The sequence below is a fragment of the Mytilus galloprovincialis genome, chromosome 2 (genome assembly GCF_965363235.1).
Source record: "Mytilus galloprovincialis chromosome 2, xbMytGall1.hap1.1, whole genome shotgun sequence".
NCBI classification, from domain to species: domain Eukaryota; kingdom Metazoa; phylum Mollusca; class Bivalvia; order Mytilida; family Mytilidae; genus Mytilus; species Mytilus galloprovincialis.
The window spans coordinates 17,184,702-17,256,790 of record NC_134839.1 but is presented as its reverse complement, the minus strand read 5'-3'; the positions used below and the strand labels follow the sequence as shown (position 1 = coordinate 17,256,790).

At 32.0% G+C, this 72,089-nt stretch overlaps 2 protein-coding genes across 2 annotated transcripts; one reads left to right on the top strand and one right to left on the bottom strand.

The window, feature by feature from the left end:
• Positions 1-9,931: 9,931 nt before the first annotated feature.
• LOC143061996 (uncharacterized) lies at positions 9,932-10,761 on the top strand. The gene has a single exon (XM_076233849.1). It carries the CDS (start codon positions 10,021-10,023, stop codon positions 10,759-10,761), a length of 741 nt encoding a protein of 246 aa, XP_076089964.1. The 5' UTR covers positions 9,932-10,020.
• Positions 10,762-36,075: 25,314 nt separating this feature from the next.
• LOC143062137 (uncharacterized) lies at positions 36,076-44,004 on the bottom strand. Its single transcript, XM_076233941.1, has 4 exons — positions 43,708-44,004; positions 42,354-42,527; positions 36,626-36,664; positions 36,076-36,248 (listed from the first exon to the last, which is right to left on the bottom strand). The coding sequence occupies exons 1-4, from the start codon at positions 43,979-43,981 to the stop codon at positions 36,142-36,144; spliced, it is 594 nt and encodes a 197-aa protein (XP_076090056.1). The 5' UTR covers positions 43,982-44,004; the 3' UTR covers positions 36,076-36,141.
• Positions 44,005-72,089: the final 28,085 nt, after the last annotated feature.

Below are 72,089 nucleotides of genomic sequence, written 5' to 3'. Positions count from 1 at the left end.
TTAACGTATAAGATGATGTGGGTAAATGTTCATATCGAGCGATAAAGGTTTAACCGGTCAGTCTTCAAAACAACCATGTGCCAATACAATATCTATTGTTGTAAGCCGTCCAAACTCTATAAGTAAAGGCAACAGTAGTATATCGCTGTTCAAACTCATAAATCCATGGACAAAAAAACAAAATCGGGGTAACAAACTAAAACTGAGGGAAACGCATTAAATATAAGAGGAAAACAACGAAACAACACTACAATGTAACACACACAGAAACGGACCAAGCATCAGACAAAATCCCACGAGAAAAACAAATATAACATCAAAACCAAATACATGAATTTGGGATAGACAAGTACCGTGACACGTCTTATCGCAATGTGAATTTACACTCACAATTAAGAGAAAAGAAACGACGCAACGTTAAAATTTAACACACACAGAAACGAACTATAATATAACAATGGCCATATTCCTGACTTGGTTCAGGACATTTTTAAAGAAAAAAATGGCGGGTTGAACCTGGTTTTGTGGCATGATAACCAGTTTAATCACAATATTTACTTTTAGAAAAAAAAAACTCAAGATCTTATCTGGATTTACAATCATTGACTAAGCTTGTCAACAATTCACTCACTTTAAATGCTTTTTGAAGTTAACCTGTCAGTACTAAAATAAAGAAATGTGGTATAAGACAAGATATTTTATTCCAATTAAAGGGCACATGAAGAGCAAAGTAATGTATTATAATGATTTTTATAATTGAACAATGATGTTAATATCAATCAGATAAATATGGAGATAACCAACTCCATTCTTAGATTTTAAACCACAGCCAGATCAGAGCCACACATACATGTATATTAGAAAATAGGGCATATAGCAATTATATCTTCTATTAACAGGCAAATATTCTCAAAGTCTTAATTAAAACAATATCTGTACTCTATATATATATATTGATAGTTTTCTGAGTTCAAAACATTTATTTTAAATTGCAACACTTTTCAATACCTCTAGGTTTTTTTGAATGAAAAGCCAATTAAATTTGGCACTTGTGCTTAACTTTTTAAATTTTTTACAACTTATTATTATATTATCATTAAATTCTTTTGTTAAAAACTTATAAAGGGAAAACTGACATTTATAGTATAGTTGCCAATGAGATAACAGTCTAGAAACTTATCTAAATATCACCAGAGTCCAAGTCTCTGTTAGCAGTGACAGTTAAATTACAAGTCATTTTACATACATCAACAATCAATACATTCCATTGTTTTCAGACAAATGAGGAAAGCAAGAGTAAAAATAGCTTTTGCCTTACTACATGCAGAAGAGAATATTAGAAATTATAATATAAATAAGTAAATATCAGAGGCAAAAAACACAGGACTTAGCCACTGGACTTTATGTAAAGTATGCCCTTACTAATCCTGAGAGGTGCTGCAGTATACTTGAAAAAATGATGTTGATGATTTGACCCCATAAATCAGCATTTTAGCATTACATTATTGTCTGCTATCTGCTCTATTTGTTTCAACTTGTTATGAGAGTCAAAATGTATACCTAGGGTGGGAATTAAACCCATGTATGTTCATTTACTTTATTGTTCTTTGTGTACATAAAATGTACATGTATATGAAATCATGGAAGTATTATATAATACTTCCATGATGAAATATATCAAATGCAAATTACACCCTCATTAGTTAAGGACCAAGTAAAGGAAGTCCCTGCACCTACCTAGACGTATTTCTTGGGTAAGATGTATTATAAAACTCTTGAAAGTATAACACGATAAAGGTTATTGGTAAGTATATAGTAACATCAACGTGCAATTCAGGTAAACAAACTGTCAAACATAAACAATCTACCACGTGTTTGTCTGCTGTGCTTGAATTCAAAACGACCCATCAGGCTTATTTACACGAATTTTTGCTCAAGCAGACAGTTAAATATGTCCGTTTACCTTATGGGGTCCATTAAGAATGGATTTGCTGTTATGAATTGTGTATGCATGGAAATATAAGGAAGATAACATTGATTTTTACCGTAACTCTTGAATACACAACATTCCCAAGGTATCCCCACAAAACACATGGCTACTTTGTAACGATGGCTTGTAACGTGTAGCCACTTTCTAACGGTAAATGTAATTGGATGATCTTCAAGGATTAATAATAAAATTGCTAATAAATGATTGGATACGAAATTGTGTCAGATTATAAATAGATGAAAAAATGTAAACATTGAAATTCGCCATTTTGATGTAGGAAACAAACTAATTTTCAATCTCGGATTAAAGGACATTGCGCACATTGCCAGCGTATCATGTATAACCAGTCATCGTCAAATATATCTTTCAATTTGTTTTTTACACTTACTTTTCTATGTTTTAGTTAATTTAATGTTTTAATTTACTACAGAACGGGACATCGTTTTCAAAGATGCCGTAGAAAAAATTATAGGTGGCGCTGTTTGTGGGCGTAAACATTTAACATACGGTTCCTTTTTGTGTCGAAAAATTGACCTTTATCTGTCAGATTCAGGCGTTTGCCGTCCAACTGAATGTTGCATCTTTACCCCAGCCATTTGTTTCATAGTTGTATTACATACAGACGATACAGTTAAAAAAACCTTTTTTGATTTTCGTATAAAAAATTATATTTTTTTCATATTTTTTGAAAGAAAAGGCTGTCAATCGTGGATATGGCGGTTTTTAATTGTTCAAAACCGAGACAACTCATACTTTGGATGTATTTTTAAATATGACCAATAGTACCGATAGAATGAATGAATGAATGAATAGAATAACATATGTTTCAATATCTATCCTTTGTCTTCAGTCAAAATCATGAAATTTAAATTTTGAAATATACATTTTGTGAAATAAATAGATTTGAAAAGGTACATCAATGTTGACATATTCAATAAAAATTGTACATGTACATTACAAATACAATTATATTGTATGTCATCAGAACCATATAAACTTATTATTGTAGAATAGTTGCCTCTTTAAATTATATAAAGATGTTATACAGATATTGTGACTTTTTTGGCTTATGTAGGGATATGTGTAAAAAATGTAAAATCACAAAAGACATAACTCCGAGGAAAATTCTAAAAGGAAAGTCCCTAATCAAATGGCAATTTCGAAAGCTCAAACACATCAAACGAATGGATTACATATGTCATATTCCTAAATTTCTTAAAAAGGTTATTCAGAAGATACAAAGACCTTGTTCAAATATGTGCACTCAATAATGGCGACTTCGGTAGATTTATCCTGCCGAAATGACTTAAATAAAGCTTATACTAACAATGAACACTGCTCTTTCCTGGATCCTAATATCTATATCTTTAACGGGAAGCTTAATAAGAAAATTGATGATGACACAGTTGACTTTTCATTTCTATTGTTAAATATTAATTTTTAGATGGTTACATTCCCTTTTTACCATCTTATGGTGACGTGTACTTGTCTCCTACTAATGGTGTAAACATTAACTAAATTTTATCATCGGTACATGGAATTTATTCAAAAACATAAATCAACATGCAAACATCTTATACGTTCAGATACTAGTATTTCACATCCAATAGTTTATGGTGATATTCTTAACAAAGATAAAAAAAAAGTCGGCATTTTCAGCAAATTTAAAAAAGAAGATGTGGTATGATTGACAATGAGACAACCTTCCACAATAGACCAAAACGACACAGATATTAACAACTATATGTCACCGTACGACCTTCTACAATGAGCAAAGCCCATACCGCGTAGTCAGCTATAAAAGGCCCCGAAATGACAATGTAAAAAAATTCAAACGAGAAAACTAACGGCCTTATTTATATAAAAAAAAATGAACGAAAAACAAATATGTAACACATAAACAAACGACAACCACTGAATTACAGGCTCCTGATTTGGGACAGGCACAGACATACATAATGTGGCGGAGTTAAACATGTTAGTGGGATCCCAACTCTACCCTAACCTGGGACAGTGGTATAACAGTACAACATAAGAACGAACTATTAAAATCAATTGAAAAAGGCTTAATTCATTAGATGAACAAAAATTCAAGTGGACGTGACCGGGTACTTGTACATCTCGACAACAAAACGACACTAGGACAGACCTGAGATTACTCGCAGTTATCTGACAGATAGTTCAAAGCCACTAAAAACTAATAAAAAAAACATGCATCTTAGTCTAAACTATGAATCCATTCATCTAATGGATTTAGAGTAAAGACGTCATAAACAGTCAGAGAAAAACATGACCCTGTGCAATGATAAGTTACAGATATCGACAGATTGTAGATCCATGAATGTGTATATATATATAACATACTAGTAATATTTAGTTTGCTTTCAATTTACTGGTAACAAAGTCAATATTTATACCAATAAAAACAATATTCAAGGATATTATTACAGTGTTAAATTGGTAACCTTTCAAGTTTACAAGGATCATTTCTAAATTTCCTGGCACGGTTAACAACATATCCGTAAAAATGAGGTTTGCTATCCCGTTTGAAATAAGTTTTCTACAGGTATAACAAAACTTAGGTACAACCAAAAGCTAATCAAACCTTTAAACAGACTGATTAAGAAGGGATATAGTTACGATACTGTTGTCAGGTCATTAAAGATGGCATATTTAATATTAATATTAATTCATTCAGAGGATATTTGTATCCAAAATAAACACATTTATTATAAAACAGTTGTTGGCATGATACGGGTTCTGTTCTTCTCATAAATTTATGATGATATGAAACTAAACTGTCTAGATATTTATATGATGAAGACATACTCTTTCATTCAGTTTAATTAAGGTCTGGAGGTAGCATTTCAGTCAGTATCTGCTAGTAGCCCCTTCTTAATGTATCTATCATTAATATTTTGCTTAGTATCTTTTATTACCTATTTTGACTTCGGAATCGGACTATTTTGAACAGATTTTTTCTGTGTGTATTGTTCGGTGCCTCTTTTTTTTTACGATGGCTAGATGTTTAAGGGGAACGCTGAATTCTCATATAGCATGTTTAACCCCACCGCAGTTTGCGCCTGACCCACGTCAGTAACCGCTAGTTTTTATTAGTCTAGTACTTTTTTTTTAATTTTAAATATTAGTTTATTTATTAGAATATGTTTTGGAGTTAAGTATGACATTCATTTTCACTGAACTAGTACATATGTTTTGTTAAAGGCCCATTTCCAATTCCATTCTCAATTTTACTAAACTTGTTTCACCATTCTAGAAACAACCGAAATAGAACATGGGTCTATGCTAATACTGCACGAACTTAAGAAATCCGTCATCAAAATGATAGGATGACTGTTCTTGCAGCAGTTGACTTGTTTTTATCATTTTTATCTTGGAGTTGATGTTACTTTCTTCGTCGTCTAGTTGTTAATTCCCCATTGGTACCTTCTTCCTCCATTTTACCATTCAAATTCAGTCAGAAGAGATGACGCTCAGATCAAAATAGTTATAAAGACAAACAAGTACCAAATTGAAAAGCATCGAGGACCAAAATTCCAAAAAATGTGAATCTGAGATGAAAAAAAACCCTGTTTCTTTCGATTATTTGATAATATTTGATTATGCTTCATTATTTTTATGTCATTGTCGATGTTATTTAAAAAACATTTTTTCTTTATTAGTTCCATTCTCCCATCCTTTCTCCTTTATCACACCCTTCTACTTCATACCAATTCCTATATCACCTCCCATATCTAATTGTCTCTCCTTATCCTGTCCTCCCCAAGAGGTGACTGGGGAATACAAACATCATCTTTTGACGAGCAGTAAATCGCTTTCTGCAGTTGGCTGTCCGTTTGGCTGTGCTGGATTTATCAAGTACACATTCACGTCATGTCAAGTTAGGGATGTTAAATCCGATTCCGCGTGTGGAGAAAGTGCCACGATCTCTATTACATGTTGATAACTTTCATAACAACTCTTTCAGATGTCCGTAGTCTGTTGCAAGTCGAAATTCCGATTTATCTAATACATATACCTACATTTTCCAGTAGCTATCCCAATTACCCGACCTTCATACGGGACGGTATCTAATGGACCTACATGTACGTATTATATGCATTTTAAAATATTTTCTCCGTTCATAACATGCATAAAATATTTCCCAATGAATGTTAAGCAACCAACAATCAATAAATTGATTCTGTAGTATAAATAAAAAAAGAGTGAATTCGAAAATGCATGATTTATGAATTGATTTTTATTTGAACAAAAGATCGTCTTTCAACACAATCCGCATGATCTTCGACAATACAAATATGCATAGTTTATTGCACTCATCCACTTCTCATCACGAAATCGCTGCAAAATCTATAAATATCAGAACAAGCTGAAATAGAAATATATGTATTCTTATAGTTTCCCCCTCTAAATTCTGTTTGCAAATCGTTATTTTATTCTTCTTTAAAACGGGCCGACACTGTAAAAAGTGTTGTAACGCATGAGTGTGTTTTTCTGAGTGATCTAATACATATTTTTATAGTTCAGATACAAATAACTTTATGCATAAATTGTTTCACTTTATATACTATTGCCTAATCTTATTACCGCCCATTGATCATTTTGCTGACTCGCTGTATGTCTTTTGAGTAAATGGTTGTATGCTTAGTGAGTTACTTTGTTAAAATCATTTGTTGTCATAAGATTGTGTTTGCTAAGAGTTTCAAAAGTCTATGCTTCTAAAACAGAGGTTCAATTTGTAAACCGGTATGAAGTTAAAACCACTTACAAAGAAAAATCAACTTTAAATATAACTAATATTTGACGATGGTCTTCATCTAAAATTACAATGTTCCAGACTTTTTTTTGTTTTCCTCATGACTACTTTTACCAATATAATCAACAAGTTTCGGGTCAAATCAGATACCTACACTAATAGTTAATGTGTTTATAAAAAGATGTAATATGATTGCCAATGAGACAACTCTTTACAAAATACCAAATGCATATAGATAACACCTATCAGTTATCGTCACCCTAATTTAGTAGGAGAACCACCATACCATTGATGATGTTGTAAAATGTCACGGGTGTGTTCTAGTTTTAATATATACATTACTTTGTTATTCAAGTTTCGACCAACCCTTTTTATTCATTAAATAACATATGCACTTCTTGGATGTTAAACATTTGGTATATTGGTTTAAACGGAACATTAATGCCAATTATATTCTTTTTTGTACATTTGTAAATATAAACAGGAAAAGGGTATCAATACAAACGCTTCATTAGTAGATAATTAAAATAATAATAGTCTGTGAGTGCTTAATTTGAGGTAGACATCTAGTGCAACAGTTCCTAGTTTCGCGATTAGAACCACTGCATGCACCAGTGCATTCTCTTTGACGAAGACTAATTCCATAACCACAAGTCGAGGTACATGTTCACCATTCGTTCCAGATTCCGATATCTATAAATAAATTCCATATATGAATAATTGATACAGTATTTTTCTTCTTCTTTTGAATATACAATGCAATTAATTGTGAATTAACACAACTGTACAGTATCATGTGAATATACCAAACTGGGTGTTTTAGGGAGACGGTTTCGCCCATTGAACGATCAGTCTCTTGTTTTGATCGAAAAAATGTTTTCAAATAAGCGATATACTAATGTAATTCATTGTTTTATAAACACCAATCTAATTAAAAACCGATCTCTCATCGCTCCTGTTTCTGATATGTCGCGTGGGAGATCTAACGAAACCCGCTTTGAGGTCACATGTGAGTGACCTCGTAGGTGTGTCTTTTTCGACCAATGGAATTGAGTCGTCCTCGATCTTGGAAGTTTAACGTAAGGCAAAGGGATGTAACTCATTTTATTTACGACGAAATCGTCAGTCAAAATAATTCATAAACTTTTTTGATTGGCTTATTAATAGGTCGTCAACTCATTTGCATATCTTTATAAATTCATAACTTTTAGTTCACTCACATGTGACCTCAAAGCCGGTTTCGTTAGATCTCTCACGCGACATATCAGAAACAGGAGCGATGAGAGATCGGTTTTTAATTAGATTGTATAAACACGAATGTGTAATTGTGTATTATTATAACGAACAAAAGACGCAAATATATCAAAGATGTGGTTTCAGCTTCCCGACTGTAAATTTTCCATTTCTAAGTAGCAACATTCCAGCTGCACCTGCATACGGGGTATATATATCCCAATTGATACAATATTCCCGTGCTGGCATTTCTTATCATTATTTTCTTGATAGAGGTTTACTGCTCACAAGGAAGTTATTAAACCAAGAGTTCCAAATGGTGAAGTTAAAATCATTCCTTCGTAAATTTTACCGACGCCATCATGCGTTGGTTGACCGTTATAAAATAAACGTTTCACAAATGATATCGGATATGTTCCTTACGTCGTAACTACAATCCCCTTCCCTTTCATTTATGTGACCTACCGAATTAGACTATTTACTGGATTTGTTATAACATGAGCATAACGACGGGTGCCACATGTGGAGCAGAATCTGCTTACCCTTCCGGAGCACCTGAAATCACAACTAGTTTTTGGTAGGGTTCGTGTTGCTTATTCTTTGGTGTTCTGTGTTGTGTCATGTGCAATCATGTTTGTCTGTTTGTCTTTTTCTTTTTTAGCCATGACGTTGTCAGTTTATTTTCGATTTATGAGTTTGACTGTCCCTCTGGTATCTTTTGTCCCTCTGCTAAGAGGGGGCTGATGGATTATTTTCGTCCTTCATGATCGAGGTATTTTGCTTGCCGTGATTCGTTTTTGCGTTGATTTATTGTCCACGACTCGTGCTCAATGCATAAGGGAATCACTAGTGATAGGTCAATGATATTTGGTATGCAGTTGTTTAAGCATTGGAACATCTCATTTCAATGGACATTATTTGACCCCGCCCCCTCAGATATGGTTTATTGACTTTGAAAACAGTTTATCTTTATATTCTTTTAAATAATTAAAAAAAAAATGCAAATGACTCCCTAATGAACGCTAGTAATTTCCTAAACACAAATCTACTTAATATTTCCCACTTTGAATTGATTGTAAACCGTCTGTTAACCTCATATAAAGGTTCAAACCAATGGGTCCTGAGTCTCCATGGCTGAAGAGATCGAGATAAGTAAATTTTTATAATTGAATAAAGTCTCTCAAAATATCAACACATTTAGATTGCAATAACAATATGAAGTACCAAAGTCAACAATATACACATAAAATATAACACTCAAAAACGTCTACCAAAACATTGCATTGTAAAATAATGTAAAAGTTCTTATGAATAAAGAAAGGTGAATGTTAACGGCTTCTTACCAAACGGAATTCTACTATTACCACCCTAAACTGTTTTACTTTATCGTAATCTCATTAGATATTAAATTCAAAACCCAAAAATACAAAAACTCTCTTACTCAATTATTACTAGAGCACGCTGTGGAATTAGTCTCTATATTTAGAGGGGGACTTCAGATTAAACAGGACAAAATAAAGTAACGAAGATCACCCTTAGAAATAAAGTATATCGGTTTTACTCAAAAAAAGTTGTAGTGTCTTTATCAGACATCGGGGTATAATAAACCCATAATAATATAAATAAACCACGGCGGTTTTATTCAAACCAAAATGTTGATTATGTCTTAAACAGACCTTGGCATTATACGATCAAGCTGTCGAAATAATAAAATATCTACTTTAAATATACTAATTACAAGGTAAAGAAATAAATATATTTATTAATAGTATCGGAAGCACATGTCTGTGTTTGTTTATGTTAAACACGTGTTGATGAGCACATGGTTGCATACCTGGTTTGTTATTGTATTATTTGATTGGCTATTGTATGTCGCAATGCAGGTATTCTACCCGTTTGTACGAGGGTAGGATTGTGATTCTCGTGCAGAATCTCATTATAAATATAAGATATTTTTATAACCAGTTATTCGACGTTCTGCCTTTACAGAGTAGCATACCTCCGTTTCGTTATACACATAATGACCGAAAACCACTCAGACGACGAGGGCACATTGCTTTTGCACGAGCCACCAGTACATTCAGGTGCCAAGTCTAGTTCTGTACCGCAGATAAGTGATCAAACTTTTGAACTTTTTACTTCTTATTTTGATAGTAAGATTTCTTCTCTGAAGAAAGAGTTAGTCTCCGGGAACGACTCCCTAGCTAAGAAGCTCAAGAAGGAGGTGTCCGTTAAGCTTAAGGGGGAAGGGAATCAGATTCAATATTCCTTCAACTCAGATATTGTTTCCGAATTGCAAAAACTTCAGAAGCGTACATCCGCGGAAGATTCCGTTATCACCAATTTGATATCGGGCCTTATTCTTAAAATCAACAGGAGGAATAAATTGATTCGAATTGCCGACAAGTCGCCAGCAGGCTGGTCCACAGTCAGAGAATACGAAAGTGATGACTTGACATCAGACTCACAAGATGAAAAACGTTTACGGCAAGCAGAAAGCAGGGCCCTCAAGACCATCAAAGAAAAGAAAACCCGTGGAAAACCGTACTCAAAACCGTCCGCCACCGTTTCTAGACCTGCCAACTCTACTGATACTAGTAACAGTTACTATCAGACTTACAACGCTACTCAGCAGCCCTTTCCGAGGTTTCGTCGCCGTGAGGCGACCCCATACGACAACTGTTACGAGTGTCATCAAACTGGCCACTTCAAGAGAAACTGCCCAAAAGCTGCAAACAAACCAACCTTTGGAAACTTGTGAAAGTGAAAAGATACAAGATGAGTATATTACTTTTGTTGACAATTTAATGCTATTTGGTCATATTAATGTTCTCTTTCAACATGTTAAATATTTTGAAAATATAAATTTTTCAAAAATCGCTAAAGGAGTAAAATCAAGCTTATTTAAACGTATAGAGTTTTGGAAACATTGGGGCCAACAAATTTGTGTTGGACACCATTGAAAAGGGTTATATAATTCCATTTATGAAACAACCCCCTCCAATGAAATTTCGGAATAATAAATCTGCTTTAAAAAATAGTTTGTTTGTAAATGAAGCGGTAACTGAGCTAATTAGCAATGGCTGTATTCTAGAAGTACCATTTCAACCATTCGTCGTTAATCCTCTCAGTGTTGCTACACAAAAGACTGGTAAAAAGCGTTTGATTTTAGATTTAAGTGAATTGAATTTCTATGTTTTGAAAAACAAGGTAAAATTTGAAGATTGGAAAATTGCAATGGAATTCTTCCAAAAAGATCATTTTCTAATTAAGTTTGATTTAAAATCAGGATATTTTCATTTGGACATCTGTACAGAACAACAAACATATTTAGGTTTTTCCTGGAATAACAAGTTTTACTGTTTTTCTGTATTAGCTTTTGGTTTAAGTAGCGCCCCCTATATATTCACTAAATGTTTGAGACCAATGGTAAAGTATTGGCGAGAAAATGGTGTTAATATTGACGATGGATTAGGCATGGATGAAGGTTATAAAAATTGTAAAGATACTTCTGAATTTGTAAAGTCATCACTTAAACTGGCTGGATTTATTGTCAATGAATCAATTTTTGAACCAGTTCAGTGTTTAGAATGGTTAGGATTGATTTGGGATTCAAAAGATTTTACTTTAAAGGTGCCAGAGCGCAGAATTAAAGACACTAAAGATTCTCTTGATATCATACTAAAATCATTTTCAAATTTGAACGCACGTATGCTGGCTCAATTTGCCGGAAGAATTATATCAATGTCACCAGTTATGGGTAATGTCAAAAATTTAATGACGAGGCATATATATTTCGCGATAGAAAACAGAAAAACGTGGGATTCAAAACTATATTGAGTATATGAAAAATGTGTATTAGCTGAATTGAAATTTTGGCAGGAAAAATTGTTGGAGCTTAATGAGAAACGTTTATTGAATGATTCTTTACCGAGAATTATGATATATTCAGATGCAAGTAATGTAGCTTTAGGCGCATATACTGTTGAATCAAATGAAAAGATTTTTCATTGTATGTTGAATGAAAATGAGAAAAAATTGAGTTCCACTTGGCGTGAACTCAAGACTATTCAGTTATCGTTGAATTCGTTTGAACCCGATCTGAAATGTAAAATAGTTAATATAAATGGCATACAGACAACCAAAATTGTGTAAATATAATCAATAAAGACAGTACAAAGTTACATTTACAACATTTAGCTTATGATATTTTTAGAATATGTACAAGGTCGGGTATCACGTTGTGTCCTACTTGGATACCTCGGTGTGAAAATTTCAAAGCTGATTTCATATCTAAAATGGTTGATATTGATGACTGGCAAACCTCGTTTCAGTTTTTTACTTTCATGAATGAAATTTGGGGTCCTTACATAATCGATAGATTTGCTAATTTTCATAATACAAAACTGAAAAGGTTCAACTCAAAATTTTGGAATCCAGGAAGCACTGCTATTGACGCTTTCGCTCAAAATTGGACAATGGAAAATAATTGGATGGTTCCACCGATAAGTTTAGTGGCTAAAAGCATTAAACACCTCATTCTCTGTAGAGCTGAGGGAACATTGATCGTTCCAAAATGGCCATCATCGGCATTTTGGTCTTTGATTTTTAATAGAAGATTGGAATTTCAACCTTACGTTATAGAAGTTCTTGATTTTTCATCAGGTCAAAATATATTTGTAGGACTCTAAAGTGCGATGGTACTCTAAAGTGCGATGGTCACGCTAAAGTACGATGGTCTACGCTAAAGTGCGTTGATGTCGGACGCTAAAGTGCGATGGTTGTTTGTTTTTAAAGTGCGATTAGAAATCACGCTAAAGTGCGATGGTTTCACACGCTAAAGTCCGATGGTTTGACACGCTAAAGTCCGATGGTGTAACGGGAATGTGGTTCAGGCAATGGTTTTCGTTTGTTGCTGAGTTCCTATTACATTTTCGTTTAAATTGTTTTGATTATGTGTCAAGCCGTAGTCTTTATCTTTTGAATTGTTTTACACTGGTCATTGTATAACCCTATATAGCTTGTAGTGGCATGGACCAATGCTTTACTTTGACGGCCGTATGATTATTAGCCGCATACATGAACGGCATTTGGGATTGAATGGATAGTTTACTCTACATCTTCGTATGTTTATTTAAAGTACGATAGTTGTTTAAAAGGTGTAATGGTTACACAGAAGTATTGTTTGTACATCTGGAATGTAGTGGAAGTCGTTTTTTTAATAAAAATATTATGTTATAAGACAATGCCCAGTGTTAAAGATCATACTTAAAGTTTCATATTTCAATGACATTAGGTCGAAGATAGATAGTTGTCGTATATTGGCAATCATATAGTATGATGATACTACAAATCTGTTTGTTAGGTTGCTGTCTAATTGACATATGCTAGTATTTATTATTTAACAGAAATAACAAACCGTATAGTATTTTTTTTTTTGTATTGAATAATTCAATTAGAAAGTAAATGTTTTGATTAAAGTTATTTCTACAATTTCATAAATTAAGTTAAACTATTCCAGGAACGACCAAAAATTCCAGATTGTGATCATTTTTTTTTTTTCTTCTCTTGTTTTTTTTTTCTCGTGTAATAAAAATCCTTAATCTGGACAAACATTCTCGTCATAATGATTTCAAACGTTTATAACGTCGATGTATTTGCAGAAAAACGCACATTAGTGTATCAAACCATCGTACTTTAGCGTAGGCCATCGCACTTTAGCGTGACAATCGCATTTTAGCGTCCCCATCGCACTTTAGAGTCCTACATATTTATTCAAGGACAGAATAAAAACTCCATTTTTGGTACCAAGCATTTTAAGTCTGATATACTGGCAATTAAGATGAAAGCGACTTAATGATGTTCGAGTTTATTTGTACATATTGTTAAATGTTTACAATATGTGAAATTTGCATTGTATTGCAAACTTGGTTCTGACACGGCTATGTATGTTAATATAGCAAGGTCTAGTGAATAGTACGATGTATATGAGATATTAAAAAAAAAAAAAAAAAGTTTTATAATATTATTATTTGTTTATTTTATTTATACGTTTTGCAGATGTTTTTAGTACTGGTCGTTGGTCTAAAGATAAAATACCACAGAATGAAGCTCTTAGGAATCTTGCAAAATGTCTTCCAGATTATTGTTTAAATTCTAGAGCTGATAATACTAGAAAGAAATACAGGTATGCATTTAATAGCTTTTGTAAATGGTGTAATTTATTTGATATAAAGCCTTTACCGGCATCAGATTATAATGTCTCATTATATTTGATTCACTTACGAAAAAATTATAATTCTTCTGCAAAGATAGATGAAGCATATTATGCCATTCAATGGACACGCAAATTAGCTGGATATGTAAATCCTTGTGATTCTTTTCTTTGTACTTCCGTAAAAGAAGGTACACAAAGGTCAATCGGTCATCACATTGTAAATAAGAAGGAACCAATAACTCCTCATATTCTTAATCAACTGGTTTTGAAATATGGCAATACAAATAGTACTTTAAACCATAGAAGAATAGCATGTATGTGTCTCGTTAGCTATGCCGGATTTTTAAGATTTTCAGAATTAGTTAATTTAAAAAGGTCAGATGTTTCATTTCATTCCTTGTATATGTCTTTATTTATCGAAAAAAGCAAAACGGACCAACAAAGAGCAGGAACTCATGTTTTCATTTCCAAAACATATTCGGTTACCTGTCCAGTCCAAATGTTAGAGACATACTTGAACCAAGCGAACATTAAACACGATTCTATAGAATTCATATTTAGATCAGTTGTATATCGTAAAAAGACTAACACGTACGTGCTAAGGGGCCATGCGCCTTTGTCTTATACAAGAGCCAGAGAAGTACTGTTAGAGGCTTTAGAATCTTTGGGATTAGACAAATCAAAATTTGGTTTGCATAGTTTAAGAGCAGGTGGAGCAACAGCTGCGGCTGCTGCTGGTATTCAAGATAGAATATTTAAGAAACACGGTAGATGGTCTTCAGATACAGCAAAAGACGGATATGTGCGTGAAAACATTTCTGAAAACTACTCGTTACTAAGAATCTTGGCTTGTAATTTTCATACCCGTTTTTTCTTATCTACTTTGTCATTTCGAAAGTGTGCTACTCACAAGGAGAGCTCATTCCTATTGTATACATGTGTTGAGTTTTATTGACTAAATAATTTATGTTCGGTTAAGCTTGGCGAATTAGAACATAAATATATTTATTAATAGTATCGGAAGCACATGTCTGTGTTTGTTTATGTTAAACACGTGTTGATGAGCACATGGTTGCATACCTGGTTTGTTATTGTATGATTTGATTGGCTATTGTATGTCGCAATGCAGGTATTCTACCCGTTTGTACGAGGGTAGGATCGTGATTCTCGTGCAGAATCTCATTATAAATATAAGATATTTTTATAACCAGTTATTCGACGTTCTGCCTTTACAGAGTAGCATACCTCCGTTTCGTTATACATATCCCCCACCCACCCCACCCATTTTGATAGATTTGAGTTAGACAGTTTAATGATGTGACAAGATAATTTGTAATAATAATATATTTATTGTGTTTTGTAGATTGTTGTTGATTTTGATTTTTAGTGGGATGGAGTCCCGATACGGTGTTTTGTTGTATTCAAAAAATTGTGTGATTTGCTTGGATGAGTAATTTGATGCAGATGGACGTTTTAAATGACTATTGAAATTTGAATATATATGAAATGGTTTTTGATGTTTGAAGAAAAATAAAAAATAAAGTATTAGTGTGCTACTCACAAGGAGAGTCCATTCCTATTGTTTACATGTGTTGAGTTTTATTGACTAAATAATTTATGTTCGGTTAAGCTTGGCGAATTAGAACATAACAACTTTAATCAACCGCGTACTTCGACACAAACTTGTATATAAAGGTGCACTAGAAAAATCTTTAATCTAAACATCTATTGATTACTACCGAGAAGAAAAGAAAAGCTTTTAATCATTTATCTTATGTAAAACACCGAGAGTCCTTCTTGATTAACTAATAAAAATCAACTGCACTTTTTGATTTACTATAGATACGAACATGTAAGCAAATAAAAACGATGAAATTAATTGGAAATAGAAACAAGCCATCCTACACATAATTTGAATATAAAAAGAACATTCCGCCACAATATCTTTATTAAACACGGTTAGTTACTTCATTTTTTCGTAGGTTATATGCTCTGTATGTGTTCTTTTAATGGTTAGTGCATACGCAGCTTTGGCGCACATCTTAACTACCCACACCAAAGGAACTAATACAACATTCAGAATACGAAAAAAGTGTTTGAAAAGGGAACGAGATTCACATAAAAATAAGATGCCGTTACCTAAAGCATAACGTTACTTGAAAACGAATGTAATTTAAACATTATAATTTCCGATAATAATGTGTGAACATGGAAAATGCTTGCCTCTCCTTGTTCATGATGAACATTTACCGTAAACTATGACTTGTAAAATATAAAGACTATACCTTCAAAGCAAAAAGTAAATTAGTAAATTATTCACTAGTTATTAAACATTCAAACGAGAGTTATATATAGTCGCCCATCAGCATATAGAGAAAGTTACGATCATCACTTACAAGTTACTATGATCATGTACAAGTTACGACTATCTAACAATCAAGTTACCAATATCACAAAAAACAAAATTCTTGCAGTTACGATGATCTTCCGTAAATTGTCAATGGATATTATTTCGGTAACAATGTCACATAGGATATTAAGAACGCACACATACAACAATACCGTATATATCAACCTAGCGACTGGGTAATTCTTTAAAACAATGCGTGTACACAGAGAAATTTCACCTGGTTTGGGCTCCGCCATGTAGGGATAACCGTCACTGCAGTTACGGTGATCAGTTTAACACTAGTGAATAAGGAAAGCATAACCAAAAAAAAATCATATCATCATTTTATCATTAACAGAAGTAAACTTTTTACTTAATGGTTAAACCTTTATAAAGGATATATCTTTCTCTGTTTATATATATTTTTAAAAAATATGGTAGACAAACATTATGATTGAAAATGGGTCACATACTAATAAGAAAACAATAGATGTTCAACGAGTTAGATACAATTTCATTTCTACAAAGAAACAATCGCAGATATTCAAAAAGAGAGAGGGTGGATTGATAGACCAAGAGTTTTCTGTTTGTTTTTTATACCCTTTTACTAAGTTAGAAATATGACAGTTCTTGTCCATTCGTTTGATGCATTTTATTGTTTGATTTTGTCATTTGATTAGGGACTTTCCGTTTTGAATCTTTCGCGGAATTCAGTATTTTTGTGATTTCACTTATTATTACACCAATTGATACGAGAGGGACATATAGATAGCTTTGTTATTTTGATATGTTTCTCCTGGTACTTACTTGCTCTAGACATTTCACATGTATGTCCACATCCGTTGTAACAACATTTTTTTGGTGTCTGGAACACTAGCTGTCGGAAGAACACTGTTCAACACAAAGAGACGGCGATTGACAGGCATCAGATCCAATATCTGAAAAATATAACACTAATGTTATACACGGTATTACCTGACTTTGAACAGAACTACCTCATAAATGAGTTCAACATCATTAACACACTTATATATGTTGAACAATTATTTTATATTATCGTTACTTTTCTTGATTATTTATTAATACTCATTGTTTTTTTACATTGCTATTTTATGTCTTTATTTTGTCAATCATTTCTTGGAGCCGTTGTGTCAGGTTTATCAAAAATAATCAATCTGATATTACGAAACCACATACATTGTAACGTTATGATTACAAAATATCATAGTGTTCAATGTGATAAAACTTATATTTCGTGTTGTTCATTGTTTACCGGTTATAAAACTATCAGTGATTCTCGAACTTTATAAACGTCGCTCAAAGAGAATACTGTGGATTCATTAAAATTCATTGGTACCAATTTTCGTGGATGGATAAAAATTGTTTTCGTGAACATTTGATTGTATAGTTTTTCCAATATTGCATAAATGCGTAAACAAATTTGTTCGTCTTTGAGCATTTAATTTCGTGGTGAATTAAGATTAGACGAAAATTGGTATTCTTCCCAAAAAAAGATTTTTCTAATTTTGACAAAAATTACAAAGATATAAGAAATAAAAGGTTTCTGCTGCTAACTTCCATTATTTTCAATATTAAATACGTTTCCTAGTATCTGAAATTAACCTTACAAGGGAAATGCAAATGCATGTGACTTCTTTTTCATTTGTGCATGTACTGATTTTGTGTCATTGAAATCTACCCCATATCCTTTGTTTTTTCTATTCTGGGAAATTTCCTCTTAGAATTTGGTCTTGTATATCCCAGAGCAGAACTTTTCCGGGGTAGATTTGTCTTGATGAATTTAGAAAAAGTCTATGACATAATTCTGACAGTTCTGATAAAAAATCCAAGTTATCATGATTGTGTTGCTAAAGTGGTTTTCCTTGCTCAATCTTTGGCTTTTTTGTCCCTTTTTTCTTGTCTTTCATCTTTCGTTATTTGCACGGCTTATGAGGACACAAGTAGAACTTAACTTATAAGACATTTCAAGGTCATGAGAAATTCAATTCCTTTGTGAAAAAAGTTGTATTCTTACCAATAGTGAATGGGATGACCTGAAATGGTATGAAAAACTATGAATGTTGTATGGTTCATTTGAAAAGCGTCGCATTTTATCCTTCATCAGTATAATGTAAAATTAAGTTTCATCAATATATGCTGACTTTCTAAAACATAAATCTTAATCAAAACACAGATAAAACCAAACTACACGTAAAAGGTTACTTATGTATGCATCTAAATTTAAACAAACACATTAAGCCGCTGTGGTTATCACAGCGATTCAGATTTCGCCTTTGTTTAGTGTCAACTTTTTTAATCGTCTTATCCAAAATCTATCCCGAGTCATTATGTACGCCTTAGATCGAGTAGTATTGGGGTCAATAATGTTTAAAGTTAGTCGACTATTTTCTGGTAAGCATTGTGCTCAGACTTAAAGCACATCGAGTAATGACAAAACCATATTGAGAAATGACAAAACTATATCAAGTCAATACGAAACCATATCGTGTAATATCGAAATATTATTAATTATTAATTAACTACACTGTTATTGGACTTAATATGATGAAAACTGACTATGCAATATAAGGTGTAAACTAGGCCAATACAGAATAACTAGGCCAATATAGATTTTGTTTCTGTATTGGCCGAGTTATTCTGTATTGGCCGAGTTGACACAAGTGCAGGATTTCGGAACGTCCCTAGTTTTTACATCGAAAGTCACGATAAACACGAAATAAACGTAAACAGTTGTTTAGAAGACGCAGTTTGTCTTTTAGTCATCTTAAACATGCTGAAAATGTCATTATGGCATACAATTCAGGCTAAAAAGACGGTCACATTCATTTAAAAAGTATTTTGAAAGCAGACGATAGAATTATTTCAGGTTTGGGGAACGAGTAGACTATCACAAAGTTCGTTTCTTGACGACCTCATAATTTCACGATCATGACGATGGGGTCGTAGCTCTCTTATGTTTGATACAGTTCCCTCAGTTTGAGTTTGTAACCCCTTATTTGTTTTTTTCTATCGATTTGTGAATTTTGAACAGCGGTATACTATTGTTGCCTTTATAGTTGTCTATCCCCGAGGAACCAGTAATGACGCACCTAACGTTGTGTTTGTCTCTGCATTTAATCTACCATTTAAAAGAAAAAGAAACACGGAATAGAATGAAAGATTGATCACTTGTTAATGTATTTCAATCATTAAACAGTTGATTTTTGAAACAGTAAAAGCAATAAAAATCATGTTTGCTAACATTACAAACGGACTGTCAACTTATGATGGGTACCAGTAATGACGCACTATAAACAAACCAGTAAAAACCACTTGCAGTGTACCTGATGTTCGAAAAATTGCTTCAATCCGGATAATTTAAAGTTAACACTATTCAACAAATTTAATTTTAATAACAAATTTTGACATTTACAGTCACTTTTATGATCATGTTGATAGCAACACATTTTTTTTCATTAATTTAATTGTAACCTATATTTTATTTCAAATTTTATATAAAATTGTTCAAAATTTATCAAAGTGACATATATATTCCATATACTTGAAAATAAGAAGTAATTGCATTCATAAAACAACATTGACATTAAAACATTTATCAATGTATACTTCGTACAATGAATGAAAAAAATCGATAAACAATAGAAAATTATATAAGCGACGATCATTTGTTCTACAGTGATTCCCGCTTAAATGTAAAACCATGTCACATGACAGTCATATGATTTGAAAAACACAAACTGGGGCAGCATGTGCATACATACTTTTGCCGGCCAAAGTGGATTTAGGACTGATAATCATTCTGGGAAGGGTAGACTGTTTTTGACCTTAATAAAATGGCAGAAATTGCATTATCTTTACTAATTCAAGCAATAATAACATTTCTGGACAGAGTTTGAGGCATCTATGTTGTAGTCATATGACATTCACCATCATGTTATGAATAGTAATTATCGATGACGTCACATCTTTTGTTTAGAAATATAAAACCCAAAACTAAATTGGTGCGTCATTTCTGGTCCGCGTCAAAACAGGTACCAAGACGATAGTAATTGTCATACCGTGATGACTTTTAAGTAAATGAGTACAAAACCTAAAATTGCTTATTTGTACGATAACAATATTTTCAAAATTGAAGGATTCAGAACACATTATATAAAATATGTTTAATGTCAGATTTTAAAATCTAAATATACTGGTTATGACAATCATTAAACGGGAAAGATATAAATTGTATAAATAAACATTTTATTTCTTTAATTTAATAAATCCATGCATTTTCCCTTTGTTTGAATATTTTGAAGTATCTTAATTACTATCTATCTATTTAGAACTATGTTACTAGTATATTTTTTTCATATAGATAAGACCGTTGGTTTTCCAGTTTGAATGGTTTTACACTAATAATTTTGGGGCCCTTTATAGCTTTGTGTTCGGTGTGAGCCAAGGCTCCGTGTTGAAGGCCGTACATTGACCTTTAATGGTTTACTTTTTATAAATTGTTTTTGGATGGAGAGTTGTCTCATTGGCACTCACACCACATCTTCCTATATCTAATTCATATAAAAATAAAAATATTTCTGTTTGGAACTATATTTATCCTATCTAAATACTAATATTTCTATTTGGAGCTACTAGTATGTTAAATAGTTTGTAAATAGTAATGATTCTGTTTAGTTTTATTTAAATAAGGAGATTTGGTAAAGTAATTGCCAAAGAAACAACTGTCCACCAAAATTCAAATTAAGTGGATGTTAGCTATAGTAGTCAACCGTACAGTCTTCAACAATGTTACAATTTACAAAAAAATATATGAAAGACATGACGTACGCCCTGTCAATTTTTAGAACTGAAGATACGTTTTCTTATCCGGATAATGGAAATCTTCTCCCGTACTTTACACACAAAATATTTTGAGAAATCTTTTATCTGTAGAATCGGTTTAAATTTAACAATGAAATGATATTGTAAGAGAATTTTTTTTAACCAGACGTAGCAAATATTTCACTTATTTCAGACAAAATTACATGGACACTATTATTTGTAATCAGTTTAAAAACACCTATTATTGGACGGCAATAGTACCTTTGAGAAAACTGACAGTAGTTTCTCCCAATTATATTGAATTTACACGTGGAAAGATCTAAATTATTATCTGAACAATAAAGATTTTTTTAATAAATTATAGGTTTATAGTTTTGTGTTAACATGTATATCTAACTGATGTTATTTAAAATTGAGGTTGCATCTTAAGATGAAAACGACCCACTGCTACAACAGCAATTTAAAAGTAGTACGTGCAGAATCGTTTATTTAAGATTAAAGAGCTCGTTCAGTTGACTTAGATGTATTTTAGGAATATGCCTTACAATATCGGGAACTTTATAACGACAACACAAACAAAAAGTGTTAAAGTAACAAAATGCAATATTTAAAGGTAGTGGAAAATACAAAAGTGAGATAGGTCAACTTTTTGGAAAAAACAAAACCTTGTGTGTAATATATTTATTATATATAAATTCCACTACCTTTAACTGTTTTTCATAAGTAATAACAATAAAAAGTCTTATCTATATAAAGGCACCTTTCGAAAAGAGAGTCAGAAGAAACTAAAAGGATATTTAAATCCGTAAATCGAAAAGCAAAATAAAAAGTTGGAAAATACTCAAAACACAAACACCACCGATAAACCGGCGTTGATCACAAGTGCTTATGGAGGGTATGCAATTTCTGCTCTTCATTTGACTCCGTATTTTTTAAGCCGGTATAGTCCATTATCTACACTGATCCTGTTTCTCGTTTTTTTTTCTAATAGAGGAAGATACCAATGTTTGTGAAATATTCAAGTAAAGATATATTTAGACAAACATTTAAGTTAAAACAATATCATGATTAGCAGCGATGAGGACCACTAGTGGTACAGTATATGATCAGCCTCACCTTCGCCAGACCACCTTCATTTTGGTTGGGTTCGTATTGCTTTTACTTTTGGTATCTATAGGTTATTGTAAACTGTTAAATGTCTTTTCGTACTTGTTTTTGGTACATGCTTGTGTTGTTTTGTCTACAACTTAATAAGCTAGTTGTCCTGTTGGTAACTTTTTATCATTTTGTCGCAACCGCCTGAAGTTTAAAGGGACAAGGATTGAAGCATCAACAAGTAAAGCATTTCTTACAAATTAAATCAGCCACAATATGATTAAAATTAAAAAAAAAAACACCAGTAAAACCTTTTTTGTAAATCTTTTTGTTTTGTTTTTGAAGGCCGTATTGAGACCTGCAGTTGTAAACTTTATTTTACTCTTATAGCAGATATTTTGACCATATATGTTATTTCATCTGATATAAATAAGTCAACTTAATATCAAGGATACTACCGTAAATATAAATTCTGTTTCATATGTTTATCCTTTTATCAAAAAAAAAACAACAACACACGAATGACTACGGGGTATAATTACATACTAGTATAATCGTCTTTACTGTAATTTGACCGATTGTGAACTTATGACTTAATTAAGCTTGGTATGGTGGTTGATGCATTCAAGACAAGATATACTTATCCTGTCGATTTGATTTGCGATATTTAAACATCAGTAAAATAATGTTGCTTATAAATCCTTTTGTTACCAGCAACGATTCCGTAAGGAGTCTTCCAAGGGTTTAAGTTATTTAGCATTTTATAGATTGTGTACATGAATTGCTAATTATTTTTGCTTTTACTCGTTTTTATCTATATGTTAAATTGTCGATAATAAGCAGAAACACGAAAACTATCTTAATATCATTTAAGGGTAGGAAATCATATTTTGTTGTGTTAGATATTGGCATTCTGAGCAATTTTGTAAGGTTGTAATAAATCTGTTATAATTTCCAGTTATAAGGTAATGAATTTAAATGTCGTTTAAGAAACTAAAGGCGTATGATTAAAATCAATTTTCTTGAAATTTTTATGTTCAAGCAATGGATTTTTGGCCAATGACGTTACGTTATCTTGTTTTTAACCAATCAAAATATCTTATGTATATTTCATCCACAATACATTAGATTCTGAAACGACTTTGGTCAATGATTGACCATGTTTACTGGCAAAAGCGTTGAAAAGATATACGAGTCACAACAATTAGTCAAAAATCGTCATTCACTGCTTTTAAATTCTTAAGAGTCAACCAATTGTTTCAGTTTAGTTTTTGTAGATTTCGTATTACGTATTCGTTGTGAAGTTTTCAGTTTCTAACCATCTTTTAGTTGGGTTGATGCCACAGCTGGTGGACGTTTTGTCCCCGAGGGTATTACCAGCCCAGTAGTCGGTGTTGACATGAATAATAATTATATGGTCATTTTTATAAATTTTCTGTTTACAAAACACTTTGAATGTTTCTAAAAACTTAGGATTTTCTTATCCCAGGAATAGATGACCTTAGCCGTATTTGGCACAACTGTTTGGAATTTCGAGTCCTCATTGCTCTTCAACTTTGTACTTGTTTGGCTTTATAAATATTTTGGTCTGAGCGTCACTGATGAGTCTTATGTAGACGAAACGCGCGTCTGGCATATTAACTTATAATCCTGGTACCTTTGATAACGTTTTAGAACTGACAAAATACTCAAATAGTAAAACATCTGTGTAATACCACTTTAATGAGTCTTCTTATGAGTTCAAGTATTTTGCATTTTTACAGATCATGCATTGATCTACATATTTGCCTTAACAGTTTTGACCTACCTTTATATCGTTTTTGTGATAACAAACAGAAACATAAAAAGAAGCCAACACTTATTATTAGAGGGCAGTAATTCCTCAAGGAATCACTGGGCAACGTTCGGTTAATATGAATAAAATTGAGAATGGAAATGGGGAATGTGCCAAAGAGACAACAACCCGACCATAGAAAAAAAACAACAGCAGAAGGTCACCAACAGGTCTTCAATGTAGCGAGAAATTCCCGAACCCGGAGGCGTCCTTCAACTGGCCCCTAAACAAATATATACTAGTTCAGTGATAATGAACGCCATACTAATTTCCAAATTGTACACAAGAAACTAAAATTAAAATAATACAAGACTAACAAAGGCCAGAGGCTCCTGACTTGGGACAGGCGCAAAAATGCGGCGGGGTTAAACATGTTTGTGAGATCTCAACCCTCCCCCTATACCTCTAGCCAATGTAGAAAAGTAAACGCATAACAATACGCACATTAAAATTCAGTTCAAGAGAAGTCCGAGTCTGATGTCAGAAGATGTAACCAAAGAAAATAAACAAAATGACAATAATACATAAATAACAATAGACTACTAGCAGTTAACTGACATGCCAGCTCCAGACTTCAATTAAACTGACTGAAAGATTATGATTTCATCATATGAACATCAGGCACAATCCTTCCCGTTAGGGGTTTAGTATCATACTATCATAACATATATGAGAAGAACATAACCCGTGTCATGCCAACAACTGGTTTTTGAATAAATGTGTTTAGTTCCGATGCAAAGACCCTATAAGTGAATCAATATTAACGCCAAAATATGCAATCTTTAATGACCTGACAACAGTATCGTAACTATATCCCTTCTTAATAAGTCTATTCAAAGGTTTTGTTAGTTTTTGAGGTGAATACTGACACCTTTGTGCTTTATAAAGAATATTTCCATAAAAAATTGGATGTGAAATACCTGAACGTATAAGAAGTCTGCATGTGGAGCTATATTTACGAATGATGTCCTTATACCGATGATAAAATTTAGTAAATGTTTTGACTAGTTTGTGATATCAAAAACCCTGGTGTAATAATTTTTTAGTAATTACATAAATTTCTCTCGTTAAAATCTAAAACATTGTTACATACACGAGCGAATCGTACAAGTTGAGATATATAAACACCTTCAGATGGTGACAAGGGAACGTCTTCATCTAAAAATGGATAATTACGATAGGAAATGAAAAATCATCTCTTTTATCATAAATTTTAGTATTCAGCTTTCCGTTAGTGATATAGATGTCAAGATCGAAGTAAGGGCAGTGGTCATTGTTAGTATTAGCTTTATTTAAAGTAAGTTCAACAGGATCAATTTCTTTAATATACATACTGAAGTCGTCATTATTGAGAGCCAAAATATCATCCAAATATCTAAAAGTATTATTAAATTTGTTTATCAGATGTTGTTTCGATGGGTCTTTGCTTATTTTTGTCATACATTGTAACTCATAGCAATACAAAAACAGGTACGCAATTAGTGGTGCACAGTTAGTCCCCATTGGAATTCCGATAATCTGACGATATACGGAATCCCCAAAGCGAACAAAAATGTTATCTAGTAAAAATTCAAGGGCATATATAGTATCAAAGCATGTCCAATTGACATAGTTTTTTTGTTCATTGCTACTAAAAAATGACCTAAAAGAGTTTGAACATATATATTCACATTCTGACTTTTTAAATGCCCATTTAATTAGGTGTGTGAACTTTTTCTTAATGAGAATGTGAGGCAATGTGGTATACAGGGTAGAAAAATCAAAACTTTGAACAGATTTAAATTCACCAATATAAGCATGCAATTTATCAAGTACTTTCAACGAGTTCTTGACACTCCAAAAGTAATTAATTCCACTATTTTCGAAGGCCTTATTTGAACAATTTATTATCAGGTTTTTAATTGTACCAAGTGTGCTGGTAAGAAGAATAGACAATTTAGTAGTGGAACAATGGCTTGAAGACGAAATAAATATATATTTGTAAGGTGTTTTGTGTAGCTTCGGAAGCCAGTACATAGTTGGGACTTTCATTGTATTTGGCTCTGCTTGTAAAGCGGTAGCTAAAAGTTTATGTTTGTTACAGATGTTGTTTTCTGAAAATGGAGTCAGTTGAAATGTTGGTGAATTGGTGATTTCTTTTTTCAGAACCTCAATGTAAAATTTACATCAAACAATAATAATATTATTAGCAGCTTTATCGGCCGGGACAAAAACAAATTTCTTGGCTAGTTCTTTTAGTTTATGTTTGATACGAGAAATAGGTTTTTTGTGGTTATTGTTAATAGTAAAATGTTCTTTAAAATGTTGAATACGTATATCAACTATCTTCATTACTGAATTAAAAAAAGAGTCCAAAGATGTTTTGTCAGCTTTTCCCCGTTTTATCCATTTCATACAGTAAGTATGGAGTGAGTCGTGGATGATATTACGACACTCATTTCAAATAATAATTGACGGGAGACGATATTTAGGTCCTTTACTGAGGAATGATTTTAACTCTCGGTCTTGAACGATGTTAAGATCTCCTGTTATTACATGGGAAATGGGTCCATAAATATATTCGGAGGTACTACAATTACATGAAGTAGGTGTATTTTCACTGATATTAATAACAAATAAGAGGTAGCTCAGTATTGTCAAAATATCCAGGAATTTGTTCTTTAACAGAATGGTCGTTAAATATACCGGCAATATTTACAATATCAAAACCTTTATTGACATACTTTATTTTAATAAAATGTTTTTTATGATCTTCAGGGCGATCAATTTTGGGAAATAGTTTAGAATAACAATATGCCATAATAATTTGAACAATTTCATACTTAGGACTGCTATATGAAATTGTGTTGCAATCCTCCAAAATTTTATTTAACTTATTAACCAGTAATGAACAGAGTTTTGTTAACAGATAATGTCTGTCGTTGTGTCTTGATATAGAAATTAGGTCCGAAATATTCGTATGATTGGTCGGAAATTTTCTTTGATTGCGATTTGTCCTACGACCGTGAGAACGGTTTTTACGAACAGTTTTAGAAACTATATCCAAAATGTTAACGGAAACCAATTCCCATGATATTATCATTAAGACCGAGAGGGTAGACTGTCTGTAATTTTTTAATCCAATTTAATTCAATTATTTTCCTTGATCGTACAAACTTTGAATGAGATTCACCAGGCTGATTATTTACTACTTCTAAAGGTTGAACTGCTAAATATCTAAAAGGATGGTTGTGCTTCTTAAGGTGTTGGTAAATGATACTTTTGAATTTATTGGGTCTTTTAAGTATGTAAATCTCAAGACGTTATCGATTTAATTCTATTATTAGGTCTTTCCACTTTTTTGTGGAAAGACCTATTGTTTTTCTTCTGAAATTTTTTTTTTTTCTTCCGCTTAATTTTGTTCTTGCGATAAACATTTGTTTCTCAATATGTCGCTTTGATATTTGGTATATGATATCGAACAGTTTATGCGCTTTTGAAATTTACCCTGCGTAAGCGAATACTTTTCTTTGTAGGAGTTATCTCCCCAAACACTGTTTTCCTTGTGCTCACAACTCCTTCGCAACCGTAAAAGATAACGACAAATTTATTTTACAAAATTACTCGTTATATCCTTTGCATGATTTGTCCTATTTTGACCGAAGCAATATGACCGCTCCATATGAGAGTTATTTCCCCTTATGCATCTGATATAAGTGATATGCATTTCTATCTTATAAACCATAAATGATAGAGACCTAGGATCTTTTGATTTGAGGTCCTTGGTCCAAAAAAATAAAAATTAGGTCAAGGTCAAAGGTCAAGGTCATATTCTAATAATTGAATTTGGCTTATTTTCACTTATATCCAAAGACCGTATAAGATATCAACAAATTATTTTTACTAAATTGTTAGTTGCGACATGTCGTAACACATAAATTTTTATTGCAAGGGCACGTTGAACGTAAAAGGGAGTTTTCTCCCCTCTTGTATTTAAAAATACGTGTTTGGTGATATAAGTCATTAACCAAACATAATTAAGACCTATGGTCTTTTGATTTGAGGTCCTTAGTTCATGACCTTGAAATTGATCTCAAGGTCATAGCTTAATTTGACGTTCTAGATTTTGACCTTTGCTTTTATTTTATATGTATACATGATAAAGCTATGAAACTTTTGGAAAAAAGGTATCAAACCATTTAACCTTGAAAGAAACAACCGGAAGTGACCTTTTGTAAACCGGAAGTAGCTATTTTTTGTACTTTATTAATATAAAAGTATATAGAACCAGATATTTTTGGAATCAGTGTCAAGTAAATATTCAAATATAATCGTAAGTAACATTTTTCGAACCGGAAGTAACAAATTATCTCCCTTATTTAAAAAAAATGTATGGAAACCAAATATTTTTTGGAATCAGCGTACTAGAAGCTATCATTTGACAATTGAAATGACATTTTAAACTTAGTTTCACAACTTTCATATCAAAATACATTGTTTTGATGGAAAGACCTTCAAATGTTCTCTGAACAATTGGTTTTTAATTTCTGATTATTTTTGCAATTAACATATACTAAAAAATCTATAATAATAGTTTATTCTTAGTTGTTTGAAAATCATTTATTGAAATGTTAAAGTTGTTGCATGGTTACAATGAAGTAATTAATTGCATAGTCGACAATGGTAGCATGACTTTATTCCGTCTTTTTGACTAAACAAAAACTTTGAAAAACTGTCCAATTGCGAATTTTCATCACATCAGGTTGTTAAATAATCTCTAAAACACAGCTACGTGAACTAAAGTTTGTTTTCATAATTGAAAATTACAGTTGACGAACACTGTGCAGAATCATGAAGAACATCTTTAAGTTTGATAAATGTTGTACATCCAATTTGTTAATTACAAAGAGTTTCCTACAAGTTCCACCCTTATTCGATGCCATCAGCCACTATTTCTGTTCCAATTAAGAGAGCATGCAGTATGAATGTTCATCTTGGTATAAAAACTAGGTGGCGCTCCTTATCCTTTTTTTACTTTCTTTTGATTCGTTGCATTCACTTTCATACATACCTTCATTTGAACATTTTACGATTATTCGTATTCATTACGATACTTCAAAACACAAGGTTTCTAACAAACGATTTTACAACAACACAATAACCTTCAACTTTACAAAAAAATACTTTCTTTGTTATAAAAAATATCAAACAAGTCGACCGAAACAAAAAAAAAACGATCCTTAAAAATTGTGATCCTTCTCCTAAAGAAAAATAATACGAAAAAAAATTAAACTAAACGATACGAAAAAAAAAACAACACACATAACAAAGAGAAGATCAATGAAAATAATAATCTAGAAAATCATTAATTTCGTGAATTTTGTAACAGACAATCCATGGCCATGATATAAGACAAGTTATTTTTTAAACCTCCCCTTACATAATAAAACTTGGAAAATACTCATATATATATGTAACACTCCCAAACGTGTCCTTCCCCCCAAACGTGTCCGATTCCCCCAAACGTGTCTTTTCTCCCTAAATGTGTCCGAAATGTACAATATTTCCCAAACGTGTCCGATTTCATAACCCCCAAACGTGTCCGATAATTGTTATTCGCCAAAACGTTACACGTCTTTTAGCGCTTTTACATGTATCTCTTAAATAAAATCGCTGATAACGTTTACGGCAATTCTATGATGGGAGACACACGTGATGAAGATGTCATTTATCAGATTAAGTTAGTTCGATGTAGGTTTTTAATGATTATAATAATTGCAAAATTAATCTGTTATTATTAAGTAACTTTGACTGCATTTGTTTATTGTCCAGTTGCAAGTTCTGGAGTTGAAATAATCGTTAACTTTGTTAATTATTTTGTACTTATAAACTCCGATGATGCCTTTTATATTTATCCGAATATTGCATGGCGGGGTTTTAACAGTATTTTTTTTACTTTTGTCAATAGTTTGTGTGTATTTCAAAAGCCCATCAAATTATAAACTTATTATCCGGGTTTTTAATAAATTTTAGGTTTCCACCATCACTAAAGACACACGATAAGAAACATAACCTCCAGTGCCAAATATTTCATGCATAAGTTTTAAAGATTTTTTTTTATGAATATTACTGTTATGTGATCAACGCCGGTTTTAAATGCAAATTTATTTTGTAGTGTATAAATAAACTTTAAAATGTTGATTACGTATTGTCCAGTTGCAAGTACTTTATGCATATTTAGAGCGCACAATAGTTTTGCAAGTTTTAATGTTTTTACAGTTGTACTGTACACATTAACTTTAAACTAAACTTTAAACTGATGATCGCGTATTGTCCAGTTGCAAGTATGTCATGCATATTTAAAGAGAACATACAAGTTTTAATGTTTTTGCAGTTCTATTTAGAGAGAACATAGGCTACCTGTTTTTTTTTTTTTTTTTTTGTTTTTTTTTTACATTTTAACATACATGTTTTAATGTTTTTACTGTTCTTTTGTTAAGATAAACTCTAGACTGCTGGTTGCATATTGTCCAGTTGGAAGTATTTCATGCAAATTAGAGAAAACATACAAGTTTTAATGTTTTTTTTCAGTTCTACTGAATAAATTAACTTTAGGCTGTTGATTGCGAATTGTCCAGTTGTCAGTATTTCATGCATAATTAGAGAGAACATTAAAGTTTTAACGAGCAGAGAAAGGGACACTTTGACCCGTTAACTGTACTGTTTAACTCAACATGTTTGCTTACAATTTACAAACGAAATAGCCGAAATGACGCCCCCACTTTTAGCCAGATTAATTCTTCCGTTTTGAAAAAGTACTAACGTGCTTATGTATATTTTTAATGAAATGGTAAAATTAGTATACGTTAATGAAATAGCAATAACCAAATAACGCTTGATATGGACACGTTTTGGGGATTGGACACGTTTGGGGGTTAGTTGAGAAATGGACACGTTTGGGCGTTTATACAAATGACACGCTTTGGCGCAGTTTTCAACTAGACATGTTTGGGGGAATCGGACACGTTTGGGGGGAAGGACACGTTTCTGAGTGTTACATATATATTCAAAAGAATATAAGTATGGATTTCGAGGAATTAAAATAACAACAACACCAGATGTGAGTCAGCTGGTTTTATATAACTTAATAGATTTATAGTTATAGAAAAATACATTGATTTGTGTACTTAACATTTTTGTTTTGTGAATTCATAGCGATGCTGAAATTGCTATTAATTCAAGTCAAATTGATTAACAATTGTTATTTTTCTACTTTGCTACTCCGATCTTCATGTTTAACCCAGTCAAATAAGACACTAATTAGGATTTCCCTGACTAACTGAAACAATATCAAACCAAATAAGGTTTAAAAACAATATTCTGATGCCAAATTTTGGTCCAAAATTTCTCTAAATTAATAGATGCTCGGGCATTGGACAAAATAAATAGGGACTAATCCTTAATCCGGAGAATAATCAATAAAACTAAGTTTGTTTTTTAAAGGGGCACTAGCTATGAGATATATATAAAAAAATAAAATACAGTCGAACCTCGTTGTATCGAAGTCGAAGGGACCAGACGAAAGTATTCGACTCATCCGAGGTTCGACTCATCCGAGGTCGAGTGTGACGTCATATATTTGAAATGTATGAAATACCAATATGTGATTTCTGTAAACTAGATGCATGTTTATTGATCATTGTGCTTTTTTCGATATGATAATATATGATTGTGTATTTATGTTCCGTATTTTTAAAGATTCAACACACAACACTCACAAATAAAATCAATACACAAATATTTACAAAGGTCAGTCACTATAAATTATGGAATCACTCGCGAAAATATTTTCATAACTAATGAATGTGAACAGTGTTCATTGATTAAAAAGACCGACTCATAATAATTAATAAAATAGTTTAATCCTTTTAATTATTGTTCTTATTTCAGTGGTTAATTTAATTTCAGCTTGGGCCATTAAAATTCGTTTCGTTTTTATACCAAGTGAAATAGGTTCAGCACATTCAAGTTCCGCTTGGACGATCAACAAAGGTGTTGATTAGCGGTCATCATAAACATGTCATTTTAACTGTTTTACAAACAAGTATGTTTACACAGCTTTAATCACTTATGGAAATGAATAGGTTAAACAAGAAAAACATCCGTTATGACTTCTATTTTTTAAGTTTTTATTTCTTTCGATTTTTTTTTATTTTGAACTTCGAGACATCAGGGTCAATTTACATCAATTTTTCATCGACGGGACTTAAGAAATACCTCGACTTAACAGAGAATTCGAATCATCCGAGTTCGACTCATCAGAGGTTAAAATGCATTGATCAAATGAGAGTTATGCCGGGACCGAGAAATTATTTCGAGTCATCCAAGTTTTCGACACAACCGAATTCGACACAACGAGGTTCGACTGTATATATAAAATATGATACGATTGTTTTTGGTTCCATCATCAATGAAAATAAAAAAAAATGCTTATACAGCAATTCGCTTTTAGTAGCCAGTATATTTGAATTTGGTCAAAATAAGCTAAACAAACATCGTTTTATTGAACAATCACTTTAAAGTGAATAATTTGACCTCATTGATTTTTTTCAATTTAACTTTTAGCTAGAGAGGGATTACGTAAGACTTATACGTACTAAGTTATTTAAAGGAAATAAATGTCAACATTAAAAGATAATAATTGACTGATTCGATCCACAAATACTCATTCTTATACAGGTGAAAACGATGATTAACGTATTTTGTTATCCTAAAATATGAAATCAAACAGATTAGAAACATTCAGTTGCACGAGTTCGTTGTTTATTTATTTATATATCGCTTATTTGATATATTTGACCATCGGCTGTCTTCGGAGGTCAACTCGATAGTGATGTGATAGCGTGTAGATTACCACACACATGAAATGATGATAAATATTATCGAATCGGTGCTATTGTTTATTTTTGACTTTTTTTTTAATTTGGATATTCGTTTAAGGGTGTTTTGAATCGAATATGAGAATTTGAGTCAAATCGGTGAACATGAATTTGAATAACAATATCCCCTTAAATATGTTGATTATGACTCTTGATATGATTTGCAGACATCGAATTGCTGACAGCCAAACACACAAATGGTCGGGCGGCGTATCTTCTGTTGTAAAACGATTATTCCTTAATCGTGACGAGGCTAAAACGTCATCCGAACACAAAAATTCAAATTGCAAGGTTTGATCAATTGCCATGTCATTTTAATTGTTATGGATGAACATATTAGTATTTTATTTCAGTAACGAACGAAAGGTATCTCTCTCGTAGCAATTAATATATAAATTCGGAACACGAAATGTTCGTAGTTTGAGAAAGTTATATATAAGCACTTTTGTAATTACATGGTCCATTTGGTATTCAAATGATAATAGGTACTGAAAAGGATTTTACCGCACGCAAGGACCTATGTTTTTTAGAGACATGAATATCTAATTCGTTTTGGTTAAGCTTGTCATATATTTGATTCTTTGCAAAGGAAATTTCCCTTTTTCTCCTGTTTTTGTAACACATACATTTTCTTACATGTATTAACAAAACTGAATTGCGATTTTTACGCTGTCTTTCGTAAAATCATTGAAAATAAATGTTTGATTGCAAGATCTCTATCTGCCTATTGTATATTTGTGTCATCGGATTGCTATAGGTGTCAGACCACCAATTACTCCCTCCAATTTAGTCCTACTTTGACACAAAATAGTGCTTTTGATGTCATTGTTTACTTAAACTAACCAACAAATTTGCAGAAATGAAACTTTTGGTGAAAGGGAAATATATTTAGATCATTTTGAGCCAAAATTCACTTGTCTATGAGTTTGCATTAAAAATTCAGGATTAATGCGCTACATAGTACACTAATTTAAGATTTCCAGAAAACCGGGAGTTATTTTGGTAGTACCTGTCTTTTCAAAATCAGAAATTTGTTACAAGACTTTAAACATTGGTTGAAAATTGGCATGTAGGAAGGTGATACATGTACAATTCAGGATATACCTGGTTTCCTTGAAGTTAAACTTAAGGTAAAATATTTAGAAAGCTGTGAAAATTGCAAAATTTGGTTGAACAGATAGGGATTTTTAATTGGTGGTCTGACACCTTTAAGGGAAATGCGGTCAAACCCCAAATTCAGAAAACAATTGATTTTTTTTTACTTAACTGATCATATGAAGTGATTATAGTCACATTTCAATCTTTTTGGGGACAAAAAGTCACATATTGCAAATTTAGAGCCTTAGACCTGAATTTGTGCTATTTTTAGCTTTTCCCACCCTGACAATATGCTTTTACATAAAAAAATGTCCCAAATTGTTATAAATGCACAGCAAGGTGTTTCTGTGGTATAAACATTAAAACATGGTTATTTTACCACTAAAAAAAGTTCTTGTCATCAAGAGTTAATGAAATTATTTGATTTTTATCCCTTATATCATTGCGTCATAGCATGTATTTGGCAGATAACATAGCCTTATGTAAACATTGCAAAAACTCACAAAAATCCCATTTATTATCTCAAATGAAAGTTTTATGCCTTAAGTTGTATTAACTGATAGAAAATAAAAACATTTAAATGACCATGACTGCACTTTTGATCATTTAATAGTCCCATTACTTACACCAGGTGTAAAAAAGGGGGGTCAATATTCCTTGACTCTTCAGTACCTTGAATTTTTTACTTAACCCATTGTAAAAATTGTGGAAAGTCTTTTAAGAAGTAGAACAAACAAGAAAAAAATCAACAAAACTGATCTTGATATTGAAAGTTTATGTTCCTGTAGTCCAAAATGAAATTTTCAAGTATTTTCTATCAAAGTCATACATTACAGTCAGTTTAAATTGAGCTGTGAAATTTGTAATATAAGTCACATTATGCTCAGATAGGATGTTTCTGACTTCAAATGGACTAACAATTAGGAATAAAGCAAAGCAAAGATTTCTGAGCAACTTTTTTGGCTCTTTAGGTGTCAGACCACCAATTACTCCTTCCAATTTAGAACGTATGTAAAAGTAGTCCTACTTTGACACAAAATAGTGCTTTTGATGTCATTGTTTACTTAAACTAACCAACAAATTTGCAGAAATGAAACTTTTGGTGAAAGGGAAATATATTTAGACCATTTTGAGCCAAAATTCACTTGTCTATGAGTTTGCATTAAAAATTCAGGATTAATGCGCTACATAGTACACTAATTTAAGATTTCCAGAAAACCGGGAGTTATTTTGGTAGTACCTGTCTTTTCAAAATAAGAAATTTGTCACAAGACTTTAAACATTGGTTGAAAATTGGCATGTTGGAAGGTGATACATGTACAATTCAGGATATACCTGGTTTCCTTGAAGTTAAACTTAAGGTAAAATATTTAGAAAGCTGTGAAAATTGCAAAATTTGGTTGAACAGATAGGGATTTTTAATTGGTGGTCTGACACCTATAGCATTGACGTATAACTTGTATGCCCATTTATTCTTACCATTATACTGTTAATTTATTGTAATCAAATTTAATTTATAACTAGTAGTACATAAACGTTATTACAATGTAATTTGTTTACTGAGGAATATACTAGTACTTGATTCTAGATCTATTTTTGGCATGTATTCGCTGTTTGGTTTTAGTATTGTCTTATATGGATCTGTATCGTCCGTATATTTTAAATAAATATCTGATGGCAGGATTTATATAAAGTCAACTAAAACCCATCTTTTATCAAATTGTTTTTTTTTCAATTAAAAACTACAACTAAACACAAATTCTGCATGTTTTTTTACAATGATTCCTTACATAGGGTTTACATCCTCCGGCAATTTTGACGTAAGAATCGCATTCAGGAAACATATCAATGCAAACTGAAATTTAAACAATAAAGAACTGAATCATGTTATTATATATAAAATAATATGAAAACATACCTTATTTTCACAAAATAGCAACCACTTATTTTGTTTTCAACTTTTAAGGCAATGTATAGAAAATATGACATTTTTAATACATTGTGTTTTGACCCTATTTCAAAGATTTCGGTGTTTTAAGCATTCTAATTCTGAATTAGTGTAAATCTAACAAAAAGGAAAAAGAAAAGACTTAATAATTGGTCGAACAATTGACGTTTTATATAAAACTATAATCCGGGTATCTATGATGAGTTCCATTTTGTCAAAACTGTTTAATTTTCAACGAAACATTTTTTTAACTTAACAATTCATTATTTATAGAATATATATACCTTGCTCAGGCGTAGTTCTGACTGTTCGTGTTGTTTGATCTATGAATAATTAAATAATGCATCTACGTAACTTCAGATCTAATTATAATTTGTATATGATTAAAATTTCTGCTACACCAAGATCATATAGTATTGATTATTTGAATGCAACAAACTTTTTCAAAGTTGACCATCTCCATACAATGGTATGAATTAAATTGGTTAGTGAAACATGACTTATAAGAAATTACTGTAATATATTTTCTGTCTATGAAGAAATAACATCAACTATGTGGTGCAAACTGAATAACCTGCGTAGCGGTTTATTTTAAAGTCTGCACCACATTTGTTATGTTATTTTAAAAGTGCATACAAAGTATTACAGTCATTTCTTATAATTTAATTCTTAATTCTATTTTAAAACGGAGAAATTCATGAAAAAAAATTGATAGCTTCGTATTCACATGACAAAAGTATATCTATGACCTGACAAACAGAACAAGGTCAGCCAATCAGAAGACGCGTTACCTCCAAAATTGAATTATCGAGGAATATCAATATGTTGAACAGAAGACCAGTTCATAATGGTGTATATAACTTATTGATGGTAGACAAATTATCAAGAGATTCTTTTTAGTAAGAAATTAGATTAAGAATTACTTCATTCGATCATCGAAACAAATTAAGTGTTAACTAAACGGTACAGTATATATAAAATGTACACCTTGCTCATGCGTAGCTTTAAAAGTTTGTGTTGTTTTATCTACAAACTATTTATACTTAAATATAACATAATCTTGACAGAACTTAATAGCATTTTTTATAATTATATTTTTTTTTTTCAAAAGAAAGATCAAACTGATTCATAACAATTAATTTTCAGAATGAATGAAATAAATAACAACCTTGAAAGAATCAAACATCTTTTTAATCGATGTAGAATTTTAAGCTTTTACGGAATCGTCAAGATATGGCCTTTTTTTTTTACTTATTTACTCCATTCCATCATACCTTCTGATTTGTTTGAACCGGATGATTTCTTTTATTATCACATACAGTAATATAACAAACATCAAATATAGACTAAGCTACGCATGATACCAATTCGCCGGTGTATGTTTTTCGTATATGCTAATTTTGAAAGAGCTTTAAAAGGTTTTTGAAATAAGTCGTTTTAGCATTTATCTTAAAATGTATAATTTGGCATTGCATCACATAATAAATTTTATATCAAGACTTTTCAAATTGAACATAAATGCAGCAAATTCATCGTTTAGTATTTGTTTTTAATATATAACCTTATACTGGAGCAAGTGTAGTATCGATAAAGGAGTTTGCTCCCATCGACGGAAATCTATAAAACTATGCAAACACAGAATAATTGAACTCGCATCTCCGGATTATAATATTTTGATTTTATCATTTACTGGGTAAATTACGAGCAGTGAAATAATTAATAATGAATTTGCGATTAGAGAAACCAGATTATATGCGATTTTGAAAAAAAAGGGCAGAGGATCTGGTTTATGTTATGAATTGTGTACTCAACTTATTACTGGTAAAACATATAAATTCATCATCTTTCAAAAAATAGAAGTTTTGAAAAGCATAACATCGTTTGGTCAAATAAACAGTTTTAAGTATACTTCTTTAGACGTAATACATCTCTTAGTTGATGAGATATTCCAGGGCGTGTAATTCCTATCATGATTTGGAGCATTTGACATCATCCCTTCGTTAATTTTACGGACGCCGTTACGAGTTTGTTCAACTTTATAGAATGTCCGTTTCACAGACGAAAGAGGATATGCTCGTAGGGTCGTAACTATAATTTAGTCTACGTTCACAAAATTTACCTACCGAATTAGGCTTATTACCGGATGTGTACTAACATGATTAACACGACTAGTGCCATATGTTGAGTATGATCTGTTCACCATTCCGGAGTACCTAAGATCACCCTCTTGAGTTCGTGTTGCTCGATTAAGTTTACTTTTATACTAGTTGCTGGTAGAAATTATAATTCATCATTAAAAAAAACATTGCACCTTTCGTATATATACAACAATTTCTTCGAAATTCATTATAATAAAGTTATATAATATTTACCTTGCTCAGTCGATTTTCTTACAGTTTGTGACGTTTGATCTAAATATAAAAAATGATGATGATATATAACCTTCAGTTCACGACAGAATTAAATTGTCTCTTTTAATCTGTAAAATTCAAATTTCGGATGCATCAAGCTCATGCTGTTTATATACTTTTGGTAACTTAAATGAATATAACACACTTTCACATTATAATTTTTCGTTTCTGGTGCTGAATTTTACTTTAAAGTTTTACGAAATCAAATAAACACAGCATCGTGTGCATTTTAATTTTTTTTTATGTAACATTATACTTTCCGATTTATATGCTGATGTATATGTACCTGCGATTTTTGTTAGCATTATATATATATATACATTAATAATAATAATAACAATTAAAAAACAATTGTTCAGAGAACCATTAATGGTCTTTCCACCAGCTAAGACCTTTTTTTATATGAAAATATTAAAATTTGGTTTTAAAAGTCAATTTTAGCGTCAAATGACAGCTTATTGAACGCTTATTCCAAAAATATATGGTTTCTATACAAAAAGATATAAATAAGGGAGATAATTGTCTACTTCCGGTTCAAAATATGTTACTTCCGGTACTGTCTTATAGTTTACTTGACGCTGATTCCAAAAATATATAGTTTTACATACTTTGACAATAATTTATTACAAAAATTAGCTACTTCCGGTTTACAAAATGTCACTTCCGGTTAACTTTTTCAACGTCATAGTGCTTGCAACCTAAGGCAAAAAGTCTAATAGTTTTAACATGAATACATATGAGGTAAAAGCAAAGGTCAAAATCTAGAACGTTAAATTAACATATGACCTTGAGCTCAATTTCAAGGTCATAAACCAAGGACCTTAAATCAAAAGACTTTAGGTCTTTACTTTATATTGTTAATGAGTTATATTACCATACGACTGATATTAGATATAAAAGGGGGGAAAACTCGCATCAAATGTTTACGTACCCTTTCGACTCAAATTTATGTGTAACTACATGTCGCGACTAACAATTGTGTGAAAGTATTTTGTCGATATCTTATATGATTTCTGAAAAGAAGCGATAACAAGCCAAAATCAAAAATTTGAACATGACCTTGACCTTTGACCTTGACCTCATTTTCATACTTTTTGACCAAATGCCTCAAATCAAAAGACCCTAGGCCTCTATCACTTATGGTTTTCCAGTTACAAATTTAATTCACTTATTTCAATACAAAAGGGGAAATTACTCTCATATGGGGTCTTCGTAAAGCTTCGGTCAAAATAAAAGGTAACATCCTGAGGATATAACGAGCAATTTGGAAAATAAATTTGTCGCTTTCTTTTACGGTTCCGGAGGAGATCTGATAACAAGAAAAACAGTGTTTGGGGAGATAACTCTTACAAAGAAAAGTGTTCGGTTAAACAGGGTCAGTTTCAAAAGCGTATAGACTGTATGATATCATATACAAAAAAACTAAGCGACATCTTTTGAAACTTTTTTACACCGCAAGAAAAAAATTAGGTGGAAGAAAAAAAAAATAATCAGAACAAATTCGAAAGTTATGTAATAAGGTTCAATTATCATCTACAGCATGTTGATACTACATTCCAATTGCTTATTGTTGTTACTCTCATTTTTTTTCATGATAATTATAACTTAGATAGGACGTTAATGCTTTGAAACTACCACCAATTATAATGTGTATCTATAGACATTTCAAGTAATACATTAACAAACCTTGAGAAACCAAGTTTTCAACCTCTCCGACAGAAAACTATATAACTAAGACCAAATAATGCCGGTCTACAGTCGTTAAAAGTAGACCGATTCACTCAAAACACACAAACGTCATCTACTGTGTTTAAATGGAAAATTTCTTCGAAGCGTTATTCTTTTCCTTACATTTAATTTGTTCAATTTTATTTAAATACTTATAGTAAAGGTTATGGATATATCTATGTACATCAATGCTTTGAGTTCTTACAAATAAAATGCAAAAAGGGACATAAAATGTATTATATACGTTTCTGAAAAAGTAACCAAGATACACTGAAACCAATTAAGTATCTAAAGGAACCCCATAATGTACTCCAATAATTCCTAATTCAATGATCTGCAAAACAAATTCAACTAAATGGCAACATTAACGAGTTACACAATGCTTGAATTGTACATAGTTCTGTGTAGAGGACTAGAATACAAACATAGATAAAACACTTTTCAATGCATGCACAGCGTTTTAAACCAAAGAACAAATCTTTTTGTGAATTATTTAAGATTTAACAAAGCTATAATGGATAATACAAACAAACAAGAAATTCATTTATTTAATCTGGATATTGATAAGAAGTAAAAAAGCTCTGAATAGTATTTAATTTTCCTGTGATATAGAAATTCATTATTTTCTAGAAAAAATTTGACTTCATATAAATACATCAATCGACTGCATTCATGTTAAGGAAATTGAAGCAATACGAAAAAAATATCAAAATATACCTGACTTAGTATTAGCAGTTGGTGTCGATGTTGCATGATTTATAAAAAATGCATGGTGATTAAATTATCTGAAGCAATGTGGATTTTTATCTAAACGTAACATTGCGTAAGTTATGTAATAAGGTTCAATTATCATCTACAGCATGTTGATACTACATTCCAATTGCTTATTGTTGTTACTCTCATTTTTTTCATGATAATTATAACTTAGATAGGACGTTAATGCTTTGAAACTGCCACCAATTATAATGTGTATCTATAGACATTTCAAGTAATACATTAACAAACCTTGAGAAACCAAGTTTTCAACCTCTCCGACAGAAAACTATATAACTAAGACCAAATAATGCCGATTTACAGTCGTTAAAAGTAGACAGATTCACTCAAAACACACAAACTTTACCTACTGTGTTTAAATGGAAAATTTCTTTGAAGCGTTATTCTTTTCCTTACATTTAATTTGTTCAATTTTATTTAAATACTTATAGTAAAGGTTATGGATATATTTATGTACATCAATGCTTTGAGTTCTTACAAAAAAAATGCAAAAAGGGACATAAAATGTATTATATACGTTTCTGAAAAAGTAACCAAGATACACTGAAACCAATTAAGTATCTGAAGGAACCCCATAATGTACTCCAACAATTCCTAATTCAATGATCTGCAAAACAAATTCAACTAAATGGCAACATTAACGAGTTACAAGAAAGGAGTCACTAATCGACCAGGAATTACTATTCTTTCTAGGGCGCTTCAAGTTACCATATAAAAGCTTTCTTTGACAACACTTGTATGATTCAAGTAACAATTAAGCTTTACTATGAAAACCGCCTGACGAGCACAAGTTTACATGACCCACAAATTATAGTCGTATTGGCACATGGTATTGAACTGTGCGCATGATGTTGGTACGAATTCTGTTTTGCTATAGATGCCATGAAGATGAAATTAGTCTTTTTCTGATCTTCCATTTAAGAATAAATTGCAAATATTTAATCGTTATCCAAATTATTTAAAAAAAAACTGTATCCTACTAGCTTTAAATTTATTCGATTCCTAAAATTTTATTAACTCTGATTTTATTTTTTAGTTAAACTAAAGATTCGGCATCAGAAAAAGGTGATGACATGTTTTATATTGAAGGTGAATATACCTGCACAGGCGCTTCTGGAACAGGTTTTACTGTCATATGTTTCACTGTTACTACATAATCGTGTATCATTCTGTAGTCTTAGTCTGACTTGTGTTCCATTACCACATGTAACATTGCATTTGGACCAAGAAGTCCAGGATAACCAGGAACAAGACGTTACCTCTGCATCTGGAACTTAGAATAAAAAAAATGTAACACAACTTGATTGTGAAGGCTATAATATACACTTGTAATTTTGTCCATCTGATGAGTTATGTTTTTTCCAAATGATTTTTATAGTTCGTTTTAATGTTGTACTGTTATACCACTGCCCCAGGTTAGGGGGAAGGTTGGGATCCCGCTAACATTTTTAACCCCGCCACATTATGTAAGTATGTGCCTTGTCCCAGGTCAGGAGCCTGTAATTCAGTGGTTGTCGTTTGTTGATTATGTGTTACATACTTGTTTTTTGTTCATTTTTTTATATAAATAAGGCCGTAAGTTTTTTCCTTTGAATTGTTTTACATTGTCGTTTCGGGGCCTTTTGAAGCTTATTATGCGGTATGGGCTTTGCTCGTTGTTGAAGGCGTACTGTACGGTGACCTAGAGTTGTTAATTTCTGTGCCGTTTTGGTCTCTTGTGTTGTCTCATTGGCAATCATACAACATCTTCTTTTTTATGTATATTAGTAAATTCTTTACTAAAAATCTTTTTGATGAATAAACATATATATATACAGTCCTTGGATGGTGTAAACTTCCCACTTACACCATACACCATTAGACCATACACCGTACACCATTACACCATACACCTTGTACCATTACAACATACACGTTACACCTTTGCACCATACACCTTACACATTACACCATGCACCATATACCATTCCCCATTCTATCTACACGATCCGAAATTACCCATAAAGCAATTAAATTTCAAATATTAAGATTATTATTATTGTTTATTTTTACAATTCGAGAAAATAAAATAAAAAGAACTTCGTTTTCAACCAATGAATGTCGTACACCATCATTCACATCATTCCCGATCGCACGTTACACAATCACACCATTCCTCAAACACCATTACACCATTCCCCATACATCCTACACCATAGCACCATAGCACCATACACCTTACACCATTGCACCATATGCCATACACCATTACACCATACACGTTTTTTGGGAAAGTTTACATCATCCAAGGGCTGTAAACTCTAGTGTACACGAACAATATTATTAAAAAAACAAGTCGAGGACACTATCATCGGTTTGATGTTTTCAATCTCGCCGACAATCAAATAGTATGTGTAAGATTCATGTGCAATTGACCAAATAAAACATGTGTACACATATATATATATACTTACTCTGTGTTTCGGGTAATGTTTCCTTTGTAATGAAGAATGTTGTGACACCTGTTAGAACAATTGCAATCAGGAAAAACATAATAATAAGACACACACGAGTGATTGCTCGTCTTGGCACAGTATTCGGTAGTGCAATATGCACATCAATAGTAGGATTTTCTGTTTGCACTGGATTTATTTCATCGTACTTATGGTATTCTGTGTTCAATTCTTCATATTCTGAATCCTGTCGGAAAATGCTGTTGGTATACACTTGTTTTGAGACCATTGACATCGTGATTTCACATCAGCGGCAAACTGAACAAATAATTCGTACGTTAAATTATGATATTGTTGCGTGTGGTTAATGTTAATCTAGCTATTCGGTCACAGAACTTGAAATACTTCAATCCTTTATGGGTTGATTTAACATGCATAAATAAATACAAAAATTAGTAAGCAATTAACGTTGTTGTTAAATTTGATGTATGCTTTTTTTTTGCTTCTTTGTTAAATAGTTGTTTGTTTTTGTTCTGATTGCATTTGAGATTGTGACACGGTGATGACTGCTATACCCCTATTTTGACAATTTCACCTATAATGACTGTTTTGTTCACGTATCGTAGTCAATATAATGGAATTTGATGCCACTGACATACAAGTGTGAAGTTAAGCGCTATAAAACCAGGTTCAATTCACAATTTTCTACATGAAAATATGCCTGTTCCAAGTTATGAATAAGCAGTTGTTGTCCATTCGTTTGATGTGACTTATCTTTTGATTTTGTCATACGATAGGGAATTTCCGTCTTTGTGATTTTCCTTTTCTGATATAACTATTAATATACGCAAGGAGATGACAAAGAAGCAGGTCGAGATATCTGATATGAAATCAATATTGGTGTTGAGGTTTGCTGAGCGTTTGTCGTCATGGTTTGAATCAGATGATAGATATTGGAAAAACGTTTCGATGCTTATGAAACACACATCTTTTAGATTTAATAATTTTACAGAATATGAAGTACTGCAAAGGCTATAGGTTAGATTGTTTAGGTGATAGCCAAGCCCCCTCCCAATAAATAAATAAATAAATAAAAAAATGTCCAATATTTCAAGCATATGAAATATAGTTTGACATCCTGCTACATCTAACTTTAACGATCCAAATGTTGAAAGACAGATGTCTTACCTCCATAATTAATATGTTTTTGCAGCAGACAACACAACAAACAATATCGTTTAAGCGAATGATTTATATCACGTATATATTATGTAAACTGATTGATAAAGGATTAATTATATATAATATAAATGATAATTGACAAGTAACATTTTAGATTCATATTAGAATCGGAAAGATACATACAATGGCCCTTTGGGGTGAGATGCCATGATCTGTTCCGAAAGTCTATTCTGCAGTCTTGTTTTATGCAATTTTCCCAGCCCAGATTATTTTGTTTGGAATACAAACGTACATTTGGTCTTTTGTGGAGATTTGTCTCATTGGCATTCTTACCACATCTTCTTTTTTATATTTACTGCAGGGCTTGTGACTCGTGCTGTGTTGATGCAGTAGAATGTGTCCCCGTGTATGTAGTGTATGCTCTCATATTTTTACAGTTAGGGTGTTTTACTTATGAGAGAACTGTCTACATATTCCAATACCATGATTAATGTTCTATTGTCATTTTGGTCTTTTATGGAGAGTTGTCTCATTGGCAATCATACCACATCTTCTTTTTTATATGGCATATTTAAACACCTTCGCTGACTCCTTGAAGTATACCGCATATAGTTTTAATTGCTCGTAATAATCGTTTAACTGTTGACGAATTGTTCATAGAAAACATAAGAAACTTAGCGCAAATCAAACCTTACTTTAAATGATGAAAGCGACATGAGTATAAGAAACAAGACATGTTATACTGCTAAGCAATAAGAGAGAAGTGACAACATATTACAACTTACCCCAACTGTAAAACCTTTATGATTGACTAATGTCTGTTGAGATAGAGGATACGAGGAATATGAAACCTAACAAAGGATGTCACTACTTATTATGGTAAGATTAAAATCATGGCTATATCCATTTGAATACAAAACGACAATCAACCAATTAAGTATGTTAAAACAGAAAGTTACAGCCCGTAACAGAGTAGTGATCGAATTCGCGTTTCTTTACCGTCAGAATAAGTTAAGTTATCGACAAACTTATTTCAGAAGTGACATAATTTAATTTTCTTCATCGACAAAGTATTTCACGTCCAACGTGTAAGTTGTCATTGTTTAAGTCGAAGTTTTTTTTAACACCGTAAATAAAATTGAGAATGGAAATGAGGATTGTGCCAAAGAGACAACAGACCATAGAAAAAAACAATAGCAGAAGGTCACCAACAGGTCTTCAATGTAGCGAGAAATTCTCGCTCCCGGAGGCGTCCTTCAGCTGGCCTCTAAACAAATATATACTTGTTCAGTGATAATGAACGCCATACTAATTTCCAAATTGTACACAAGAAACTAAAATTAAAATAATACAAGACTAACAAGGGCCAGAGGCTCCTGACTTGGGACAGGCGCAAAAATGCGGCGGGGTTAAACATGTTTGTGAGATCTCAACCCTCCCCCTATACCTCTAGCCAATGTAGAAAAGTAAACGCATAACAATACGCACATTAAAATTCAGTTCAAGAGAAGTCCGAGTCTGATTTCAGAAGATGTAACTAAGGAAAATAAACAAAATGACAATAATACATAAATAACAACATACTACTAGCAGTTAACTGACATTCCAGCTCCATACTTCAATTAAACTGACTGAAAGATTATGATTTCATCATATGAACATCAGGCACAATCCTTCAACATTTTTTATAATCAACCTCTGTCATTGGCCTTTTCATTTTAACGGTAAAGGATAAAACAAATACGGGATCTCCGAAATTTCTATCATTTGTTACGAGGAAATCATTATTCAATCGAACATATGTCTTTGTTCATGACACATATTATGAAATACAAAGGAGTTGAAATGATCAAATACTTTCGAACTGACGGAAACAAAAATACATAATCTAGAATGTGTGTTCTGTCATAAACAATGGCTTCGTCGTGCGAATCGACGAGATCATGTTACATGTAACTGATCTTAGCTGTAGAAACAGTTGGTGCGACCTCAATAAAATCTTTACCAATTTAATATAAGCGATAAATATTCATTACTACAATGTTAATGAATTTATTGGAGTCACATCCAGGTGTAATACCACCATTGATTTTTCCCTATTAGTCTCTGTTAAATTTGCACTTTTAAAAAAATGTATAGTATTTACCTTTATTTCAACCAAAGAAATACTTTGCATGTATAAAGTTTAATCCTTTCCAGTGATACAGTGAAAATTTCACACTACATTTCATTGCATATAAGAAAGTAACCAGCAACGGAAGTAAACAAGGCAATTTTTACACTGTTATTTACTGGTTACCTGCTTTTGTAACTATGTAACCTTAACACTCCAAAATCTTTTATAAGACCATCAAATAAAAAAAGAATGCTGCTTTCAGACATCCAACATACATATTTACGACTCAGAAAAATTTAAGTGCACTGAAATGCAGGGTTAATTTTCTACAACTGTCAAATTCAAGGGAATATTTTTTTAGGCCTACTTTCGTATGCAACCGGATGTGACGTACCATGATTTGGTGGTATTACACCTCCACTGTTTCTACTGTAAACATGAACACGTCGGTAAGTGCAATGAAGACACTTTTAAAGATTGAGATTGTTGGTTTATTCTTTACACCTTCGAGGTATCAAAATTATTTCAGTGTTTATTTAAAGTAAAATTTATTTTCTAATCTCTTCTGTTTAAAATTGTCGAAACTTCCGTTTACGATTTCTGTGGTAAACTTTTTATTCTATAGTTAGGACCATTTTATAATAAATACCCTTTTGTACAAGAATACTTTCTTTATAGAAGTATAGATCTGCTGGTTATAGATTTTTTTTTTATAACTTTCATTATTGTGACGACGCTCTATGAAATTCAGATTAATTAGGTCTTTCCACTTTTCCGTGGAAAGACCTATTGGATTTCTTCTGATTATTATTATTATTTTTTTTAGGTCTTTCCACTTTTCCGTGGAAAGACCTATTGGATTTCTTCTGATTATTATTATTTTTTTTTTTCTTCCGCCTAATTTTTTTCCTTCGCTGTTTTTTTGTTTCGCAAGTTGTCGCTTAGATTTTTGGAATATGATATCGAACAGTTTATACGCTTTTGAAACCAACTCATTTTAACCGAATACTTTCCCAAATAAGAGTTATCTCCCCAAACACTGTTTCTCTTGTTATCTCTAAGGCTTCGCAACCGTATAAGAAACCGACAAATTTATTTTTCCAAATTGCTCGTTATATCCTCAGGATGTTCTGTTTTATTTTGACCGAAGCCGTATATAGATTCCATATGAGAGTTATCCCCCCTTTTATGTTTGATATAAAAATTTGCATTTCTAACTGGTAAACCATAAGTGATAGAGACCTAGGGTCTTTTGATTTGAGGTCCTTGGTCCAAAAAAATGAAAATAAGGTCAAAGTCAAAGGTCAAGGTCATATTATAAATTTTAATTTTGGCTTATTTTCACTCATTTTCAAAAGCCGTATAACTTATCGACAAATTATTTTTACTAAATTGTTAGTTGCGACATGTGGTAACACGTAGATTTTAGTCGAAAGAGTACGTAGACATTTGATGCCAGTTTTGCCCCCTTTTATATCTAATATTAGTTGTAAGGTAATACAACTCATTAACTATATATAGTAGAGGCCTAGAGTCTTTTGATTTGAGGTCTTTGGTTGATGACCTCGAAATTGAGCTCAAGGTCATAGGTAAATGTAACGTTCTAGATTTTGACCTTTGCTTTTACCTCATATGTATACATGATCAAGACTTGGGACTTTTTAAATTAGGTTGCAAGCAATTTGATCTAGGAAAAAACAACCGGAAGTGACCTTTTGTAAACCGGAAGTAGCTATATTTTGTCCTTCATTAATGAAAAAGTATATAGAACCATATATTTTTGGAATCAGTGTCACTTTAACTATCAAACTATACCGGAAATAACATCGTTTGAACCGGAAGTAAACAATTATCTCCCTTATCTATATGTTTTTCCATAGAAACCATACATTTTTGGAATTAGCGTTCAATAAGCTGTCATTTGACGGTACAATTGACATTTAAAACCAAATTTTAATATTTTCATATAAAAAAAGGTCTTAACTGGTGGAAAGACCATCAATGGTTCTCTGAACAATTGGTTTTTAATTTTTTTTTTTTCTTCCGCCTAATTTTTTTCCTTCGCTGTTTTTTTGTTTCGCAAGATGTCGCTTAGATTTTTGGAATATGATATCGAACAGTTTATACGCTTTTAAAACCAACTCTGCTTAACCGAATACTTTCCCAAATAAGAGTTATCTCCCCGAACACTGTTTTCCTTGTTATCTCTAAGGCTTCCCAACCGTATAAGAAACCGACAAATTTATTTTTCAAAATTGCTCGTTATATCCTCAGGATGTGCTGTTTTATTTTGACCGAAGCCGTATATAGATTCCATATGAGAGTTATCCCCCCTTTTATGTTTGATATAAGAATATGCATTTCTAACTGGTAAACCATAAGTGATAGAGACCTAGGGTCTTTTGATTTGAGATCCTTGGTCCAAAAAAATGAAAATAAGGTCAAGGTCAAAGGTCAAGGTCATATTATAAATTTTGATTTTGGCTTATTTTCACTTATTTTCAAAAGCCGTATAACTTATCAACAAATTATTTTTACTAAATTGTTTGTTGCGACATGTCGTAACTTATAAATTTTGGTTGAAAGGGTGCGTAGACAATAAATGGGAGTTTTCGCCCCTCTTATGTTTAGAATTATGCGTAAAGTGATATTACTCATGAACCATACATATTAAGGAACTAGTGTCTTTAGGTTTGAGATCCTTAGTCTATGACCTTGAAATTGAGGTCAAGGTCATAGGTTAATTGGACGTTCTAGATTTTGACCTTTGCTCCAAATTCATATTTAAACATCATAAAGTCATAGGAACTGACATATCAACTGAATTTTTAATATTTTCACATCAAAATATGTTGTAAGTGGTGGAAAGACCATCAATGGTTCTCTGAACAATTGGTTTTTAATTATTATTATTATTAGGTCTTTCCACTTTTCTGTGGAAAGACCTATTGTTTTTCTTCTGATTATTTTTTTTTTTTCTTCCGCCTAATTTTGTTCTTGCGATAAACATTTGTTTCGCAATATGTCGCTTAGATATTTGGTATATGATATCGAACAGTTTATGCACTTTTGAAATTTACCCTGCGTAAACGAATACTTTTCTTTGTAGGAGTTATCTCCCCAAACACTGTTTTCCTTGTTAGCGCATCTCCTTCGCAACCGTAAAAGATTATGACAAATTTATTTTACAAAATTGCTCGTTATATCCTTCGCATAATTTGTCCTATTTTGACCGAAGCAATATGACCGCTCCATATGAGAGTTATTTCCCCTTATGCATCTGATATAAGTGATATGAATTTCTATCTTATAAATCATAAGTGATAGAGACCTAGGATCTTTTGATTTGAGGTCCTTTGTCCCAAAAAATGAAAATTAGGTCAAGGTCAAAGGTCAAGGTCACAATATTTGAATTTGGCTTATTTTCACTTATATCCAAAGACTGTATAAGATATCAACAAATTATTTTTACTAAATTGTTAGTTGCGACAAGTCGTAAGATGTAAATTTTGATTGCAAGCGTACGTTGAATGTAAAAGGGAGTTTTCTCTCCTCTTGTATTTAAAAATACGCGTTTGGTGATATAACTCATTAACTAAATATAATAAAGACCTATGGTCTTTTGATTTGAGGTCCTTGGTTTATGACCTTGAAACTGATCTCAAGGTCATAGCTTAATTTGACGTTCTAGATTTTGACCTTTGCTTTTATTCTATATGTATACATGATAAAGATATACAACTTTTAGAAAAAGATATCAAACCATTTAACCTTGTAAAAAACAACCGGAAGTGACCTTTTGTAAACCGGAAATAGCTATTTTTTTGTACTTTTTAATATAAAAGTATATAGAACCAGATATTTTTGGAATCAGTGTCAAGTAAATATTCAAATATAATCGGAAGTAACATTTTTCAAACCGGAAGTAACAAATTATCTCCCTTATTTAAAAACAATGTATGGAAACAATATATTTTTGGAATCAGCTTACTAGGAGCTATCATTTGACGATTGAAATGACATTTTAAACTTAGTTTCACAACTTTTCATATCAAAATACATTGTTTTGATGGAAAGACCTTCAATTGTTCTCTGAACAATTGGTTTTTAATTATTTTTTTTTTTCTTCCGCCTAATTTTTTTCCTTCGCTGTTTTTTTGTTTCGCAAGATGTCGCTTAGATTTTTGGAATATGATATCGAACAGTTTATACGCTTTTGAAACCAACTCGTTTTAACCGAATACTTTCCCAAATAAGAGTTATCTCCCCGAACACTGTTTTTATTGTTATCTCTAAGGCTTCGCAACCGTATAAGAAACCGACAAATTTATTTTTCCAAATTGCTCGTTATATCCTCAGGATGTTCTGTTTTATTTTGACCGAAGCCGTATATAGATTCCATATGAGAGTTATCCCCCCTTTTATGTTTGATATAAAAATTTGCATTTCTAACTGGTAAACCATAAGTGATAGAGACCTAGGGTCTTTTGATTTGAGGTCCTTGGTCCAAAAAAATGAAAATAAGGTCAAGGTCAAAGGTCAAGGTCATATCATAAATTTAGATTTTGGCTTATTTTCACTCATTTTCAAAAGCCGTATAACTTTTCGACAAATTATTTTTACTAAATTGTTAGTTGCGACATGTGGTAACACATAGATTTTAGTCGAAATAGTACGTAGACATTTGATGCCAGTTTTGCCCCCTTTTATATCTAATATTAGTGGTAAGGTAATACAACTCATTAACTATATAGAGTAGAGGCCTAGAGTCTTTTGATTTGAGGTCCTTGGTTGATGACCTCGAAATTGAGCTCAAGGTCCTAGGTAAATGTAACGTTCTAGATTTTGACCTTTGCTTTTACCTCATATGTATACATGATCAAGACTTGGGACTTTTTAAATTAGGTTGCAAGCAATGTGATCTAGAAAAAGACAACCGGAAGTGACCTTTTGTAAACCGGAAGTAGCTATATTTTGTACTTCATTAATGAAAAAGTATATAGAACCATATATTTTTGGAATCAGTGTCACTTAAACTATCAAACTATACCGGAAATAACATCGTTTGAACCGGAAGTAAACAATTATCTCCCTTATCTATATCTTTTTCCATAGAAACCATACATTTTTGGAATTAGCGTTCAATAAGCTGTCATTTGACGGTACAATTGACATTTAAAACCAAACTTTAATATTTTCGTATAAAAAATGGTCTTAACTGGTGGAAAGACCATCAATGGTTCTCTGAACAATTGGTTTTTAATTTATAAATGAAGTTGTATATACATTTTTGGTCATAAACACAAATCTTTTAAGGTGGTACCTAACACTATAGGGAGATAACTCTGTAAAATCACCTAAACGTTTAAATGACGTTGTGTTGTGAAGGGAATATTAAGCTTTTCAATGATCAAAATCAGTTCTTGTCAAACTGCTATATAAACAGTGTAATTTTTCTGATAAAATGCTTGGTTCAAATTTTTTAAAAGTTTTATATTTTTGTCAAAGGGTTAAAGTAAATACTTTGCCAAAATTTTATGAAAATTAAACGAGCCAAATTAATCTTAGTGAAAGTGTTGGGTACCACCTTAAACAGTTCGACGAGAGCGTCAATGTTACAGTAGTCTGTTTACTGTAAGTTACTAAGCTTGGCCCGATTCATCTGTCATTTATGGAAACTAATTCACCACTTTCTGAGACATTCATTTTTATTTCACCATCAGACATGGAGGAACATTTGTAACTAAAGGAAAACTCTCAAATTAAAGATATTTGACATGATATACTGAAACTTTCTTATAATCAATTAAACGACTGCTTTTCTTAGATATGTGATTTTTCATGGTCAAACTTTTTCACTGTTAACGTACATTTTGAGATTTTTTATTGTAAAAAAATGATGTTTTTTAAAGAAGTCAATATTCAAAATTTAGAACTTCTTGAACATATACAGGAAGCTGAATTATTGCACATCTATGTACTACTTAAAATTATACTTCGATCTGTTGCGTCCTTAAAATGTTCTGACCGTCCTAAGATTTAATGTACGGAAATGTTTCGGTAAATTAAATTCAAATCCGAATTGAATGTTTATGACAAAAAAGAGAAACCAGAATCTCTTGATGACCAAACGTATGTACACGTTGGGGAAATTTAGAGCTTTTCAGAAGGAGTGAGATTCCACCCTTGTTGAAAGCCATGTGGAGACCTCTAGATTTTTAAAATCCCTCCGTTTTTCTCATGGATGGAGTGTGGTTGTTGCATGATCCCTCAAAATGACAGCAAGCGCAGTTTTCCGGACGATTTTCATTTGTACACTGCTAAAAACTGTCGGGTCCTGGCCATGGTATATTTTGGAGAATTTTTTTTTTACTGATTTTTAATAAAAAATAAAATATTCTCTGTGTGTGCCATTGCAAGAAATAGTTTTGCTCGTTATTTTGTCATATCAAAAAAATTCTCAACAAAATTTTCCCGTTTAAACTGTACTAGAAAAAAGTTAGGCATGTGAAACTGACGTACACATATTCTAACAAAAGTACAGATAAGATAAGATAGGATAAGATAAATTTTATTTTCCAAATTAGGTCCCCAGGGGGGCATATACACATAACATATACAATTGATACAACATTCAGTATTTTACGTAACATTGTAAAATAAACTATTGAAATAGTGCTACAGGTATTAAATGTTAAATAAAAAAGTATTTGAGAGTTGCTACTCCAGAGATGTGGCAAACCCCATTTATTTATTTACTTTTTTTTTCTCACTTGATTTTATAATATTTTGCTGAAAATGTATAAATATAAAATATAAATTAAATGATTGTTTAGCTGCAACAGACACCAAGGGACGATACTCTAGGATTGTGATTTTTAAAGCTCTAACAATCCTCCTCGTATCTGATGCAGAAATACAAATACCAGTCCTCCCTTTTGTGTATACATATGAGAAAACATTTCAAAGTTATTGATTGAATTCAAATCCATCACACATACGATACACATTGTAGTCCGAAAAAATAAAAGACTTCATTCCTATCAAACACCTTTTTAATTGTTTACCAGTATATTTATTTTAGTTTTGGGTAAAATTGTAAAGGAAATATAATACTATCAGGACGTCCTTCCATAAATCTTTTTTTTTCTGTTCTGACTTAGAAGAAAATTAATGACTACTTTTCGCCCAATCAAAAATGGTGCATGGACATATTTTGTTTCATATTATTAGAATTATTTTCAATATTATCGGTATTAAACTTGATTATCGACATATGAAAGTTTGTCAGCATTGTCAATCTTTTTAACGTTAAAGTACCAATAGTTCGGTCACTACTCAATTAAGTTTGTCGATAACGTAGCTAATTTTGACGGTAAAGAAACACCAATTCGATCACTTCTCTGTTACGGGCTGAATACATATTTGATTATTGTAACAAAAAGAAATAACATTTCCAAATAAAAGGATATCAAAATTGATCTGTTACAATTTCAGAGTTGTATTGAGACAAAAGGACATTATAGAAAAATGACACCTCAAAACAGAAATCGTAAAAACAAAATGGCACAGCAACTATAATTTTTTGTCTACTGTGCTCGATTATCAAATCATCAAATATGTCTATTAATATGTTCTACTTGTCATGCTTTAACAACTAATCTACTTGTGAAGTAGGAACTGATCATTTGTCATTTTTTTTCAAACTACGGTAACATTCACAGTTTTATTTTAGTACTTTTGAGTTTCCACTCTTTTCCGTATAAGAAAATGCTAACATCCACACAGGAATTCGACAGTTGATTTCAATTCGTTTGATGTGTTTTAGCTTTTGATTATGCCATTGGATAAGCGACTTTTTGAGTTTTCCTTTTGATTTGATATTTTTGTTATTTTACTTTTTTAGGACTGCTTGTCGTCTATCGTCTGTTTTTATGATCACTTTCTTAGTATTATCTATCGTACGATGCCATATAGTTTAAAAAAAAGTTTACAGTTCAAAGCAAGATTGACAATATAAAAAAGAAGATGTGGTATGATTGCCAATGAGACAACTGTCCACAAAAGACCAAAATGAAACAGACATTTAAAACAACTATAGGTCACCGTACGGCCTTCAACAAACATGACAATGAGCAAAGTCCATACCGCATAGTCAGCTATAAAAGGCCCCGATATGACAATTTAAAACAATTAAAACAAAAAAACTAACGGCCTTATTCATATAAAAAAAAAATGAACGAAAAACAAATATGTAACACATAAACAAACGACAACCACTGAATTACAGGCTCTGACTTGGGACAGGCACATACATAAATAATGTGACGGCGGGGTTAAACATGTTAGCGGGATCCCAAACCTCCCCCTTACCTGAGACAGTGGTATAACAGTACAACATAAGACTGTTTAGTGAAACGTGGTAAACAAGAATCAGATAATTATATATGTTCAATCATATCATATCATTTCATCAATGAATATAACTTGAAGTGGAATATGAATCCTTAAATAGATACCCATTCTTGTTGAGGGTCTCGACGGGGTTTACAGAATAGAGATTAATTAGCAAAATAAAAGCAACCGTGTTATACTGCTGTTCAAAGTCATATTTCGATTGAGAAGAAACAAATCCGTGTAACTAAAGCCGAGGGAAACACATCAATCATTAGAGAAGATAAAAACAAAACAACAGAACAATGAAGTGAAACACAAAACAAACAAAGCAAATAAATTTCAATAACTCTTACACCGAGAACTCAATCCAGTGATATTTTGTAATATTGACCATGTATTGTTAAACCATTTTTGTAATCCAACTTAATGAAGATATGAAAAAGAATTGTTAATAAATTCTAAATTGATATTGAATTATTTTGATTCCTTTGCAGTGTTATCGCCACTTTCAGTACATAGACGATTTGCAGCTGCTACATTATTGTTGGTTAAAAAGCCGTAGTGCCTGAAAAGAACCACCAAATATATACCAATTGCTAACTGTGCCTCTCATTTGGAAACATGAACTGACTAAACACTTTAAATAGTAAACTTGAGTTGTACCTACTCCAGTTCTCAAGTGGACCATTATTTATATATAGAGCAGATGGTTACTATTTTTGTTTTTCTAACTTCAGGGAGAAGGCTTATGCTGAAACTAATTTATAAACCACATGAAAGGATCATTAAAGATAAGTGTAACCAATTTGATGAACTCATTTGCTCTTCATTGTCATTCATAAAAGAGTAGAATAATCTTATATTTGAACTATGTGTTTCAGTTTAAATGGATTTTAAGAACACTTGATTGAATAGTCATTTTGAAGTATTGTTAACATTGATCGTATTAAACTAATTGAAAACACACTGATGACACTACTTTGTAAATCTTAAATTTCTCTAGATGGTTATGCTTAACGTAATATAACCATTAGAGTTTTAATCCATTTCATATTACTTCAAAATGTGTTTTGATCCATGATAGTCAAACGGTGGTTGTGTTCCCGATGGTATCACCGGCCCAGTAGTGAGCACTTTGGTGTTGACATGAATATCAATTATATGGTAATTTTTATAAATTTCCTGTCACAAAACTTTGAATGTTTAAAAAAACCGAGGATACTCTTATCCCAGGAATAGATTACCTTAGCCGTATTTGGCACAACTTTTTGGAATTTTGGGTCATCAATGTTCTTCAACTTTGTACTTGTTTGGCTTTACAACTATTTTGATCTGAGCGTCACTGATGAGTCTTATGGAGACCAGCGTATTAAATTATAATTTTGGTACATTTGATAACTAATTATATAATATAGCTGGTTTTATCAAATAAATTTTTGCAAGACGGAAATATACAGTTATTGTTATGCACTTTTTTTAAAATTAATTTTGTAAGACGGGTATACACTGTTATTGTTATTCATTTCTGTAAAAGAAATTTCATTCATGCCACTTATAATTTAATTAGTAATTGATATCATTTTATCTAATCAGCTTATGAAGAAACTATAATAATCCTAATAATTGCAACTAACGGCACTGAAATAATTCACATTAGGCTGTAGTGTTTTATAAAATTATTATGAATTTATTACATTTGAAACAAGAGGCTCTCAAGAGCCTGAATCGCTCACCTGGTAAACAATGCCTTATTAACTAAATTAATAAATTAATGTTTGTTGTAAATTAAACAGAGTAACAAAGGCCATGTACTATCCTGGAAATACCTTTTAAAGCCTCTTAGGAACCTCTTGAAAGAAATGGGCATGAGTTCGCCCTACACTTGATTAAGATACAGTCTAGGTCAATATGATGATTCACAATACAATTGCTATTAACAGTTTATCTGTATCTATAATAATATTCAAGATAATAACCAAACACTGCAAAATTTCTTTAAAATCATCAATTCAGGGGCATTATATCTGAAAAACCAGTTACCCAATTCGGCTGAAAATTTCAGGACAGGTAGACCTTGACCTAATAAATACTTTAACTTCTTGTCTTATTTGCTCTAAATGTTGGAGTTTTTGAGATATAAGCCAAAAACTGCATTATACCCTGTGTTCTATTTTTAGCCATTACGGACATGTTTTTTGACGAAATAGAAAATAAAACACAAACTTTATTTTATACACCCTACTGATCATTCAGTTGATGTTTGGTTGAATTTGGTTGAATAGTTTTAGAGGAGAAGATTTTTTAAAGTTAGCAAATATGATGAACAAATTGTGAAAAATTGTCATTAAAGGACAATAACCCCTTAAGGGGTCAATTGACAATTTTGGTCCTATTAACTTATTTGAAGATCTTACTTTGCTGATCATTTTTGCTGTTTACAGTTTATCTTTATCTATAATGACCAAAAACTGCAAAGTTTCCTTAAAATTACCAATTAAGTGGCAGCAACCCAACAATGGGTTGTTTGATTCATCTGAAAATTTCAGGGCTGATAGATCTTGACCTAATGAACATTTTTACCCGTGTCAGATTTGCTCTAAATGCTTTCGTTTTTGAGATATAGGCCAACAACTGCATTTGACCCCTATGTTCTATTTTTAGCAATGGCGACCATGTTTGTTGATAGATCAAAACTTCGGTTACAATTTATAAACTAGATATCCTAAGGAACATTCAGTAAAAATTTGGAAGTATTTGGCCTAGTAGTTTCAGAGGAGAAGATTCTTGAAATAGTTTACGACGACAGACGACGACGGACGACGACAGACGACGACAGACGACGGACGACGACGGACGCCAAGTGATGGCATAAGCTCACTTTGGCCCTTCGGGCCACGTGAGCTAAAAATATTCAGTTTTTATACATAGTTTGATTGAAAGACTCATCTCTGTAATATAGATATTATATATAATCTCATAACATTTCATGTTTCTATTGTGCATGTTATTTAGATAAAATCTATGGGATATCGCATTATATCATTTTCCCATGTAAAATTAATTTAACAACAATTTTATAAGTGTGCCCACTTAACATAAACCAAAACGATCGAACGCTTCCGGAAATGTGTTTATCCCGCTGACGTCCGTTTCTTAATACTATATGATTAGATGATAGACAAGTATAGGGAAAACGGTAGTATTACATTTTCCCAGCATTAGGTTTGCCTTTTGTGTACAAGACAGGTGAAGGAAGTCAACGTAGGAGCGCTGTGATTGGATGTAAGGGTACAATATGTTTTTTTTATATATCTATGAATAACTGCAGTGTGTAAATTTACAATTTAAATAAAACCTATTGAAATATTTTCTAGAGAATTATTCGAAAAGGCTTCCAAAATTTCATAAATTTGGTGCAAAATGACGGTGGGCATGGATAACATAAACAAGCTCCGTTGGAAATTAGTCGTGATACTATTTGGCTTCAATTTTTAGAATACAGTTATAAAGTACTAACACCACACATACCTGTTTTATCCAGATTTTTATTATAAAAACTGGTAAATTTAGAAAATATTAGTATTGTCGCCTATGGCAGAATAAATAGTACCGTTTTCCCTTTAACCCTGCCGTATACATTTATTTACGTGTATGTCAAAAATCACCAGGCTGTTATAAACTGGTTGTCGTTTGTTGCTGTATATATTTTTTATTATTGTTTTGTGCATTAATCAGGCAATTAGTTCACCGAAAGATTTTTGTTTTACATTTGTCAGGTTGTGTTCTTTTGAAGATTAGAATGCGGTTAGTGTTTTGATCGTGGCTGAAAAACGCTCAATGACCTGTAGTTACTTATATCTGTTTTCGTCATTTGGTTTCTGATGGATAGTTTTCTCTATGTCAAATGAAAACCTTAACATCTGAAAATAGGGAAAATTTAATTTAAAAATGGGAAAATCTTAAAAGTGTCAACAATAGGAATGTTAACTTTTTTAACAGTTAAACGTTCATTGAAGTTTTATGAATATGAACAGATCAATAGTAGTAAAATAAAAAGAAAATTTATACAGTTTTAGAAAAGATCCCAAGTCTTATAAAAGAGGTTATTTTTGTCAAGTATATGCATTGGTGCAACTAAGTAACTTTAATATATGCATTCACTATGTAGATTGTCGAAGATATACGGAAGCCAGTAAGTGAAATTTAACTCGCTATAACAACTTAGCTGATCTAACTTCTTAAACTTGTAACGGCATATGTAACATACGGTATTATAAAGAGGTTATTTTAAAGATTTAACTTACTCGATTACACAACTTAACTAACTAGTTTAAAAAACCTTAGTTAACTTGTTTAAACAACTAAGCTTACTCATCAAAACAACATATCATTTCGATTAAACAACTTAACTGACTCGTTAAATTGACTCAGCTGACTCGTTTTAACGACATAGATATTTTCTCAATTCCAGGACTCAACTGAACCCAAATAAAAGGAACAGTAGTTTACCGCTGTTTGAAATTTATAAATCAATTGCAAAAAAACAAATCCTGATTACAATCTGAGGAAAACACCTCAAACATAAGACACAACGGAAACACTAAAATGCAACACACAGAAACGAACTATAAGATAACAATAGTCACTTTCCTGACTTTGTATTGGAAGTCTTAAGAAAAAATGGTTGGTTGAACATGGTTTTGTGGCTAGCCAAACATCCTGCTTTAATGGCAATGATAAATATAACACTAAAATGACAACATTACATGACAGGAATACAATACAAATAAAAGGAAGAACATACAGGACAGAGAAACACACAAATAAACAATACAATAGAACAATACGACAAACTTATAGTTATTAAAGGTACCAGGCTTATAATTTAATAGGCCAGTCACGTGTTTCGTCTACATACGACTCATTAGTGACTCAAATACATTAGTCTACCTATAGTACTGTAGATTCCGAAACTGCAAATTGATATGTATGAATGTTGACCTTTAAGCTAGCCATTGTTTAATTTTTTAAGTCAGAGCATCTAAACAGAAGTAGAATCACACATCTAATTGGTACAATTTTGTCGAAAAAGATAATATACGTTTTTCGATTAGTTCAACTACTAGATTAATTAAACTTACAACATCGCTAAAACAAAAACCAAAAAATCTAGAATCTAGAATCTAGAATGCCAACAACAGATAATAATGATATGAGGATGTGTGGATGCCAAAAAACAAAAACAATTACTTATTGGTAACCTACAGAGCTGCTGTTTGTTTGCATTCATAGACAAAAAACAAATATTGTTTATAATTGCTCACACGAAAACTACGTTAGATATGATAATGTATAATCTTAATGAAACTCTAATAAATAACAAAACAAAACTCAAGTACACACATACATCTGTCTCTGTCGTTCATGACGTTCAAATATAATGCACAATGTGTTGGAACAATTTTTACCTGAAAAAAAAACCCAACAACTTAAAGGACCTCACAATTGTTAGTGATCAATTAATGTTACGATACCATTAAACTAGTTATTGGCATCGGGTCAACCATTATAAAGGCTTGACATTGTTTGTCAGCTTCAAGATTTCAGGCCAATGAAAATAAAAGAAAAGCACAAAACAAGCATCCATAAAATTTTACATGCAGACAAAAACCTTACCCTTTTTAAACAAGCGGAAAGCTGTTAACATAAACTTAGCGAAAGATACAAAATGAACAGACAAACTCGTGATCGTATGATAAGAGAAAGGCGACAGATACCTAGAGGGACATTCACTGACTGCGTCGAATGTGCCAACCGCCGTTTTGCAAATGTTAGTACAGATCCTTTAATTAATCTTTTGATTAACTTTCATTGATGTGATCAATATTTTATCTTTTAGATACGTTTTGAATGAATTAAAAAGACATAAGGACACTTATGATAATGCCTATATGTTATGAGGTGTGGCATGAAAAGCATACTAGGGCAAAAATGCTACACATGTGTCACGCATGTAACTAAAAACGCAATACACATGTTTCATGCCACGCATGGGTACACATGCGTAACACACGCATGTGAATCACATGTGTCAGAAATACACCTGTGTCACGCATGTGTTGGATAACGCATGTGATATATGTATAGTAAAACGCATGTGTTACACAAGCAAATTTTGTTGACATGTAGTTAAATGTTTCAAATGATTTTTACGTGAAATTTTTTACGTGAAATTCACAGATTCACATGAAAAAAAATTAAAATCAAAATTAAAAAATTAAAATTGTCTATTAACATCTTATACCTTGTAAGACATGTATTCTATTGAAAATCTTAATTTACTGTAAATACAATCTACTTTCAGTAAAATTCATGTGAACTTTTCACATTAAATTCACGTGAACAATTCACAATAACAAAATTCATGTGAACAAGTTATATCTAATTGTATCTATGTTTAAAATATGGAATTCATTAGAGAAATTTAACGTTCTTGAGTTCAATTTTTGTAGCATACATGTATGAGATAAAAATTCACCTGAAATTACTTATTCCGTTTTCTATTTGAAGAATTTAATCATCAAAGCTGTTCACCTTTGTCTGAAGATTTTCCATAAAAGGGGCACTTATAATCATCAAATCATTAATACTTATCTTTTTATTTGGCATAACTTATATCTCCCTTGATAGTGGATAAGATGCAACTACAAAAAGTTTTATATCTATCTTTTGTAGAGTCATAAGGGTGGAATTTGTACGTTATATGTGTGTATACATCTTTGATTTCAAATTCCTAGATACATAGATTAATTTGAAGGACTAATATTGCTTTATCAGTAATATCTCTGATTCTAGGATTAAACTTTTTTCTAGAGGTTATTGATGTGTAAACCACAAACTGAATAAAAGTCCTTTGGTAATGTTTGTGAGTAAGAGCCCTGGTTTACACATCAATAACCTCTAGAAAAAATGTGTTTAATCCTTATAAAACTTTTTTCTAGAGGTTATTGATGTGTAAACCACAAACTGAATAAAAGTCCTTTGGTAATGTTTGTGAGTAAGAGCCCTGGTTTACACATCAATAACCTCTAGAAAAAATGTGTTTAATCCTTATAATTCTTAAAAACAAAATCTGAGATAATACATGTACTATAACACATATATATTATGGTAGACTCAGACTAAACAGGTGCTTCATACAGTAAGTTATGGCACATAATTATAGACTTGCATATCTTATTTAGGATTTTCTAATTTGTAACCCTTGTGTTATTAAAGTGACTGAATGTATATACATACACTTTGTGCATGTAAGGCTAAATTAAAAATTGCCTGGTTTGGTTGTTCAAACAAACGTGACCAATTAACATTGCCAATACATGATTGTTGATCATTCTGATTATCTGTCCAAGTACACAACTATGCTATCAAGAAAATACGCATGAGCATATAGAAAGTCCTGTTCAATGCGGCTCATAAGGTTTAGTGGAAAGAAACACTACTATCTTGTTTAAATCACAACAAACACTAGTCACTCAGTCTACATATATATATTATACTTCGTCCCGTACGGTGGCGTACGGTAGGCTTATACAATGTATAGAATAATATACCTGCCTCTATCTAATTTTTACTTGTGTTTCAAGCAATCATTTGATGGTGAGTTTACTGTTATAAACTTACCACCTTCACGTTTGACCACCTTAAAAGTGTCCTACAGGTGTTGTCAAAAGTTACACATGCTTGTGGTCTTTCAAAGTTTATAACATGTGGAATAAATGTCCCCAATTTCTCTATTCTATTTTTAACTAAAAGGAAAACATAAATATAATGTTGGAGGCATTCCATTGTGAGGGTACTGAAGAAGTCGTTTAAGAATAGATAAACCACGGATTTGTATATTCGATCAACAGTGATAACATTTTCAAGCTCTGATACATAAACAGTCTTGTTATGAAATTTTGGACAGATTTCTCCGGCCTGCAGGTGAAAATAAAACTTTTTAATGGCAAGATAAAAAAAACCAGTACATAATCTTTAGCTGTAAGTTTGTTGTCAACCGTGAAATCAAAACAGGATACCAATTAAAGTAGTAGTTTAAAACCATAAGTCAAATATAGTGAAAAAAGTCAAAAGAATGAAAGATAAAAACAACAGTAACCGTTGGACTTACCATGACATAAAAACTAAAATTGTGCCAGTGACGGATACAGAAATTTTCATAAGGGGGTCCATTGACTGCTAAAGAGGGGACCTCTCTAGTCATGCTTCAGTGATACCTTAAATAATCAATCAAATTTTGCCCACAAAAATGGTAAGGGCGGAGTGCTCTAAATCCGCCTCTATGTGCAACATGAACCTCCAAAATGCATAAGTGAATTCAGGTACTGTGAATGATAAACAGTTAGGAACTTCATCAGGAACGTCCTGCTCAACATGTGGCAACCTATGTTTTAGAATATTTTACGGCAAATTTAGTAAGTAAAACTTTAATTTGATTGGTCATATTGACAAACATGTGAAGATAAGAACTGTTGAGCTTTTCGTTGAATATAATTAAAAGATAGTGTTAAAAATGTTTGCATAGTTCATGAGTTTAAAACTATAAAACAAAATATATTGTTTAACCTTGGACAAAAAGATCAAGTCCAACATTTAGCCCCCCCTCCTTTGGGTCCGCCTATGATGCAATTTTAAATCAAGGAGGCAGTAGGAAAACTTATAGTACATTTCCTAATAATATTACAAAAGAAAATTCAAATTGTCACAGATTCTTAACTGAAATTCTGTCAGATTTATAGTAAAACAACTGTTGAACACTATCACAGCCAGTGATACTCAAATTGCAGACTCTTATTAGTAATAAAAATCTGTGTTTTCTGTGACATCATTGTGCAAAATATTTGTATATATATTTTATTGGAAATGTGTCAAAGCGATAATAACCATGATAACCCGACCATAGAGCAGACAACAGCCGAAGGCCACCAATGGGTCTTCAATGTAGAGAGAAACTCCCGCATCCAAAGGCGTCCTCCAGCTGGCCCCTTAAAAAATATGTATTTTCCCCATTTCCTTTCTCTATTTTACAAAATATTAATATTTTATGTTTTGTTTATTTTTGATAGGTAAGGATAGCATCAAGTTCTGTTTTTGAGATATTCAATGAGAGTCTACTAAAAAATAAATCTGATGTAATATATGTATACAGCTGTAGTTTTGCCAATTTTCATACTGGTACGAAAACATATTCGTTGACCCCAAATCAGGAAAATGCTTTACAAGAAGGAACAACTTATGTATTTATGTAGTAACCTATCGTTATCTATTGATTGCTGTATAGCACCATTCACCATTTTCTGCAAAATGATGTTTTAAACAACATTAAATGTAGTAGCCGAAACAAAACAGAGCATGTATGTGAGAGGTAGGTTTCGCTGTCATTAAAATATTTCACAGTCATGTAAATTCACTGTAAATGTACTGTAAATTCAGAAACTATCATGATTATCGCGATATTTTTATTATTGCAAAGAAAAGGCGCCAGGCTTATTAATGCAATAATTCAAACTCGCATGTTGTCATTTTTTATATGGATTAATTAGTACTTTTTCTCAATATCGCGAAGATTAAAATTGCATTTTATTCTAAAAATACCAAAACAAGCATTAATAAATGGACGCACCAATTTATGAATTTACAGTATTGTATTTAATCAAACCTTTTTGAGTGACCCAACAGACTTTGATGTAGATAAATGTTAGAAAAAGGGGGACTTCCAAAGAACACATAATCTGAAGATTATCGTCATTATTCACACAAAGGGATCCTTTACTTTTAGAAAATCACAGCCATATACCATTGTCTAATTATCAAAACTAAGCTAAGTGCATAAACAAGGAATTGAAATAGTTAACCAAAAATATTTAGTGCGGATAAAAAAGAACATCTTGCAAATCAATATATTTGATATGTTTTTGAATAATAGTTCGGAATCAGAACATACATATATTTAAGAGGCATAAGACAAAAATGTCCGTAAAGTTTATGTAATATTAGACAAGATTTTTATATGAAAGGATTCAAAATAAGAATCAGAAATCTAAAAGTAAAAAAAAATATACAAATGTGGCACAATTAGCAGTAAGTACAACCTATTTTTTCGAAATTAAAACTTAAATTTGGGATTGCTAGTAAATAATTGATATAAATATACATTGGCAATTATTCGAAATACCAGAAAAGTAGTCTTACAAATCTAAACTTTGGACTTATTCTCAAAAGAAGAGATCGTGTAATAAAAACGGGCAAATTGAAAGATAAAGCTTGTATCTTTTCATTATTAATTAATGTTTTTTTTCTGTGAATGAACTAAATAAATTCAACACCTGTCCAGCGAATGGGTGAACAAATTTGATGCTATACTGCACGAAATTTTCGGCAAATAAAAATGTAGTTAGTTGGTCACCCCCTTGAGTAGTAACAGACGTTTAGATTACGTACCAATGTCACATAAATTACTTCTAGACAATCCTACAGAATGAGGATCCTGAACAAAAATTGAAAACAACACGTTTAATAATTTCATGCGTCCAAATGGATACTAGCACCTTTTTCATCTTGTTAATGACGCGATAAGGATGTGCCTTATCAACGAATTTTCTGTTAAGGACATGCATCGAGAAATAGCCTATAATTTGGCGTTCTTCGTTGTCGTCTTTCGTCCATTAAACTACACACTCTTATATTTTTGTTTAAAACACGTGGTTAAAGATTTTCAGGGATAATGTTTGAAAGCTTGTTAGTAAAAATGTGGTTCTGATTGAGTGAAAACACATTTTCATCTCGTCTGAAATCACGTTGCTTTTTTTAACCAGTCATTGCAAAATGATATGTTTAAGATCCGCTACTGCTGATTCCCGTCAGCCCTTACGTGAACCACTACCCACCACAAACGCTCTTCATCTTATATTGCAATGGGATATAAACATGTCGGTACCCAAATATATATTTCCTTTTATTCGGCAATCCATTAACTTCCCATGTATCTATTAAGGTGAGTTAATTCTTGGCAAAAAATAATTAATTTTCATATAAATAATATATCATTACTTGTTCTATGATTGTTATTGTTCTAACAGTTTTTGTAACAGTCTTTATTACAAGGAAATCATTACACAAAACACATTGTGAGTATATGCGTGTATACTTGTTTAAGTTGGATAATCGCAAATGAACCTCCAACATATCTATATAGTTATCAAAGGTACCAGGATTATAATTTAATACGCCAAACGCGAGTTTCGTCTACACAAGACTCATCAGTGACGCTCATATCTAAATATTTATAAATCCAAACAAGCACAAAGTTGAAGAGCATTGAGGATCAAAATTCAAAAAAATTGTGTCAAATACGTCTAAGGTAATTTATGCCTGGGATAAGAAAATCCTTAGTTTTTCGAAAAATTCAAAGTTTTGTAAACATGAAATTTATAAAAATGACCATATTATTGCTATTCATGTCAACACCGAAGTGTTGACTACTGAGCTGGTGATACCCTCGAGGACAAAACGCCCACCAGCAGTGGCATCGACCCAGTGGTGTAAATGGTTATCAAAGGTACCAGGATTATAACTTAGTACGCCAGACGCGCGTTTCGTCTACATAAGACGCATCAGTGACACTCATATCAAAATATTTATAAAGCCAAACAAGTACAAAGTTGAAGAGCATTGAGGATCCAAAAATCCAAAAGTTTGTGCCAAATACGTCTAAGGTAATATATGCCTGGGATAAGAAAATCCTTAGTTTTTCGAAAAATTCAAAGTTTTGTAAACTAAAATTTATAAAATTGATCACATTATTGATATTCATGTCAACAACGAAGTGTTGGCTTCTGGGCTGGTGATACCCTCGGAGACGAAACGTCCACCAGCAGTGGCATCCACCTAGTGGTGTACATAGTTATGAAAGGTACCAGGATTATAATTTAGTACGCCAGACGCGCGTTTCGTCTACATAAGACGCATCAGTGACGTTCATATCAAAATGTTTATAAAGCCAAACAAGTACAAAGTTGAAGAGTATTGGTGATCCAAAATTCCTAAAAGTTGTGCCAAATACGGCTAAGGTAATATATGCCTGGGATAAAAAAAAAAAGCCTTTGTTTATCGAGAAATTCAAAGTTTTGATGTTATATTTGTTATTCTCGTGGGATTTTGTCTGATGTTTGGTCCGTTTCTGTGTGTGTTACATTGTAGTGTTGTGTCGTTGTTCTCCTCTTATATTTATGCGTTTCCCTCAGTTTTAGTTTGTTACCCCGATTTTGTTTTGTGTCCATGGATTTATGAGTTTGAACAGCGGTATACTACTGTTGCCTTTATTTGTAAACTAAAATTTATAAAAATGACCACATTATTGATATTCATGTCAGCACCAAAGTGTTGACTACTGGGCTGGTGATACCCTCGGGGACTAAACGTCACTTTTGGTAAAAGAGAAATATTTTAGATAATTTTGAGCCAAAATTCACTTGTCTATGGATTTGCATTAAAAATTCAGGATTAATGCGCAACATAGTATACTAAATTAAAATATCCAGAAAACCAGGGGTTATTTTCGGAGTAGTCTTTTTCCAAAAGGCAATTTCTTCTTAGAAGATTTCAAACATAGGTTGAAAATTGGCATGTTAAAAGGTGATACATGTACAATTCAGGATATACCTATTTTCAATGAAGTTAAACTAAAGGTAAAATATTTAAAAAGCTGTGAAAATTGCAAAATTTGGTTGAACAGATAGATATTTTCAATAGATGGTCTGACACTTAAAGGCGTCCGGATATTGTTTCGTCATCGGACGGATTTTTAAGTCATGGACAAAACTTCCGTTTGGGACTGTTTTTTAAAAGCTACACACAACGATTAGTACTTGGGGACAGGACAATTATTTTAGCTTTTTTTCTGTATACTATGATTAAACATACTCTATCAATATAGTGTATTTGCTATTTACTATCAATTCCAAGTTACTGTCAACGGCGGATATTGATAAGATAAGATAAGATAATTTTATTTACCTATCAAGGTGCCCTAAATTTGAGCTAAACAATCAAATGAATTACAAAATAAAGCACAAAATGATTAGAAGGATTAATAAGTTATATATAGATTTTCTAATTACTATCAATTACAAGTTTACTATTCACGGCGGTCATTGATATTATATATAGAGACTATCGGCAGCGGTCACTGATATATAATACACGGGTGTCATTCGGTTTATCGAAAGAAATGATCGTGAAAGAATATCTTACGATGGTCAAATATTGCGACACAATCGCGAAAGAACTGGTACCAGATCGTGAATGTTATTAAATGTAAATTCTACTTCAGAATCTGTGAAAAAATCGCTGAATTTTCAAAACGCGGAACAAATCTGAACAAAAACAAATATGTCTGTCAAAATAATTCAACTTCCAAATCATTACTGTGTAATAAGATAAAGAAAATACGCAGTACTTTATGAAAAAAACACAAAAGGGGCAATGCGTCTATGGAAATAATTTTCAAAAAACACGCTTTTTGTACCTATACATGATAATGGTCATATTTCAATACTGTGGATTCATTTATTTTCGTGGGTATCAATTTTCGTGGATAGAGAAAAAAAACGTTTCGTGGTATACGTAAATTCGTGGATCGCTGATTACAACAACAAAAAATAGATACGTAATTCGTGGATTTCTTTTTGATTTAGGAGATCGTTTAACCTCCTTGGTTTGATCAATAATAAAACAAAACAAAAAAGAAGAAATTCATTGAAAAAGCTCGCTTGGTCATTCTAGGCTAAAGTGTTCATTGATAACTTCGATTACAATAATGGACAGAGACAACTAATTATTTGTTTGTTTTACAATTTATAAATTCTTGTCTGAATTCTATAAGGCATTCAAAACTTTATGATTGAAAGCTCATTTCCCTAATCACGATATAATAAACAGTGATATAGGTATAAGGTGTGAACATAAATGTTCCTGTCTTAATCAATATTACCTACGGGCAATATCCCCGTACTTAATCCTATTGGTGTTTAATCACTGGTAAACCAAACTATGACATGTATGACACGGTAATTAACAACTTGCAGTTATTTTCCATGAACAGTTTTAATCAATTTTAAAAAGTAAATTATCACTGATATTAGATATATTTATTATAGATTTAATTAAAATACTTGTATTTTCTTTCAATAAAAAAAAACCACGTGTTATGTTACAATGTTTATCGCTAGTCAACACTATACTTGAACTGCATAACATAACCGGAAATAAACATCCGACTCAATACACATTTCTCGGGATTATTCTTCGTTGAATTCTTAAATACGTGGTTCGCTGTTACCCACGAAATCCACGAAAATTTGTATACCACGAATAAAAATGAATCCACAGTATATCATGATATATTTGAAATAAAATCTTTGGTTGGTCCGATAGTACAGTGAAATAAAAGTATGCTCTTTCCTCAAAATGGTTCATTTGTTTATGAAAACCTTGAATTTTGTTGATTTTTATCAAACTTCATCGTGAAACATCAGGCAACGCATTATTTTGATCGTGAAAGATAATAAGTGACCAGAAATCAATATTTATTTTACCACTTGATATACCTACAACTGGTTGAAGCCTGTGACTATTTTGATAAGAAAGAATAATAAAGCTATCATTTTTGTTTCTCTAAATTTAACATTTCACCTCGAAATTTATAAAAAAAAAACTAAAAACGTGTCTTAGTCAGTGTAGAAAAATATGCTCTGAGAATAGGTAAAGTACAATTCAGGTAGACCGCCACCGTTTAGCCAATTATATGGGTATGCAACGTTTAAACCAAAAAATTAACCATCAACAAAAACTTATAGCAAAAACAGCATCTTTCATGAACAATTTGAGATTGAACGACAACCAATATTTTGTGCAACAGTACTTTCTTAAGTTCTATGTATCTTCATATACAACGTAGCAGATGTGGATTGATTTCCAATGAGATAACTACATATTACAGACTAAAGAATACCAGAGCTAAAAATGCTGAAATGTTTCTGCTGCTCTACTTATGATAGTATATATTTGTTGAACGTCTGTAATATGAAGGGTTTAACTAGATTGTCAATGATTCATAAAATCAAGTCAAGGTAAGATGAACCATGCCATAAAAATCTCTTCATACATCCCGTACATCAAATATAGGTGTTCGGATGCCAACAGTACCTTAGAAACTGACAAATGTAAAAGTTATGTTTGCTAATTAACTCGGAACATAAGGTCGAAAGTATATGAACCCTGACCTACAGCAAGAAATAGACATCTTATTATCATTCAATATATCAAATACAATTGACGTCATATATATGAAACATACAGACAGACATGTACATGAGAAACCAAATACCATGGCCCGATAGCAGACATGTATATAAACAAAAGGCCAAACAACATAAAACGATCAATGCCGAGTGATGCATGATAATGAGGTCAATATTATTTTAAACCTTGCAGTAGTAGAAAATGTACACCTTACAATCATTACAACATTCAGTTACCCTATAGCTTATCGAATACGCGATACGGACTTGGGCGAAAAACAAAACCGTTATCCATGAAATGAGGCACGGTCGAGGTCAGGTAAATCCTGTCTAATGGACATGTAGATTATAGGATCCAATATACAAAATATATTTATCTTATAACTCATGACAACTGAGTAGTTCACATAACAATAAAAACCTTCATCCTGCAATCAGCCAACTATTATACAAATAACATGTTCACAATTGTACAAATAAAATATCCTGTTACCTCGCTTATATCTTGAGCAATAAAGGCAACAGTAGTATACCGCTGTTCAAAACTCATAAATCCATGGACAAAAAACAAAATCGGGGTAACAAACCAAAACCGAGCGAAACGCATTAAATATAAGAGGAGAACAACGACACAACATCGAAACGCAACACACACAGAAACAGCAAGCGAGTTTCAGATTCGAATTTGTGAAAAAAATCATGTTTGTTTACATTTTTGATGAAATTGAAATGTCGAGGAGCAATCTGCCTTTTGTTGTTTGTAAAAACTATCTAATTTTAAAACTGGATTTTCTCACATACTGATCATAATGTTGAACCATTTTAACAGACAGTTTTTTTTCGTTGTAAATTTGTTTGTATATAATTAATTAAATTAGATTATTTAATAACCTTTGATATGTCTTCTCGATTCGATTTCTTTCACGATCGGGTACCAGAGCCTTTGACCACCGTTAAACCGTAGTCCCACTATGCCACGATCGCACTACGATCTGTGAATAAAATGCAAATTTTGATGATCGTAGTACGACCGTGTAGATCGCAGTAAGGTCGTATCATGGTCGTGGTAAGGACTTCATGATCGTGATGAGCGTTGTCAACTTTGAACATGTTCAAAACAATCGTGTTGCGGTCGTGGTTAAATCAGGTCGTAGTAGAAGCGTAGTGAGAGCGCACTAAGGTTGTGGTAAGATCGCAAAGGTCTCGCTGTACCATCGTACGTTATTACGACCTCGTTACGACCATTACGTTCTCACTGCAACTTAACTACGCTTCTACTACGACCATACCACGTTTACAGCACGCTGTTCAAGACCACAGTACGATTCTAGCACGCCCTTGTCGTC

Coding starts and splice junctions, on each gene's coding strand:
- LOC143061996 (XM_076233849.1), top strand. CDS start 10,021: ATGACCGAAAACCACTCAGACGACGAGGGCACATTGCTTTTGCACGAG.
- LOC143062137 (XM_076233941.1), bottom strand. CDS start 43,981: ATGTCAATGGTCTCAAAACAAGTGTATACCAACAGCATTTTCCGACAG. Junction 36,665..42,353: donor TTCCAGAAGCGCCTGTGCAG/GTATATTCACCT, acceptor AATTATTCATAG/ATCAAACAACACGAACAGTC. Junction 36,249..36,625: donor CAGAACTACGCCTGAGCAAG/GTATATATATTC, acceptor TTTAAATTTCAG/TTTGCATTGATATGTTTCCT.